Here is a 71,942-nt window from a genome sequence, read left to right as displayed (position 1 = left end):
CACATCTATTTTAACTGAAGGAATTCTAAATTTTATTTGTATTGAATGGATATTATTTACTTATATCCAGTGCTTTTTTTTTTTTTTGTTAAAGAGAGGTGCTGGTACTCAGCTGGATCCCCACCTCGCCAACCACCCTCCCCAGCCAATCCTGCCGTTAGGGCTGTAGAGGTGCTGGTACTCAGTACCGGCACAAAAATGGCAATGTTTATGTCTTCCCTTGTTTACACTATATAAAGAAAAAAAAATAAAAGTAAAAATGCACTCCCATCGCATCAGAGCCATTGTCTCTGAGCATTTCAAAGCTGAAGTTTAAAATATAAATGAAGTTTTCTTCATCTAATGAATCTAAAACCAAAGACTCCTTTTATTTAAAATTACAGACACGAGTTATTTCTATCAACCTGGTTCCAAAGCACAGCAAACAAACAAACAAACAGGCCAAAATTAGCTTTTCAAATCTTATTTTAGTCACATCAGAGAAGCAACACGATTTTGCTGTATGGCACCAGAATCAGGTGATTTCTGTAAGGCTAGTTCCAAAGCACAGAAACCTATTTTTATATTTCTAATATTTTTGCTATTTCTAGATGAATCCCACTGACATCCCCAGCAGTCTTGTATGGAAGAATATTATATGCATTTATGATTTTGTATGAAAAATATGATTTTTTAAGGTCTAGCTTTGATTGATTTTTATTTGTATCTAGTTAACCTGAACAAGTATATGGCCTTTTTACTATTATTTTCATCCTTCTTTCCCTTCTATTATTTATTGTCAAATATTGTGCTTTGTTTCAAATTTGACTAATTTTTTTGGGCAAACCGAGTCACATCTTTGTGTTTATTAGTACAGTACCCAGCACAATGGTGTTCTGATTTTAATGGGATTCTTGTACAGTACCACAATACAAATAATAAGAGTATATTATTATTTGATTAAGAAAGAAGCCAAAAACTACTTTAGAGGGGGCCAACTCCTGTATATTTAGTGGAATTGTGTGTGTGAATATGTCAACTGGAATTTACTTTGGAACTTAATGGTTCAAACCTTCTATTCAAAGAGCATTTAAGACAGCAATTAAAAAGAAATCCTTCTGTTTATCGATGATCCTGTAACTGAGGTTAGAAAACCAACCTCTGGGTGAGATCTGCATTTTTCCAAGGCATCACCATAGATCTTACTGGGACTGTCAGAAGAGACTAGTTCTTTAAAAACCACATAAAACAAACCACCTGAAGTAGAGGAAAACAAAAACAAACAAAATGAGATATAATCTGATCTGTTGGACAATAATGAATAAAGCATATTTAAAGGCATAAAAGCTTTTAATATAACCTGTAACGCCAATCCCAATGAGCACCACTATTAAATAGGTAACATCCCTGCCAGCTTCTTTCACTGTAATAGAGAGAAAAAATACAATTCCAATATCAGATACGATTAGCATAATTTTATCATAAAATAATTTTATTCCCCTTTATGTGCCAGTCTAAAATTGAAATAGTATTTTTGTAAGTTGGTCTCATACAGGTAAGGGGAATCAGTTTTTAGTCCACTCCTTCTTTTATAGCTCAGTGCTAAAGGAAAGAGACCATGAAAAGTTTTTAAGTTAGTTTCAGCAGAATTTTTTTAAACCTTCCAACTACTTAAAGACCCAGAACAACCTGTGCTATTGCTCTCATACTGATATACAAAGTAATTTTCTTTTAAGTACCAGTAACACATTTTCAGCAGCACAGTATTCAAGTTACAACATAACCTGCCTTTCACAAAGATATGGGGGAAAAGAGTCAATATTAATGACAAAAGCTGTGAATGAGGAACTATCAAGTATGTGAACAATAAAAAGCAAGGTTGCCACAAGAGCATTTACTTTTGTCACCTGTAGTTTATTTATAATATTTCATAGTGTAGAAGAGTAAGATGTCTTACTACGAAACCTCATTGTAACCTCTGATTTTTTTTTTTTTTTTGGTGAGAACTGGGAAGAGATGACCAATTTGTGTGGATTATAAAGTATGCTTTTCAGCAAAGTACAAATTAGTGAGGAAACTTAAATAACTTCTTTTCTTTCAACTTTCCATACCACGTTCTGAAGCTACCTGTACAGCAAGCACCTCTTGCATGAACAGGAGGAACCAAGGGGTCATATAATGGAACTGTTGTCATACATTACATAATTACACTCATAATAAATACTAATGTTAGAAATGGATGACTGAATTACTATAATTTCAGGAAAAGTCCTCTCATTCTACTCTACCCCTATGCAAAGTATTTATTTTTTCTTCCACTAGAAGTGGAACTAAACAGAGGAATAAAGGAAAAAAAAAAGGCTGCTAGAACCTTTAAGAAACTAAATTGGCCTGGTATAGGAAAAAAAATACATGGTATAAATTGCTTGATGGACATGCAAAGCATTTAGATCAATTAAGACATCAAATTTCTAGATTTCATTTATGCCAATCAGTGAAAGTGGAACCTCCTTGGTCTTAACATCATGTCATGGAAGTAGAATTACATGGTTTAGCATTGTTATTATTCTACTGAAGATGAAGCAAGGAATTATGATAGCCTAAAACAGTTGCTGGGAATTAATATCTAGCTGAGATATCTCAAAAATGGGATCTCCAAACATGGACTACACCAACGCCTCCTACAGGACATCTTTCCCATTTGAAACAATTCGTATCGTCTCCCCTTCTTCAACTGGTGATCAAATGGCAACATTGGGAGCAACTATATTGGTTATAGACATGGAAATGCATTATCAGGAAAACATTAACTTTTTTAAGCTGTAATCATTTACAAAGGAGGAACCGGCACTATGGGATCAGCTAACTCTGTGTTGACAATAAGCAAATGGACCACTAATTGGAAACCACTCTCTTAGGTCATTAAACTCACAGCCAGTCTTAAATCTTCAAGAGATGACATGGACATAGAATTACTAAGGACAGTGACAGACAACCAATTCAATGTATGTTTGTCATTCACTGACAAGAGTTTTAAGTCACCTCTACTTTCCATTCAGTCTTTTCCCATTTGAATTGATGGATGTTCCTCAATCTAAAATAGTCCCTGTGGGCATATGGAAGACATCCTCAGAAGCGGGTTGCAACCTCCATAGTAAATAGGGATTGATGAAACCGATCTCAATCTAATATACACATATGGAAATTATTAGGTATAAAGCTCCTCCTCCTCACCCTAACTAGAAAAAAATATTTTTTTACAACACCAAAAAGAAAATTTAATGTGTATGTTGGAGGAAGAAAATGATTTTAGAAGAGTTAATTAAGAGTCCATTTGAATTTGTATCAGCCTTCCACTTACATGTGGCTGCATAATTTCTTTTTCCCCCAGAGGCTCTGAAAAAGGCATTTTCCCAGTTTCCTTATTTCTGATACCCTCTGACTCGGTGGCATTTAGTAGAAGCTGAAATTTATTCCCTGGACTCTGTGCAGACTCTCTGCTCGGAAAAATGTACTTTTACTTCCCATGCTGGCTTCTTGTTCCATGCAAGCAGCAGGGCTGGAATCACAGAATCACAGGGCTGCAAGGGACCTCAGGAGGTCATCGAGTCCAGCCCCCTGCTTCAAGCAGGATCAACCCCCACTAAGTCATCCCAGCCAGGACCTTGCCCAGCTGGGACTTAAAAACCTCAAGGGATGGAGAATCCACCACCTCTCTAGGCAACGCATTTCAATGCTTCACCACCCGCCCGGTGAAGTAGTTTTTCCTAATATCTAACCTACACCTCTCCCTCTTCAACTTCTGACCATTACTTCTTGTTCTGCCATCTGACACCACTGAGAACAGTTTCTCACCCTCCTTTTTAGAGCTCCCCTTCAGGAAGTTGAAGGCTGCTATTAAATCACCTCTAAGTCTTCTCTTCTCTAAACTAAACAAACCCAAATCCCTCAGCCTATCCTCATAGGTCTTGTGCTCCAGACCTTTAATCATTTTTGTTGCCCTTTGCTGAACCTGCTCCAGCAAATCCACATCTTTTTTATACTGGGGGGCCCAAAACTGGACACAATATTCCAGATGTGGGCTCACCAGAGCCGAATAAAGAGGAATAACTATTTCTCTAGATCTGCTTGAAATGCTCCTCCTGATGCACCCTAGTGTGCCATTAGCCTTCTTGGCTACAAGGGCACACTGTTTACTCATATCCAGCCTTTCATCCACCATAACCCACAGGTCCCTTTCCATCGTACTGCTGCTGAGCATGTCAGTCCCCAGCCCATAACAATGTTTGGGATTCTTCTGCCCCAGGTGCAGGACTCTACACTTCTCCTTATTGAACCGCATCAGATTTCTTTTGGCCCAGTCCTCCAGTTTATCCAGGTCCCTCTGGATTCTCTCTCTGCCCTCCAATGAATCTACTCTCCCCCTAGTTTTGTGTCATCCGCAAACTTGCTGAGGGTGCAATCCAGTCCCTCCATCCAGGTCATTAATACAGATGTTAAATAACACTGGCCCCAGAACTGAGCCTTTCGGCACTCCGCTCAAAACAGACCACCATCCAGATATTGAGCCATTGACCACTACCCGTTGGGCCTGACCATCAAGCCAGGTTTCTATCCATCTTATAGTCCAAGGATCCAATCCATATTTCTTTAACTTATGGACAAGAATGTTGTGGGAGACTGTATCAAAAGCCTTGCTGTAGTCACGGTATATCACATCCACTGACTTCCCCATGTCCACAGAGCTTGTTACCTTGTCATGGAAGCTAATCAGATTGGTCAGGCAGGACTTGCACATGGTGAATCCATGTTGTCTACTTTTGATCACTTTCCCCTCTTCCAAGTGCTCCAAAATGGATTCCTTTAGGATTCCCTCCATTATTTTCCCAGGGATTGAGGTAACACTGACGGGTCTATAGTTCCCTGGATTGTCCTTCTTTCCTTTTTTAAAGATGGGCACTATGTTTGCCTTCTTCCAGTCAGCCGGTATCTCCCCTGATCTCCAAGAATCTTCAAGGATAATGGCCAAAGTTTCGGCAATGACGTCTGCCAACTCCCTCAGCACCCTGGGGTGCATTAAATCCAAACCCATGAACTTGTGCACATCTAGTTTTTCTAGATAGCTCAGAACTTGTTCCTTCCCCACAGATGGCTGCCCTCCACCTTCCCATACTGCATCGTCTAGGACTGTCATGGGGAAGTTGACTTTGTCCGTGAAGACTGAGGCAAAAAAAAAACATTGAGTACTTCAGCTTTTCCTGTATCATCTGTCATTAGGTTACCTCCCTGATCCAGTAATGGCCCCACACCTTCTCTGATAACCTGTTTATTGTTCACATGCCTGTAGAAACCCTCCTTGTTTCTCTTCACATCCCTTGCCAGCTGCAGTTCCAATTGTGCTTTCGCTTTCCTGATTACTGCCCAGCATTCTCCAGCCATACGTTTATACTCCTCCTTAGTCAACTGTCCACATTTCCATTTCTTGTATGCATCCGTTTTGAATTTAACCTGACTAAGGATTTCCCTGTTAAGCCAAGCTGGTTGCCTACCATGTTTGCATTTCTTACTATGCAGTGGGATTGTTTGTTCCTGTGCCTTCAGTAAGACTTCTTTAAAATACTGCTAGTTCTCTTCAACTCTTTTCCCCTTCATCTTCGTTTCCCAAGGGATCCTGCTCATCCGGTCTCTTAGGGAGTCAAAGTCTGCTCTTCTGAAACCAAGGGTCTGCATGTTACTGCTCACCCTTCTTCCTTTCGTCCAGATCCTGAAATCTACGATCTCATGGTTGCTGCAGCCCAGGTTCCCTCCCACTTCTATTTCTCCTACTAGTTCTTCCCTGTTTGTGAGCAGCAGGTCAAGTTGCGCACGGCCCCTGGTCGGTTCCTTCAGCACTTGTACCAAGAAGTTATCCCCATCATTCTCCAAAAACTTCCTGGACTGTCTGTGTGCTGCTGTATTGGTCTCCCAACAAATGTCCGGATGATTAAAGTCTCCCATGAGAACCAGGGCCTGTGATTTGGAAGCTTCACTTAGCTGCCTGAAGAAAGCCTCATCTATCTCATCTCCCTGATCTGGCGGTCTATAACAGACACCAACTACAACATCACTTCTGTTACTTCCACCTCTAAGCTTAACCCAAAGACACTCAACTGGATTTTCTCCTTCCTCATACTGGAGCTCTGAGCAATCATACTGCTCCCTCACATAGAGCACAACTCCTCCTCCTTTTCTCACCTGTCTGTCCTTCCTAAACAATTTATAACCTTCCATGACCGTGCTCCAGTTATGCGAATCGTCCCACCAAGTCTCCGTTATTCCAAGCACTTCATACTTGTGTGACTGTGCCAGGGCCTCTAATTCTTCCTGTTTGTTCCCCAGGCTTCTGTCATTAGTGTACAAGCATCTTAGAGAAGAGGTCGATTGGCCCACTTTCTCCTCTTCACCCAGGAACGGTACCAAAAGCTGACTGCGGGAAGACAGAAGGCAAGGGTGTAGTAATGAAGTACTAAATTTATGCATGTAAGGAGGTCCTGCCATAAGTGAGGAGGCAGATGGAGAACCAATGTATGTCACTGAAGCGGACCTTACAAAACATGCAAGGCCTGTTCCAATTACTCTAAGAGGCCTGACACTTAGCTATTTAGTAACCATTAGAAAGTGTGTGATAGTGCACAAAATACAAGCTGAAATCTGAACACCTGGCGCTGTACTGTCCCGTCTCTCAAACTTTTATAAGAGGAAAGTTTTCTAAAAAAGAAAAGCCCCATTGCCAACCACGTATTAAATGGACTTCTTTTGTAGTGTAAACGTGTATTCAGACTACTCTCCTTCCCACTCAGAACACATTCACACACCAAATTCTTCCCTCATATACACATACACCACTCTCAATAAAGTCAAACTGGAATCCCAGTGAAATTAGGGTGTGTGTAAAACACACATACCAGTTGAAAGTTAATTCAGTATGAAATCATGTGAAACAATGCAATGTGCATAGCAAGGCATGAATTTTATTGTAGGAGCTACCGTTTTTAATTCTTCAGTTGTAGGGCTGCAGCTAGTCCCTGCAGACAATCTACACAACAATACCTAAAACAGTGCATGTTACTCCTAATTAATACTGGCATAGGCCCACTTACCTTTCTGAGCAGCAGACACGGGTGTTCCTCCTTTGTGACTTCTTTGCACAGACACTTTTTTGTTGTTATTCTCAGCTCTCAGGGACCCCTCAAAGGTCCAGATATTTTGTTTAGCACCTTGGAAAAAGATATAAGGACGCAACACAGATTCTCTGTGGGTAAGTGCCTGTCCCCAACTAAAACACCGGCAAGTCCTTAGAAACATCTTCCCATGGGATGCAAGCAACCACTTTCCTGGGGAGCCTTGTAATTTCTCACTACATTGAATAACTCGCATAAACGAAGCAGAAAACATGATGAGGCAAAACAGGTCTTAGTATGTTACCAACTAAGATGTGGGTAGATTAGTGGAATCAAAGCTTCCTTGATTGAGGCATAGATCTGTCTTACTGTGGTCTGCAACTAAGCAACGCATACATAAAGCGTGCGGTGCAGGTGCAGCCCTTACAGTGAATCCGAATAGAACAATCTCATACTATGGATTTACTTTGACCTTGTTGATTTACTTTACTCAAAAAACCTACATTAACCTTTGCCCGCCGACATTTGCAACTTCCTCCCCATTGCGTTTGCAAAGGTCCCTGGGAGAAAAAAAAAACAGGAGGCGCCGGGAATTGTAGTTCCCAGAAAGTCGCCTCACGTCCATTTTTAAAAGCGTCTTGCGGGAAGAAATGACTACAACTACCACAATGCAAAGCGCCAGCGTCAGCTGTCGCAATCAAATTGCACCGGGCACAAACCTGAGAGTAACTTCAATCCAGTGGTTGAGGAAAGGATAGGACTTGCCGAAAGTGATAAGCAAGGCGGGACTTTTCTGACCTGTAAGCGCGCGTGAACGAAAAATAGTGCGCGTGTTGTTGTGTTTCTTCTTTTCTGATTTTTTTAAAAATTAATGTTTCTAGTAATGTTCTTAAGAAAACTTTATGACCTAGCAATAATGCAAACTGTCCATTGTTTCGCAAACAAAAGGGAAATATTAATTTGGAAGTATTTATTTGCTTTTTCAAAGTAAATAAAATTAACACGTTAAGACCTGAATCCTGCAAAGATTCAGGTGCACCTTCCATCCCATTGTCTTTGCAAAGATGAGGGTCATCTAAGGTTGTAGTTTTTCTCCTGGAACCTGATGGATGCAAAATGTGTTTTAACAGGCGCTCAACCAGCAACTGGGTCAGCATAGTTCTTATTTCCCAGGTCAAATTCTAATTATGTATTATTTTTTCCTCCCTTGAGCAATTACTTTGTGATCATTGTGTACGCAAAACTCACAAGAAATCATTAAACAATTAAACTCAGTAAATAATTGTCGGAAGCCACCACACAAAAATAGCTGTCATGATTTTACTTCAAGCTTTCTAGGAAAAATTCACACCTAAAAGGTATTTGTTTAAGGAAGTTGTGAACAATGAAAAAGCAAGAGCTATAATGACTAGATTCAAACATAACACGTTAGATTGGGATGGGCAAGATCCAGCCTGCCAAGCCTTTTTATGTGGTCCACAGCCTGCACTACAGCTATGGAGAGAGGAGATCTTTGGGTGCTGCTCCCACCCCCAGCAAAATATTTCAGTGCCTATTGGCTGGAAATCGGCCAATAGGAGCTGAGATATTTTCCTGGGGACCAGGGGAAGCACAGTATAATTTCTCAGCTCCCATTGGCTGGGGTTTGGTGCAGGGCAGGAATCCCCTTCCTCCCTTACCCTGGAGAGGCCAGGTGGAACTGACAGTGGGCTGGGGTTGCTCCTATTGGGATAACTGTGGGAGTGTGCCACTCTGGGGGGGAGGGGTTTGCTGGTAGGCAGGAAAGCCTGCCTGAGACTGCTCCTGGCACCACATACCAACTCAGTCCCAGACCCTGCACCCCATCCCCTTCTCCAGGTTATTACTAAAACCCTCTGCACCCTCCTCCTCTCCTCCCCAGGTCAAAACTCACTCCCAGACACTGCACCTATTCCTATATCTCTCCCCCAGGCCAGAATCATCTGCACCCATACCATCCCAGACTCTACACCCCAATACCCTGCCCTAGGTCACAACCTTCTCCTTCACCCAAACTCCATCTCAAACCTCACACCCTAGCCTACACTTCACTTCTTTACTCTCAGAGACCTTCTGCACTCAGCCTCCATCCCAGACCCCACACCACCCACACTCAAATGTAGCCACTGGCCACTCACCAGAATCTTGGAATGACGCCCCATCAAAAATTATTACCCACCCGTTTTAGACTCTGCTGCCCCAACCATAGAAGCTACAATAGAGATAATAGCAACAATAACAAAAATTTTACTTTTTGCAGTTTCTCACAGGTAATGTTATATCACACCTTCCCGGGCAGGGGAGAGCTCAGGGCAGAAGGTTGCTAGGGGAGAAACACAGGACCTCGAAGAAATCTAAGTGCTGGGTGGAATGTACGGGGGGTGGGGGCCTCGGGTCAGGGAGTGGGGGGTGCTGGCGCTTGGGGGGTGAGGGGCTCAAGGCAGGGGGTTGTTTGTGGGGGGTGCAGGAATCAGGATTTGGAACTTAGGATGGACTCAAGGCACAGGGATGTGCGGGGGGTTCAGGAGATGGGGTGGGGCTGGGGGCTTAGGGCAGGGGCTAGAGGTCTAAGAGTGTGAGGAAAGAGAATGAGGTTACTTTTCTAAGCCTAGTTCCAAAGCATAGACATCTATTTCATATTTCTAATATTTTTGGCATTTCTAGATTTATCCCATTTTGGGTGAGAACGTGACAATAATAAAATGGATTTTTCAAAATGAATTTTTGTAGTGAGATAGCTATTCCCAGTCTCTATTCAGACCCAGTGTCATAGTGTTAAGTTTATATATGAATTCCAGATTTGCACTTTCAGGCTGCAGTCTGTTTTTGAAATCTTTTCTCCTCATATTCTCATTAACTGTTGGGAATGGGCCACACCCTCCCTGACTGAACTAACCTCCTTAGCACTGGTCCTCCACGTAGAAATGTAACAGTCACATCTTTGCATCTCTGTGTTTATCCCTGCCGAACTGTAATTTCCGTTTCATGAACCTGCCAAAGTGGACTCCAGCCCATGAAAGCTTTTGCTCAAATACATTTCTTAGTCTGTTAGGTGCCACAGGACTCTATGTTGTTTTAATTACTTAATGTAGTTAGAAGTGGACTTTGGGTGCAAAATTGACATCCAAAATGTGGGGATTGTGACAAAGTCAGCAGACCATCAGTCCTAGAAGGGTGAAGGCCCTGATTATAATTAACTGAAAAAGTTTCTCAGGTTAGTTAGAGCCACTTGGAGTGAATTAAAGACTTCCAGACTTTAAAATCCCATCTTCTAGTGAGAGAAAGGAGAGACACGTTGCAGCTGAAAGGAAAACTTCCTATGGATGAAAGGCTACCTCTTCTCCTAAAAGAGAAAGAAACTAGGGACTGGTTTGTGCTGAAAGCTTACGTAGGTATAACTGTTGCTTAGTGGTGTGGAAAATCTACAACACTGACTGATGCAGTTATATCAGTCTAACTCTGATGTAGACTGTTATTTTGAGGGTGTGGATTTCTCTTGTTGATAAATCTAGAGTCCTACAAATCCATGGATATCTGCTTTATATCCACAAATATCTGTGTCCACTGCTGTGGATATCCACAGGCCATTTTTGGTAGATTGCAAATGGGCGCAGAACAAAATTTTATATCTATAGCCCTACAAATCTGCAAATATCTCCTTATACCTATGGATCACTTTTACAAATTGTGGATCTGAGACGCATACAAATTTTGTATTCACACAAGGCTCTAGACATAACTATTGCCTCTCACAGGCTACGTCTACACGTGCACGCTACATCGAAATAGCTTATTTCGATGTAGTGACATCGAAATAGCATCTACACGTCCTCCAGGGCTGGCAACGTCGACGTTCAACTTCGACGTTGGGCAGCACCACAAAGAAATAGGCGCTGCGAGGGAATGTCTACACGCCAAAGTAGCACACATCGAAATAAGGGTGCCAGGAACAGCTACAGACAGGGTCACAGGGCAGACTCAACAGCAAGCCACTCCCTTAAAGGGCCCCTCCCAGACACAGTTGCACTAAACAACACAAGATACACAGACCCGACAACTGATTGTAGACCCTGTGCATGCAGCATGGATCCCCAGCTGCGGCAGCAGCAGCCAGAAGCCCTGGGCTAAGGGCTGCTGCACACGATGACCATAGAGCCCCGCAGGGGCTGGAGAGAGAGCGTCTCTCAACCCCTCAGCTGATGGCCGCCATGGCGGACCCCGCTATTTCAATGGTGCAGGATGCAGATCGTCTACACATGCCCTACTTCGATGTTCAACTTCGAAGTAGGGCGCTATTCCCATCCCCTCATGGGGTTAGCGACTTCAACGTCTCGCCACCTAATGTCGATTTCAACTTCGAAATAGCGCCCAACACGTGTAGCCGTGACGGGCACTATTTCGAAGTTGGCGCCAATACTTCAAAGTAGCGTGCACGTGTAGACATGGCCACAGAGCTACAGTAGCTGTGTTAACCGGAGAAACTCTCCAGGACTGGTGCAGATGCACTGGTCCCGAGCAGTAAGTAGACACGGCCTGTTATTAGGGGCCTGAGGAAGGACTAGCAACCAGGAGTCAGGCAAAAGGGCAGCAAAGTATGTTGTGAGGGATTTTTTTTCGGAGGGGGTGCTTGTGGAGTGTTTCTTTACTTTCAGTAAGAGAAATTTTTGGCCTAATTTGAGGGTCACTCGGCATGAAAACAAATAAAATGATAGTGAACAGAAAAACACTGGAGTCAGACTGATTTACTGCAATTCTCTCTCTGTCCTGCTTGATGGAGAAGTGCTGAGGGTGATGAGGTGAAGCCAGTACTCTGCCATAGGGTGTTTAGATGCTGAGTTTTGGTTTACTCCAATATATTGATGAAAAGGCATGTCTACATTGACTTCTGGGCTTTCAGTGAGTTCTTCTCTAGCTAGGTATGGTGATAAGAACCATATACCTCACATAATCTACTGGTTTACAACAGAAGCATATCATTTTGTCTCTTTTTAGTGCATGAGTGAACTGACTATACCAGCCTGTTACTATTCCAAACACCACTCTTCCTCTACTTCTGCCATGCAGCAACAAACAGAATGTACTCCCTGCTGGTGGCTGTAGTGCTTATCTGAGTATTACCATGGTTACCCTGAAGTCCTTGAGTATTTAGTGCCATAGGTGCACTTCTCAATTACATATGTAATATTTTGGTTTTGGTCCAATCTATATCATGTACCTAGCATACTTCCGGTTGCTGGATTAAGAGTAAATTGAACATCAAACCCCAAAATAACCAGTTTGGTTATTAAGGAGGACTGATTGCAGCTCCATGGCTTAGGAGTTTTGCACTTAAACCTAAGAGTCAATCATTTTGTAAGGTATTAAAAACTAGCAAAATTACAGTCCTTACTCTTTGATAATAGGTTGAATTTTCTGAGAATTGATAAGTAAACTCATTGATTAGTATACACAGTGCTTTTTTTTGTTTAAAAAAATAGGCGCTACTACACTGCTGGCTCCTCTTCCTGTCCCCGGCCACCCACCAGGGCTCCTGGGCTGGAGCTACTGGTGGACTCCGGGGGTTCCCCTGGCTGGGTCCCCAGGGCTGGAGCTGCTTCTATGTCTCGCAGCCCCAAGGCTGGTGGGGTCCCCCCACCACCTGGCCAGGGATCCCATGACTGAGGCTGTCAAGGTGTCAGGACAGAGTACTGGCCCATATCAGCTCCAAAAAAGCACTGAATATAGGAATTAATGATTTACAAGTTAGGTTTTTTAAAAAAATTAGTATGTGTCAATCTGATTTTTTGTACCAAATTATCCCAATAGCAGGACACAGTACCGTCAAGCGCCACACATAATTTAAATTCACAAATATCTGATGTGTAAACCTCTTTTGGTGAGTTTTTAAGGACTGATCAGTATCTCCTTCAACTGAGTCGTCAGGTGGTCATTCTCAATAACAGTGGTTCTCTATGGCTACATCTACACTATAATGATATTTCAAAAGACGATCTTCTGGAATATCTCTTCCGTAAGACCTTCTTGTGAAAGAGCGCAGCCACGCGCAAAAAAGCAGATCGAAAGATTGATCTTCTCTTTTGATAGAGTGCCTCCACACAGCCTCTATTCTTTCAAAAGAACGGCCCACAGATAGAAAACTATGGCACAATGAGGACTGCTTTTTGGAAAAAGGGACCATGGAGCATCTACACATGCTTTTTTTTTTTTTTTTTCAAAAGAGATGCTCTTCCTGAACTGGGCATGGGGGTGGGCTTCTGAAAGAAGAGCCACATCCTTTCGATTTCAGATCGAAAGAGCACATTTTGTGTGTGGATGCTCCGTGTATTCTTTCGAAAAAGGGCCTGATTTTCCAAAAGAACTTGCTAGTGTAGACACGGCCTATGGCTCCTAGAGTGTGGTGAAATCAATGTTTTCTGATTTTACTCTCATAAGAATAAATGGCCAGTCTGAAAGAGGGCACATCATTGTGGGTTTCTCTAAAGGAGAAGTTTGATGCAGCAGCCTTCACAAACAAGTGATGCGAAGTGGCAAAAATGACCTTCAAAAAAAAAACCCCTATCTTTTGCACCAAATCTGCAAAGCTGACATGAAGAGTGGGGAAATGGGTGTGGGTGCACATGTGAGTTGTGGGATAATCACGCTGCACATGTGAAAAATCTAGATGGGAGTAAGAGGTCTTATGTGGAGTATTAGTGTCCTACATAAGACAAAGCCCCTAATATCAGGACAGGCCCAACACCTTTGAGGTGTCCAGTCACCCTAGTGATAGGACAATGTGGTGTGCTGTAAGGAAAAGGAGCTGGGATGTGTGGGTTTATGCAAGCGATTGTGGGGTACAGAAGAAAGTGGAAAACTAGTGGTTGTGCATTTAAGGGAACCTGGAGGATGGGGCAGGAGGGACTGAGGCAGCACAGGACCCTAGAAATGTTGGAGACAGTGAGCATTTGGTTATGACACAACATATGGGGGGTAGCAATGGGTGGGAGCACTGCTGGGCTCTGGGGAAGGGTGAAGAGGGCTGTGAACCAGGCAAATGCACTTATCTTCTTGTCACTCACCTAACCACGGAGGTTACTGAAAAGGAGGATTTTCAAGGGGTGAGGTTGGGAGTGGAAGCACTCTGCACCAGAGTGCAGCCCTGAAGGAGTGTGGGACTCATTACAAAATTACAACCCCAGCCTCAAAATGGGGTAGAAGGGCGGGGGACATGCATGGGTGGAAGAGCCAGGCCGCTCACTGGACTTCAACCAGTGTAACCCGCCGTGGAGGAGAGAGCGAGAGCGAGAGCGAGAGCGAGATCAATGCACGTGGAGATGTCTGTTCTGTTTTGTGCCTCGCCCCCGGCCCCACCACTCCTGCCTGGCTCCGCCCTCGCGGACGCCGGCGGAACTCCCTTGGGCGCGGGGAGGGGCTGCTAATTGCCGGCCCGCTCCGAACTCCGGCCCGGGCCGTTCCAATTCCGGTGTCACCATGGCGACCGGACGCGGCTGGATCCTGCAGCAGCACAGCCGAGGGCTGGCGTGGGCAGCGGCTGCTCCCCAGTGTCGGGTGCCGCCCGCTCTCACCCCGCTGTCCTCCGCTGCGCCTCCGCCGGGTCGGGAGCGGAGCAGCTCCGCTGTGCAGCTCAGGTAACCACGCTCCTTTCCTGATGCTTCCCCGCGGCGGAGGGGGGTGCATTGCTGGGGGCGAGTGCCTCTGGTGCTCCAGCCCCGTTAACTCGGAACTCTAACGATGGCGTCTCTGGTGTGGCGAGTGGGAAGAGAGGGGCGTGTTTTGGAGAGCTGCAAAGCCTGCTGGGAGGGACAGGTTGTAGAGCCGTGTGGGCAGAGCTTGGGGATGTGTGGCCACCTTTTAGGTCTCACTTCTCCCCAGTTGGGGCAATGCCACTCAGTGTGACCTGATTGGAGCCCCTGTTCTGAGGAGCTGCCTGCTGTGTAGTTTGGGTCCCTCCGTGATCACTGAAGCCACGTGGGGAGATCTTAAACTGTGAAGAGTCTGGTTCTGGAGGGAGGCTAAGGCACCTGCAAGTGCCTGTGGCCCATAGGTGTGTGTGCATAGAGGGGCAGGAGAGGGTGTCAAAGGCTCTCTGTGTGCTGGCCATGCCCTAAGCAGACTTCTTGACAGCGCCAAGGGCTGCCTGGGGTAGGTCTGGCATATTCTGGGCTGTGCTGAGGTGGTCTGGGGAAGAGATCTCCGCCCCCTCCCCCCCGCTGCCTAAGGCCCCATCTTTTGTGGTGATGCAGATCCAGCCCCCACAACACCCAGTGGCCCAGTGAGGCAGTTGGCCCTACTTGCGTCAAGTGCCATTGACTCACAGAAGGAATTATATGGGGCCACACGCAGTCCTGCAGGAGGTAGGAAGCGAGGGTCTGGGCTTTCTCCTAGGCTTGTGGGTGGGGCTAAAAATTAGGCTTTCAGGATGTGGGAAGAGGCTCCAGGTTGGGACAGAGGGTGCAGATGTGGGAAGAGGTGAGGACTCCAACTGGGGGGTGTGGACTCTATGTTGTGCTGTGGGATGAGGAGTTTGGGGCGTGGGAGGGGGGGTCCTGTGTGTGGCCAAGAAGTCTGAAGTGCAGGAGGGGGCTCTGAGTAGTGGGCCAGAGAGCTTTTGGAGTGTGGGAGCTTGGGGGTTGTGCTCCAGCGAGGGGTGTGGGCTCTGGCATAGGGCCAATGGTGGCACAGTAGTTTGAGGGCATGGAAGGAGGTGTGGGGTGCAGACTGTTGGAGGGAGTTTGGGTGCAGGATGGGGTTTAGAATTAGGGTGTGGGTGCAGGACATGGGAGGGAGTTAGGGCATGGGAGGGGGTTCTAGCCTGGAGGAGGAATCTGGGATGCAGGCTCTAGCCTGATAGCACTCACCCCGAGTAGCTTCTGGCCAGTGGCACAGTGAGGCTAAGGCTCCTACCTGCCCTGCTCCTAGATGTGGCTGCTGTGTCCAGCCCCTAGGTGGAGGGACTAATCTGCTTTATGTGGTGTGCACTGCCCACACCTTCAGATACTGCACTTGTAGTTGGCTGCAGAGCTGAAGTTGAGGATTTGGCAGCCTGTGGATGTTCCCTGATTGCTTCTCTGCCAAGGGGCATCAGGGCCATGCCAGCAAGGTGCTGGGGGCTCTGGCACAAGGCCTTGAGGCTTCTGGAATGAAACGGGGGGCCAGATCCGGCCCATGGGCTATAAATTCTCCAGCCCTGGCAATCCTCTTAATGTTTGCAGTCACTAGACTGTGGTTGGGGTCCATATCCGCTCAATGGGAAGCGCTGAACTTTCCAAGGAGCGGATATGGACTCCGACCGCAGTCTAGTGACTGCAAACTGTACTGCACTGACGTCCATCTTATTATTATCAAAATGATACCTATCATGTTCTTGGACTTGCTGTCATCCGATCACCATATCCACTCCCTACAGCCCTTTTGCTGGAATCTCGTGTTGCAGATCACCATCTCGTACTCCGTAGCAAACTCTAGTAGTCTCTTGCCTCGTTTGTTTCTTTATCTGTATCCAAATCTTCCCATGATTCTCTTTTGCTAAGGAGAAATCTGACTCCTGCCTCATGCTTCATTTCATTCTCTGACCAAATGACTTCACAACTACACATCTCTCCCGATACCGTCCAGTTCATCTTCACCAGTCCAGGTATGTCACATTGGGATCTCTCCATCTCCTTTCAAAGCACTCTAACTTGCCAGTCACCTACAGAGTTTGATAGTATATGCATTAATTGTAATCGTCTTTCGGTAACCAATTTATCAACCCAATCTCGATCGATCAATTGGTGCCACGGACCTTGTTTATACAGGTGACGTCCAAGCTGGCATATTTTATCAGTTAATTGTACTGGCATCGGATTTAATTCATATTGTTGTATTATGATCAGCGCATAGACACTCATCTGATCAATCCTCCTCCTTTATCAAGCCTTGGGACTGGCATGGAACCCCGATAGGCCTCATGGTGAGGATGAAACTTAAGAGAAAGTATAAGACAATAGTTCAAGAAACAAAGAGATGTGGCAAGGTTAGGTGAGGAAGAAATAGGGAATGCATATAGAGCAGCACTTGAAGAGAAGATCAGGAATGTGGGCTCAGAGAAGGACCTAGATAAGAGAGTCGAAGGAATAGCCATGGTGATAGAAGAGGGAATTGAGCAGATGGTTCCAGAAGAAGGGAAGATCAATAACAAGTGGATTATGCAGGAGACGCTGAAGTTGGTCCAAGAGAAGAGAGTGTTGAAGATCAGAAGGGATGTTTCTGAGAGGGTAGAACAGCAATATAGAGTGAAATACAATGAGGTAAGAAAAGCGGCCAGAATGGATAAGGCCAAATGGTTAGAGGAGCAGTATGAAGCTATAGAGAGGTATTATGGTTAGTGTAAGACTAGGAAGGTGTGTAAAATGATCAGGAATATTAATAGGAAGTGGCCGCTGAAGCAGATAGTGGTCAGAGACGAAAACAACATGGCGCACATGAACAAGGAGAAGGTTATGCAGTGATGGAGAAGATGTTGCATTGATCTGTACAAAGCACAGTTGGACCTGAGTGTCTCAGAGAGACTGATTGAAGAACTGAAAGAGATATCAGCACCGAGCATTGAGAGTGAGACCGATATTTCGAAGGAGGAAGTAGAAAGAGCAGTGAAGCAACTACCTTGGAAATGATAAGATCATGGGAAAGATGATCAAATACAGCAGAGAAACTATGATTCAGGAAATATGCTGACTATATAACATAGCGTGCAAAGAAGGGATGGCACCTAAGGAATAGACAAGGTCTGTGCTAGTGACAGTATACAAGAAAGAAAGCGCATTGGAGTGCAAGAACTGGAGAATGATTTCCCTAACAAGTCATTGAGGCAAGGTGCTGCTGATTATACAGACAGAGAGAATGAGATCATAGATAGAAGAACATCTAGCGGATGAGCAAACAGGACTTAGGAATGATAGAAGTACCATATAGAAGATAATGGCAGTAAGATTGATAGCAGAGAAAGCTTGATGAAAGAACAAGAACATTTACAATTGCTTTGTCCATTTTTCAGAAGGCCTTTGACAGAATAGATCAGAAAGTGATTTGGGTGGTGTTGGAGCGATGGACAAGATCAAAGAAAAGGTAGAAGAGATATCTGTGCACGGGATGAGAATCAACAACCTGAGGTTTGTTGATGATATAGTTATCATTGAGGAAGATGAAGAGAAGCTAGCAAGAACAGTGCAACTGTTAAATGAGGATGGGAAGCAGCACAGACTGATTATGAACATCAATAAAACAAAGACAATGGTATGTGGAATTAAGGAAATAGGAAGGAAGATCAGTGTAGGTGGGATCAAAATAGAGAATGTAGAGAAGTTCATGTATCAGGGGAGCAACATGACATATGACCTAGACCGTAAGAAGGAAATAATGACTAGAATAGTGAAAGCAACAGAGAGTAAGCTGTGCTAGTCTATACACTATCAAAACAAAAAGCAGTCAAGTAGCACTTTAAAGACTAGCAAAATAGTTTATTAGGTGAGCTTTCGTGGGACAGACCCACTTCTTCAGACCATAGCCAGACCAGAACAGACTCAATATTTAAGACACAGAGAACCAAAAACATTATTTTGCTAGTCTTTAACGTGCTACTTGACTGCTTTTTGTTTTGATAATGAAAGCAAGGGCGAGTTTGAAGGTGATGGATAAAATCTGAAAAAGCAAAGTGATTAGTGTAGAAACAAAGCTCAGCATCCTGAAAATGTGTGTATTCAGCAGCATGTTGTAAGGATGTACTTATGTCATTCTGAAGCCAAATCTTCATTTGGTTTACGGCACCAAGGCTGTGTCTACACTAGCTCCCAACTTCAAAGTGAGCATGGTAAGTAGGGTGTCGGGAGATTATTAATGAAGGAGGAAGCTAGATCTAGTATTCTTGAGTCTGATGGTCTAAGGTTTGTAAAAGTAGCCTTAGAAATTTGAAGTTCGAAATTCGCATGGCTGAATCTTGTTGTAGTCATCATTATATGCTTTCTTCTTAAAGTCCTAGCTCCTGGAGTCATGCAATTATGTGAAAATTTCTACTTTCCAGCCATTATGGTGTGTAGAAACACTTGAAAACATGAACACTTGAAAACATGAAAACCCTAACCCTAACCCTAAGCTTTTCTACACACCATTATGGCTGGAAACTAGAAAATTTCACATAATTGTTTGATTAAAAAACCAGAAACTAGCACACCTCTTCACAACTTTGATGATTTAAGAAGGTCTACCTTGTGATTTTATCATTTGGGGCTATTCGGAGCAGCGAGACTTGGACCCTGTATGCCCGCCAGGAAAAGAGGCTGAACGTCTTCCGCTTGTGCTGCCTCAGGCGCATCCTTGGAATATCATGGAAGGACAGAGTGACCAACACCGCTGTCCTCGAGCAAGCTGGAATCCCAACCATGCACACCCTCCTCAGGCAGCGTCGGCTCCGCTGGCTTGGCCACGTCCACAGGATGAATGATGGAAGGATTCCAAAAGACATCCTGTATGGTGAGCTAGCCTCTGGCAAAAGACCTCCCGGACGCCCCCAGTTGCGCTACAAAGATGTCTGCAAGAGAGACCTGAGAGAGGTAGACATCGAGCTGGACAACTGGGAAGAACTAGCAGATGACCGCAGCAGATGAAGGCAGGGGTTACACAAGGGCCTTCAGAAGGGTGAGATGAGGATCAGGCAGCTAGCAGAGGAGAAGCGAGCCCACAGAAAGTACACTAAGGACCTGCCAGACACCCATTACACATGCAACAGATGCAGCAAGGACTGTCAGTCTCGTGTGGCCCTTCACAATCACAGTCGATGCTGCAAATGATGATCCCAAATGGAACTATGAAGGGCGCTATCCATAGTCTACGTAGACTGAAGGATGCCTGCACAATACAAGCTCATTTGGAATGAAGTCCTCAATTGAAGCTATAAAGGGTGCGATCCATAGTCTATGCAGACTGAAGGATGCCTGCTACTACATTTGGGGCTAGCAATATTAGTGGAAAAAATGAAAACAAACAAACAAACCTGTACTGACAGCTACTACTGTCTGTTGGTACCAGTATCTGCAATAATTGAGGACCCAATCCCACAAATGCTCATATACATAAATGTTTGTAGGACTGGGCCTTGTTGCAGGTCATAAACTTCTGAGTTCAGAAGGGACTATTGTGACCATTTAGTCTGCCCTCCTGCACAAGTCAGTCCTCTTTCATACAATGAAGATCTTTTTCAGACTATTCACTCTGAAGAGTAGCAATTTTCAATTTTGTTCAGTGCACAAAGATGTTCTGGTGTTTTTATCGTTTGTGTATGTTTGTTTGAGCAGCAATCCTCCAACTGTTTTTGGGATATGGAAAACAAAATTCTTTTGATTAACGAAAATTTGTAATTACACTCATAAATGTCTGTAGCAAAAATGTTAGAAGTTTTAAACTTGATATAGATTTTGTGCTAAGAGAAGATGTGCTTTAATTTGGTTGAATGTAATAAAGTATGGCTATTTAAAAATTTTATGTGGAGATGATGTTTTATTTATTTATTTAAAGACTTTTCTGTGGTACTAATGGCTGTAGCATCTGAGCACCTAACAAAAAATGATCTTCTCTTATCTCCAGGGAGTCCTGCAAAAATGGTATTATTATTATCCCTATTTTGCAGATGGGGAAACTGAATCACATAAGGGATGTCTTGGTGGGCCATAAGGGTATGGGACGCTTCAGCTGTGAAAATGATCTTGAATAAAATATAGAGGGAATAAAGTGTCTTGAACCTTGGGTAGTTATTTACCTCTCTGTTAAATAGTTGTAAAAAGCGACCAAGTCAAAACTCTTCACTTAAACTGTCAGAGGCTTACCTTTGAAAGGGTGTAAATTATTAAATATGTTACAGGTTGAAACTCTCTGGTCAGGCAACATCTGTGGTCCACTTTTTCCAGTGCACATCCAAAGTGCATTGGCCGGGCCCTGAGCTGGCCATAAGAGGGGCTGGGGCTGGCATGGTGTGGAGGCTCTGTTGGGGTATCTGGGCTGGGTTCCACGCAGGCTGTGGGAGGGGCTTTGTTGGGGGCTGGGCCGGGCCCCACACTGGGTGGGAGAGGGACTGGAGCTGGCAAGTTGGAGGGGGCTCCACTGGGGAGGGCTGGCCTGGGCTCAGTGCTGGGCCAGCCCCCATGCTGGCCAGCAAGCTCCAAGGCGAATTGAATTAACCCTTGGATGCGGGGTTAGAGGGAGGTAGTGGGGGTTGGCTGGGCATGAGGGTCTGGGGTGATGAGGTCGTGGACGAAGGGCCGGGGAAGGAGCAGAGGTCTGGGGCAGTAGGGGGTCGTGAAGGTGAGCCTGTGTGGCCAGAGCCATGGGGCAGCACTAGGTGTTGGGTGGGTAGAGCTGAGAGCCTGGTGGCTGAAGCCAGGTGTTGAAGCCCACTGCCCTGTAGCCAGGGCAGGGATGAGCACCCAAGGCCAGTTTCTGCCACTACCTGTCTGGAGCCTGGGATTGGAGCTGGGAACCAGAGCCCAAAGCTGGAGCCACATGATCAGAACCAGGGATTGGTTGGTGCCTGAAGCCCAGCTGCCAGGCTCCTGAGGTTCCACCACTGAAGTCCTGCTGACCAACCACCACAAGGCTGAAGCCCAAGACCCATCGCCATCCAACCCCTTGGCCCCTGCTTGGGTTGAGAGCTCATCTTGCTCCTGCAACATTGTGTCCTGCCTGTCTCCAGAGCTGGTTCAGGGCTATGCGTCCAGGAGAGAGGGGTAGAAGCTGATATTTTGCCCCCATCACTGCCCAGGAGGTTGCTTTAGCTGCACAAAAAGTCCCTGGTGACCACATTTGAGAAACGTTGCTTTAAATCATAGAATCACAGCAGTGTAAGAGTGGAAGGGATCACAGCAGGTCATCTAGTCCTGTCATCTGCACTCAGTGCAGGTCTAATAACGAGTCAATAATTATTTCGCTGCTCCTGAAAGCAAATGTAAGAAAGGAGAGGCAGTAGGACATTAAGAATATCTACACCATCATTTCCAAAAGTGTTATGTGCACAGGTAAGAAAGCAAAGATAAGAATTAACCAGCAGAACCCAGAAGGTATATAAATTAAGATGGCTTTGGTAGCACAAGGCGTGTGTGGTGTCAATTTTAATTTTTCTGGAGTGGGGTTCAGCTTCCAAATATTTGAGAAACACTGGCATAGTAGGAAGGTCAGAAATGCTTGTGATATGTTCTCAACCCTTCTTTTGTATGACCTTGTGCAAGTTCTTACCCATTTCTTACCTCAGTTTCTCCACCTGTAAAATATTGTTAGAAGTGCCTCCCATTGGAAAGCACTGCGACCATCAGATGAAATGAGGAATAGTCATTTAAATTATTTCAGGCCTTATTTATGACTAGATAATTTGGAAACAATCTATATTGTTACAACTGTAATTACAAGTTGCTATGTTCTTTGAAACAGACGTGTTTATGCTTTCCCTAAGAAAAGGATGTCTCCATTTCGCATGTACAACAGATTTATGCAGAGAAAATACAGCTACAAAACCAAGTGCCACAAATTGAACAGCAATGAACCAACCACTGAGGCCATTGTGCTTTTGAGCTAGAGATTCTTAATAGAATGATCTTATTAAAGAAATTGTGTATGGGGGATTAACATCTGACATTTAGATTTTAGCCTTGTATATTTTGTCATGAAAGGTTTTCGAGTATGTAGCTTGATTTCTTATCTTCATGCACACAATGGACGTGAAAGTGAGTGGGTTGATGAATTAATGAAATGTGGACTTTTTGTTGTCAAAGATGAAAAATTAGAAATGAAATTCAAGCTTTTAAAAATGGCCTTTAAAAAGTGAAAAAGTAGAGTGGAAGATTTTCAAAAGCACCCTGGGGATTTAGGAACACATCCCACTGGCTTTAAACTGGACTTATGTTTGTAAATCTCTTGAGTGCTTTTGAAAACTTCCCTCAGAACACAGAAATCTTAATGACATTGCTTCAGACCAGATGGTAGAATTTTGACCCTTTTTCTATACAGTAGTATTGCCAAGCTATACATCACAAAAGATTGGTGTCTTCTTTAACATGTTAAGGGTGGAATTCTGTGTTCCAGTTGCTGAGCAGCTTTGCTGAAAAATGCAACGTCATGTTTTCCTTTTTCACAATCTAATGTCAGATTTGATCCAAAATTACCTGTCAACAGTAGTAGATCTAGTGAAACATACATCTGACCTTCAGGATCATATTTGACAAATTATTACTGATCACTGGTCCCTTAGACTCAGAGGATTGGCTTCTGAAGTGCACGGTGCATGACTTTTAGGTCAGAAGGCAATATGCTTCTCTAAATATGCTCCTAAACATAGGACCTTTGGGATTTCCATTTTGATGGCATAGTAATTTGTGAAGCGAACGAAGTATGTAATGAAGTCAAAGCTAATTTTTGTTCCTCATCTAAGTTTCATTTCTTCTCCACAATCATAAAATGTACTTTATTTATTGCCTATTTATATTAAATGTTTTGCTGACCCATGTCCATCCAAATTAGGTTTCTCTTAAGCATCTTCAGCTTCAGCTGGATGCCTAGATACAGCGTTGGATTGACCAGGTATTTAAATGCCATCTGGCAATCCAAACTCAGGAGCATTAACGAAGAGAGACTATAGGAAACTGTACTTTGTGGAACCACAGAAGCAGTGGGCACGTGGTTGACAGAGTCTGATTTCTGAGACTCCATCTACATGTTTTGTTATTTTTTCCAGAGTTGTTATGGGGTTTGATAATTTAGAATATTATGAATATACAGATAGTTTAAAATACATTTACTGTTTTGGGGACTTAGGTATAAAATGGGTGGCAGAATAAAGTATGTGACTTTATTTGCATTTGGCACAAGCAGGCTGCGTTTTTGTATTGTGGGAAGTAATGGCAATTTGCCACAAACTTCTAGCAGTGTTCAAAACTAAATACATAAAAACAGCAGCAAAGCCCACCTTGCTAGTGATTTAGGACACCTCTGACTGCAGAATGTGAGCAGATCTGAGGTGGGAGTATATTTTCATATTTTAGATATGATCCAGATTTGTAACTTTGTGTAATTTTTCTTGGGCTCTGACCAAATCAACATATAAATTACTCTATTTAAAATTTGTTATTAACATTTGAGAGTTAAGTGTGTTAACACAAATATCTGTCTTGATTCTAAATCTCTGTTTGCACTAGCAGTAACCTGAGTCCTAGGTAGAGTCTCTTCTTGACTGTGATTATGCAGGCCCTGATGGAGTTGCTCTTTGTAAGGAGATGAATGGATTGTCTTCTTCAGTAAAACTGACTGCATATTGTCATGGCACATGCAGAGCAGGAGTCTCCAGTTCACCTGAAGGACAGATCAGTCCTCAACTCTTTCTAGTAGGCCAGCAGGCACCTCACTCTGGCAGAGCTTGGGGGAAGTTGCAGGGGGTCTTTGCACATTCCCCCACTAGCACGTTCCCTGGTCCCACCTGCCAGTACATGTGCTCTCTCTGCCCCTTCCCCTCGCCATCTTCCAGTCCCATTTGCTGCCACCAGGTAATTTAAGTCCCCTCCCATTAGCCCCTGCTGCCACCACCAGCAGCACTGAGCGGCAAGAGCCACTTCTGGCTGCTAGTTCTGTGCCACTGCCAGCCCAGCTCTGTGGTCTGGAGGAGATGTATGCAGAGCAGTGAAGCAGAGAGGCCAGGCTGTCCTGGAAGTTGGCAGGAGCAGAGCAGAGGCTGTTGTGTTGTTCTGCTTCCCCATGGCACCTTCCGCCACAGTGAGTGCAGAGTGGGGGCTGACCCCTTCTGCTGCCCCACACCTGGCGCCCCAGTAATCTCCAAGGCTGCATATCTCAGAGGAAGAGATTTGAGGGAAGGGTGCGATGTGGGGGTGGGGAGGAGGGTAGAGTGGACGCAGAAGGAGGTTGTATGTTCCAGCCCCGTTTCATCTCATCAGCTTAATCATTTCACGTTACTGAAGAGCTGACTGGGGTCAGTCTTTTAACTATCACACGTCCCTCTCAATCTTGTTTATGTTGCCAGGTCCAGTACATATTGCTACATGTTTTTTTCAGTTAATGGTCATGTGACTAGTAACAGCTTTATCTTTGTGTTTGTAGGAATAGATCAGGAATCTTCACTGCCATGTCTGTGAAACAATCTGAAACTGAAACCATTTGTATTCAAAGGCAATGTCAGAACACTTCTGTCAAATCAAGATCTTGCTCATGCATTGAGAGGTGAGCATACCTGCAGCTTCAATGTGATAGTCAAAGTTTAAAGGGCAGTTCTGCTCTGAAATATAATCATATTTAAAAATAGCCTAGTGGATTCCATGTTTGTTTCTTGGTGATTTCCATATCAATTATTCTTTGTGTAAAAGTGACCTAGAATGTTTTTTTCCTGCTTACCGTAGAAGCTTCGAATTGGGGTCTGAGTATTAAAATGAACTCTTTCTCATGCATTATTACTCTTTAAGGAAGATTATGCAGCCACATATTTCCTCAGGTGCCTATGTGCAGCCCACTGGCACTGAAGAATGAGCTACCTTGTTTCTTAAAATCAAGCTTGTGACTGCCTTAGTTTAATAAATGGCACTTTAAAATAATTTGCTTGGTAAGAAATAGTGTTAGCACAGGAAATTTTAGAATGATGGGTATGTAAAATCTTTTCTTTCTGTGCTGATGTGCTTGGAAATGTTACAGGGACACTGTCAATGTGAAAATCACATTGTTCTCTGAAAAACTGTGTACCTCTCATTGTTACATGTAATATCTGAGATTGTTATAATTGGAATCTTAGAGAAATATGTTTGAGTTTACTTACTTTGTACATCTGAGCTCACTTAGATGTCAAGTTTTTAATATATTTCCCTTAGTATCTAGTGGTAGTCGTCAACCTGCGTTTGGGAGATTACAAACTGCTGGAGTAAATGGTCCAGGAGAGACTCGCACAGTTGCTGATTCCACCAGGGAACTGCAACACTCAGAAAAATGGGGAAAATAAAATCTGTTTATGTTGCATTTTTGTACCATGGACAAATGCTAATTTAATGGCCTGGAGCGTCCAACCCCTAAATGAAGGATTTGTGCCCCAGGCTGTGGTTTTAACATTCCAGCAGGTAACTGCAAAGCAGCAGCAGGAGTGTGATTTCAGGGAAGACAGCCTGACAGCCACAGCGGGAGACAGATTTACGTTTTCAGAAGTGCCACCAGGGTCCCTAGCTAGTCCTACTGAAGTTAGTGGTAGTCTTTCCATTGACTTGAATGAGAGTTAGATTAGACTTTCTACAAAACCCCATGGAGCTGAGGGGAGAGAAAGCATCCCACTGAAGTTTGGCTTGGACTTCACTGTTGGTGAAGAATCTTGGGACGTGACATCACATTTGAAAGGTGACAGCAATGTACAACATTCTGAGATACATTTGAAGAATATTAGTGCTTAGTGAGTGTATATGAGGCCATGATATGTGAACCTGAGTGGGTGGAGAGAGATGAACAGTATAATTTCACGTAATTCAAATGAGTTCTCTGTTACTTTTCTTAACCAAATTGGTTTAAAGCTCAAAAAAAAAAAAGTAATATGAACACACAAAGAACGAAGCTTCCAGTTAACATCTTGTGCCACTTGAATACACTGTTGTGAAGTGCAGAAAGCAAAGGCTTTAGATCAGAGCAACAAATCAAAACTGATAAGGCTGCAGGTTAAATCTCTTAAGTGAGCACATGGTGTTTTACAAAGACAGGTTTGACAAGTGAATTTATGAAATAGTAGCTGCTTTCTCTTTTGTTCAATTTCCTGAGCTTGAGGGTTAAAGGTTTTAGCTACTTGTCAACCCTGTAAAAGTTTGCAGTTAAGTCCAGTAATATTTTCCCTTTCTATTTGTTTTCAGTATGCCATCAGAGATACTGTTGAAGATATTTTCTTATTTGGATGCTACATCCCTGTTGTGTATTGGTTGTGTGAATAAACACTTCTATCATCTGTCCAATGACAAGTAAGGAAGGGAGCGGGGACATACAGTAATCTCACAGCAGTCAAATTAACTTGAATTATATAAGACTTTAATTTAGTTTCATGGATGCCAGGAAATTGATGCAAGTATGGAGCGGCTATTTTTCTGTTGTCTTGCGACCTGTATGGTAAATTTTCCATATATTGCATGGTGTTCTAGCTGTGTGAGTTCTATTAAAGTTAATGGGACTTAGGTGGCTAAAACCAAACACACTGTTTTGAAAACTTACCCGATTGCATTTATTGCTTTATAAGATCTATTTATGCGTTTCTTTCTGATTTAGATGAACTGGAAGAGGCTGCCAGGATCCCTCCTCACAGGCCGGTTTAGATAGGGATTTTACAAGTGTTCCTTTCAGGTTCCTTCTTTTTTAGCACAGTTTTTCCTCTTACTTTGTTGCATGGGACTTCTGTATCCAGCCACTTCTGGTGGTGGTTTCAGCAGCTTCCATTTTGACACAGTTCAGTTAATTTATTTTTGATCAAAACAAGGGAAAAAACAACTAGGAAAAAGGTTTATCGTGGGCATTTCAGTTCAAAAGTCCAAATTCCATAGTTTGTTATGGTCCATTGGTCAGGATATAAACATAAGACTTAGTTCATAGCAGTCTCTCACTGACATAAGCTTTACAGACAAACCAAGTGGAGAGGGTGATCTGTATGTAGTAATTAAAATGTTCAGGTATCAGGATTTTTAGTGCCTTGTTGTACTTCCCATCACTTAGGGAGAAAATCTGCTTCCGGGTAGACTCTCTCCTATTTTGCCAATTCTTCCCACTCCAATTCCCACTCCATGTACTAAAACGATGTGCACTGAAATTGTTTGTGTTGACACTGAAGTGTCATCTCTGGGCTTTGGCGCTCACACTCCAGTAGAGACTAGAGTCAGGGAAATCCACACCTCTAAATTATTGTCTGAAATGTTGACAGATGCAGGCAGACATTGATTACATTGGGTCACATATGGAAGATTTACTTTGCAATCCTGTAGGCTTGAAATACACTCTGTAAATAATTTCAGATACCACTTCTTGTTTAAATGTGATTATTATCACATAGGCCACAAAATTACAAGGGGCAACCCTGGTTTATCGAGCTTGTGATCTACAATAACTCCTTTGCCTTTTCTCAGCTTTGTTATTCTGCTCACACCATGAGTGACTGCAACTACTGTCAGTGGGAGAGATTTCAACAGATTTCAACAGCTTAGGGTATGTCTGCACTACCATATTTTGTCGAGGGAACTAATGTCGACATGCAGAAGTCACCAAAGCATGTTCATACTTGTTCCCTCTTCAACAGATTGCGTCCACATCTTTAACTCCCCCATTGACAGTGGGAGCAATGTATTGTGGGTATGTCTCTCACCGTGTCTAGGTGTGGAAGCATGGAACAGACACAGGGCTTCATGGGACCATACAAAACATCCTGTCCGGCACTGTGTTGCTCAATGGCTTCTGGCATTCTTTCGTGCCATTTTTCCAACTGCCATTTTCTGCTGTGCACTCTGGCATCTGCAGTGAGAAAGAATGGATGCCACGCATCTCTTGCATGCTCTGTTAACTGTCATTAAGATCTTGTGTATGGAAGCAGAGATCATCTTGAAATTACTGACTGAGGAAGAACACTTGGAGAAGCCTGACAGCGTGTGTGATATGGACAGCAGCAACCTGCCATTGCATTTGGCTGTCACACAGTAGCTGTGCAAGGTAAATTAGCACTTTTGGACTAGGGAAACCAGCAGTGATTGTTGAAATCGCATCGTCTTGCAGGCATGGGATGAAGACAAGTAGGTACAGAACTTTATGATGTGTGAAACAACCTTCCTGGAGCTGCATGCTGAGCTGGCCCCGAAACTTCAGTGCAAGGACACCTGAATGAGAGCTGCTCTTTCAGTGGGAAATAGCTTGGCAACAGTGGTGTAGATTGCTACCAGCCAGTTGCACATCCACTTGTAGCGGGCAAGTCTACAGATGGTGCTGTACTGCTGCAAGTGTGCACGGCAATACATTGCATTCTGCTACAGAGGACTGTGACTCTGGGAGACGTTCATGATGTAACGGCCGGTTTGCAGACATGGGATTTCCCAGCTCGGGGAGGAGGGGCTATGGATGGTACGCACACTCTGATTTTTAGCACCAGTCTGCCTTAACACTGAGTATATCCAGGAAGAGGTACTTCTTGATGGTGCTGGATCACCGTGGGTGTTTCACAGATGTCTTTACAGGGTGGTCTGGAAAGGTGCATTACACACGCATCTTCAGGAAAACTGGCCTGTGCAGAAAGCTACAGGTGGGGAATTTTTCCACACCACAAGATTACAGTGATGGATATAGAAATGCCCCTTTTTATCGCTGGGAGATCCACCTTACTCCTTACGACCCTGGCTGATGAAACCATACATGGGGCATCTGGACAGCAGTGAGGGCATTTTAACAGTAGGCTGAGCAGGTGCCGCTTGGTGGCTGAAGGTGTGTTTAGAAGATGGAGGGTAAGATAAATGTGCCTCTGTGGCAGGCTAGACTCATTGAGGGCAATATGCCCATAGTTATTGCGGTTTGTTGTATTTGCATAATTTGTGTGAATTTGGGGGGGAATTATTTGCTCTGGAGTGGAGAACTAAGATACAGTAGTTGGTGGTAGAGTTTGAGCAGCCAGACACTAGAACTATCAGAAGAGCTGAAAGGCTGCTGTCAAAATCAGGGGGGCTTTGAGGGTGCACTTTGAAAATGAGTGACATTGGAAAAAAACCAAAAAAACCCAACCCTGTTGCAGTTGCTTCAGTGCTGTACTCCTCCTCCATCCGGTGCAGCACATAGCTGGGAACATACCTTTAATGCCCGCACCTGAGAGCGCAGTGGTTTTTCTGTGACATTGTAAAACAGTAAATAAAAGCATAGAACCATTACAAAAGTGTGCCTTTATTCATCAGAAAACTGTTTACCGAAACACAATAAAGCACTCCTGAGAGGTGATAAGGAAGGTGCTGACAAAGGGTTTACAACTCTCAAATGTATATAGGTCCAGATATCATAATCAAAGTTGGGAGAGGAGGTGGAGTGTATAGGAAAAAGAACATGAGGGTGTGTGTATGGGCGGGGGGTGGGGTTGTGGATCCAGAATTTTGAATCTGTTGGAGGAGGGGATGAGCCTCTCTTGGCTCACTGTGCTGCTTCACCAAATACTTCAGGATCTCAGTGTGTTCCCCTGTGACCTTGATCGTGTATTCTATGGCCTGCCTGGCACATCCCTGGTTGTCCTTGTGGTCCCTCAGCTTTCCAAATGTTCCCAGTGTCTGCACTCACTTGTAGATTGACTTAACACTTTGCAAACAAAATCCTTCCTGTTTTTCCTAGGACATTTCCTTATTTCTTGCAACTTCTCTGACATGGTGTTTGTAGGGGCCACCCAGGTCTCTGTTCAGCACAATGCGCAAAAAGGAATCTGTTAACAATGAGTGCTACATTGTAATTTTTCACTGACAAAACCCTTTTCCTACATTTTCATTCACTTTCTTGCTCTCTGTTGCAAGGAACACATCTCGACAAGCACCATTATCATGGTGAGTGAGAGGGTGAGGGTGGCTGGCGGTTGTGCATACAGACAAAAGAAGTTTCAGATGAAGCTAAAAAAATCCCTTTGCAGGAGTCCAATTCCGATTATGACACACTTCTCTGCTGTTGTAACACCCTATCAGACAGCCACGTGCTTAGGATAGGAAAGAAAACCCAGGCACAACTTCTGCAGGCATGTGGCTTTCGCCCTGCTCCATATGATACTCACCTGTACTCTGCTTTGGTTCCTGCAGAAACAATGAGTGGTATGGGCCAGTCTCCTACAATGGAAAGGGAACAGAGCTGCACTGCCATGGACTCTGAGGGAGAAAATTTCCAAGTACCTCTCCGAAAGTTTGGATAGCCCCTCCCTGCAAGATTCCATTGAGTTCACAGCGAGCGTTGACATGCTGCTCAGCCATATCGTTTACCTACACAGGGATATGTGCAGTTCACAGTAACACAGCCAACTTCCCGCTTTTCCTGTACTCCACAAGCCATGGCCGCTTACCCTGCATCTCGTCGCCTGCTCCCTCTTCCCAGAAAGCAGTTGATCAGACTGGCTGTGTCCATCAGTGGTGGAGAACAGATCCTGGCTGCCAGACATCGTTGTTGACCCTGGGGAGAGACCCTGGTCCTCATCTATCTTGACCTCCTCACCTTCAATTTCATCTGCTGGCTTAGGTCCTCTGTGAACTGCATCCATGTTCTCTGAAGTATCCATGGGGCTCTGGGTGGTAGAGGTGGTATCTCGTCCAAGGATTGTATCCAGCTCCTTACAGAAATGGCAGGTCTTCAGTGAAGCACCAGAGTATTGGTTTGCCTAACAAACCTTATGATAAGCTTTTCTCAGTCCTTTAATCTTCAATCTGCATTTCAGCATATCCTGCTCGTATGCCTTTTCACACAAGGATTAAGAAATGTGCCCATACTCATCCCCATTCCTATGGGTCATTTTCAGCTGGGACTGAAAAGACTCCTCTCCTCATTCACTTATCAAATGCAACCACTCTGCTGCCATCCAAGCGGGGTGGGGTGGGGGGAGGAGGAGCATAGGGTGCGATGACCAAGCATGGGCACGTGGGAAGACATCATGAGACCACTGCTCACTGAGCTGTCCTGTGGTGGGAGTTGGAGAGGTCCAGGTGCTCAGAGAGGAGGAAACAGGATTTAAATTTTGCAGGGCTTGCCACAGGGTGAGGTGTGGCGGTGACTGAAGGGCAGCAGAGTTCAAAGTCGTCATCAGAGGAGCTTATTACGAACTGCGGTCCACTTTCTGGAGGCCAGAATCGGCAACAAAAGGCATTGAAGTGTCCACACTGCATGTTTGTTGGCAGAACAGGGAAAGGAAAAGAAAACAAGTCCCTTGTGTGGCTGGAAGTCTTCTGGGGACACAAATCGCTGTTTTTTAAGATAAAAGTGAGGTTGCAGTGTGAACGCTCATGCAGTTTGTTGAAACTGGTAACCCTCATTCTTGAGGAACAGTGCCTATTAGTGCCTATTTCATGAGGAATAATGCCTGTTTGGAACAGTTATTTTGAAACAGGGGCTGTTTAGACAGGTAACAGAGCTTATTTCAAAATAAACCTTCATGAATTCAACTGCTGTATTTTGAAGTAGGCTCTATTGTGTTTAGATGATATATTTCAGAATACATAAGTGCTATTTCAAAATGCATATTTTGTGTGTAACAGCGTTGTTTCAGCATAAACTATTTTGTCATAGCATATTTTGGAATAAGGCTACTGTGTAGACATACCCTAAGGCTGTGTCTACACTAGCACCCCCCTTTCGAAAGGGGGATATTATGAGACACTTTGGGATATGCTAATGAGCTGCTGCAATGAATATGCAGTACCTCATTAGCATAATGATGGCTGCAGCACTTCGAAAGTTCTGCTTTTGATTATGCACGGCTCATCTACACAGGGTCCTTTTCGAAAGGACCCGTCACACTTCAAAATCCCCTTATTCCAGTTTGATTATAAGAATAAGGGGATTTTTAAATGTGCGGGGTCCTTTCGAAAAGGACCCCATGTAGACAAGCTGCACACGATCGAAAGCGGCACTTCTGATGTGCCTTAGCCACCATTATGCTAATGAGGCACTTTCATGAGGAATAAAACACCATAATTTGCCTTTGTTGTAATTATTATGGATTGTATTATTGCTATTTTGGTAGCATATCCTGTATGTGATTTGTAAAATTATATTCAGTAGATAAATGGTAATGTATTTAGTGCATACTGTCCCCCTCTTCCTCTTCCATCTCTAATCTGTATGATTTAAATGCCTTTCAGTGAGGAAAGTACAGCCCTGGAGGAAAAGGATTAGAACACAAAGAAGGAAGGAGGCTTTTTAAATGCCTACAAAAATGCCAAGGGGAGAGAGGGAGAGATGTCTAGGGCTGCAGCTCAAGATTTGGGACTGGGAAATCCCGAGTTCTTAATCTGGTCTTGAAACTGATGTTTTTAGGCGTTGGACAAACCCTTTAACCTTGCTGTCCCATTTCCCCTATACCTAATAGTGATAATTGTCTACTCCTGGAGAAAGAACTGCGGATTAACTGGGTAACATTTATAAAACACTCGTCACGTGAGAATGTGGCAACTCTTGGGTGGTGATGAGCCCTTGTAGCAGCTTGGATGTCACCTGTTTTTTGCCATTTTACAGGAGATGTGGGTAGGGACAGAAAGGGCATGTATAGCACATCCCTGGCATGCCTTAGCTGCTGGTTTAGTCCCGGGAGGGACATTGATTGCAAGCACATTTTAAAGCAGCCCTTTCATTTGTGCCAGGTGACTGCCCTGTCATTGAGCTGGCTAAAGCACAAATGTATCTTCCTGTTAGTATGATTATGATGTCCTTACTACGCCTTTGCTCAGATATTCCCCCGATACCAGTGAGAGTTGAGCGAGTGGGTATTGAGTAGCGAATAAGATGTATCCCACGTATTACGGTGTCAGGAAAACCTTATCATATTCAGCTAAAATATCATGAATTGCATAAATTCATATTGGTTCTTATTGTATGCCACATCTTTCCCCCAGCAATCTAAATTCTAGCATGTCTACTCTTTTATAGGATCAGGGGTTAGCAGCAAATTAAAAGAAAGAAGAAATTATAATACAGACAGAGGGAGATATACGGAGGCAAAACCTAGATGTTTGGTTTTTCTAGAAACGATTGGTATTCCCTTCATTTAGCTGAATCAAATAAACCCTACTTTTTCTTAAACTTGGGTAATATGTTTTTTCCTTATAAAATTCTTAACACTGCCTGAGATCCCCATGCAATGATGGCCGTGTCTACACTAGCCCCAAACTTCGAAATGGCCATGCAAATGGCCATTTCGAAGTTTACTAATGAAGCGCTGAAATGCATATTCAGCTCTTCATTAGCATGCGGGCGGCCGCGGCACTTCGAAATTGACGCGCCTCACCGCCGTGTGGCTCGTCCTGACGGGGCTCCTTTTCGAAAGGACCCCGCCTACTTCGAAGTCCCCTTATTCCCATCGGCTCATAGGAATAAGGCGACTTCGAAGTAGGCGGGTCCTTTTGAAAAGGAGCCCCGTCGGGACGAGCCGCGCGGCGGCGAGGCGCGTCAATTTCGAAGTGCCGCGGCCGCCCGCATGCTAATGAGGAGCTGAATATGCATTTCAGCGCTTCATTAGTAAACTTCGAAGTGGCCATTTCGAAGTTTGGGGCTAGTGTAGACATAGCCAATATGTTTTAATTCTGCTGCTGATGGTTTTGTTCTTTACTGGCCTGTGCCCTCACTGGTAATACCTTTTTATGGGATTCACATTTTTGTGTCTTGAATTTTTTTTCCCAGCATGATCTGGTTCAAAATATACTCCAGTGTTTTTCCACCTAAAAGAACAAATTGGAAAACTAAGCCTGCTGAAAGAACAGCTGTCTTACTAAGTCAAGCAACAGTGCACGACAGAGAATCGGGGTACTGGAAGAATGAATATATCATGAAACATATAGCCACTGGCAAAACTAGAATAACTCAGTTACTGAAACCTGTAAACCCTTATACTGGTCTTCCACTTAAAACCAAAGAAGCTATCAAGTAAGTAATGCTTTGTTATGAAGTGTAATTGCTCCTAACCAATATTCAGAACACTGGCACAGTGTTTCAATATCAGGACGGGCAGTAATTTTTGCAGGGGGACCATTCCAAGAATTTTGGCAAGTGATCACGGCCCTCACTTTTCTATTAATGGAGGGTATGTGTGGTGTGGGATAGAGTTTGGGAGCAGGAGGAAGCTTTGGGGAGGGATTGGAATACAGAAGGGGGTGCAGGGTCTGGGAAGGAGTTTGGGTGCAGGAGAGGTCCTGACCTGGGGTAGGGGTTGATGTGTGGGAGGGGGTACCAGATGCATATGAATATAGGCAGTTTCCAGCTGGTTGGACTGCTGGGCATGCGTGCATGCCAGAGTGGCTCCGTGGTGCTGAAAGCTGCTGGCTGTTGCTGACAATCCTGTCTCTGTGTGCCCATTGGGGGGGGGTGGGGGAGGTTCAATGGGTCTCTGTGTGCTGCTTGGGTCTGCAAGTACCGCCTTTGCAGTTCTCTGATCGATTTCCAGTGGGCATGCAGAGACACATTTGCCAGCAGGCTCCAGCTCGCTCCAGCTGTGGCATTTCTAGGAGTGTTATGGCTGGGGTCATGGCTGGCAGGCAGGCAGAGTGTCTGAGCACCCCACTGGGCCATGGAACATTTTTAGGAAAATGTTTGGCAGGTCAGATCGGGCCCAGGGACCGTATTTTGCCCAACTCTGTTCTATATAGATATAAATTCTGATTATCATAGGGAGCTGCTACCATGATGTGATTTAGTCACAAGGTAAAACTTAATGGCCATGTCTACACTAGCCAAAAACTTCGAAATGGGCATGCAAATGGCCATTTCGAAGTTTACTAATGAAGCGCTGAAATACATATTCAGCGCCTCATTAGCACGCAGGCGGTTGCGGCGCTTCGAAATTGACGCGCCTCGCTGCCGCGCGGCTCGTCCCAACAGGGCTCCTTTTCGAAAGGACCCCACCTGGACTTCGGAGTCCCCTGGACTTCGAAGTAGGTGGGGTCCTTTCGAAAAGGAGCCCTGTTGGGACGAGCCGCGCGGCAGCGAGGCGCGTCAATTTCGAAGCGCCGCAACCGCCTGCGTGCTAATGAGGCGCTGAATATGTATTTCAGCGCTTCATTAGTAAACTTCGAAATGGCCATTTGCATGCCCATTTCGAAGTTTTTGGCTAGTGTAGACATAGCCAATGAAAACAAAAGTGAGACAAGACCTAAGTCTTGCTAGCAAGAAAGAAGCCACTTTAAGATAAATTGCATTGGTTATTTCCATTAAAAGGAATAAGAAGGAAACATGACCTTCTTCAAGGAATCCCCAGGGGCATTGCTGACTGAATTTTTAAAGTTCCATGCATTGTGCTTGTCACTTCTGACAGGTTTTAAAAACTCTTTTTTTTTTTTTTTTACTTCCTCAATGACAGAGAATATAATCTGAGTTGGGTGATTGTACTGAAGGACAGAAGTGGAAAGGAACACATAATGGAGCAGGCAGACATCTCGTTTAATGACACCTCCATTACTGTCTTTTGGTATGGTACAAGCTGGCCATGCTTAGACACTTTATCTACCCTGGAATTATGCGGAGTGACGCCATTGTTTCTTGACCGGTGTAAAGTGAAGAATATGTAAGTTTAAAGTATTTTTTTCATACAGTTAAATATTGTTGGAATTGTCTGTGGGGAAGTTGCCTGACTTAAGACTGACCCAACCATTGAATTATTTTTAGTCCAACTACAGCATGTCCTAGGAAGTCTGTTTCTTGTTTGTTTTACTAGCATAGGTTGAACCTCTCTCATCTGGCACCCTTGGGACCGCACCAGTGCTGGATGACAGAATTTGCTGGACTATGGAAGGTCAATATTGTCTAGCACATTACCAACACTTCCTCCATTTCCTGGGCTCTTAGAAGATATTTGGGGTAAATTAAAATTATATAACAGCACAGAACCCCAAGAGTCAGGACTGGTGGCTGTTAACAAACTTTATGGGACTATGGGAAACTTGGCAAAGCCTATGATAAGGGGTCATCCTGCTAACTAAGATCATGCTGGATTATGGATGTTGCTGGATGAGAACATTCTGGATTAGAGAGGTTCAACCTGTATAAGGAAGTTCAGGCAGAATAGAAAATCTAACAAAACCAGATATTTATTTATTTTCAGATTTTTTTAAATGAATTTAGTAGGTATGATGCAGTGAATGACCATGTTCAGTACAGAAAAAAAGGGAACATCCTGCCTTGGACAAGCTGACAGTTTAAGCATGGATACAAATAATAAAGAGTGGTAAATTCAGACCCATAGAAAATTTGTAATTTAAAACTCCAGTGAGAACAATTCTTTGTCTCTCTTTAATTATATATATTACTCTAAGACACATTTGTTTCACAAGTAATAAATATATTTATTAAATACATAAAATAAATTATTGAAGTATTTTAATCTGATTTTTTTTGTTTAAAACAAATGTGTGTTTAGAAAACCCAATGGCTACGGCTATACTCCATTCCCCTTGTGGAGGAGGAATGCAAATGAGGCAGATCAAAAATGCAAATGAAGCACTAATTTACAAATTTTGCACCTCGTTTTGCATAATCTCACACCAATCTTGTTTTAGGAAGAGACTTTTCTGAAAGCAAAAACAGAGTTTGGAAAAAAAATCCCATTTTCAAAAGAACACTTCTTCCTGTTTTCTTTCAGAAAGAAGGGCTCTTTCGAAAACGGACTTTTTTTCTGAAGTATCGAGGTAGCCAAGTTAGTCTGTATCTTCAAAAACAACAAGAAGTCCTGTGGCACCTTACAGACTAACATATTTTGGAGCATAAGTGGGCCTTTGCCTATGAAAGCTTATGCTCCAAAATATCTGTTAGTCTGTAAGGTGCCACAGGACTTCTTGTTGCTTTTTTCTGAAGGAACCCTGTCTACCCATCTGTTTTTACTTTCAGAAAAGTCTTTTCTTGAAACAAGATTGTGTGAAATTATGCAAATGAGGCATGAGAACGAAAATGCAAATGAAGCACTGATTTACAAATCTCCCTCATTTGCATCCCTTCCCCAAAAGGGGACTGTTGTGTAGCCGCAGCCAGTATGAATAAAAAGGAGGTTTTAAATAAATTCTTAAAAAAATCCTTGTGAGTACTTCTTGGTTTAAGTGGAAGGGTTTCAGAGCTTTAGTCAGTAATTTAAATGTTTATCTGTGACGTGAGACTGCACAAAATGGTGTGGTATTGCATAAGACCCACAACGTTAATATGTTGGTCTAGTATCACCTTTCAAAAAGAGCGATAAGACAAATGTACGTGGAGAAGAGAAAAATTTATATATATGTCTTTAAATTGTTGATGTTGTTGGTACCAAGCCTTTTAACTTTATCTCCATGACCACATGTACTTTTTAAAATTAGTGATCTAACTCTTTGTGCTTTTTAAACTGAAGCAGCTTACAAAGTAAATTCTCATGTCTGGAAAGAAGGCTTTTTATGAGCCTGTCCTACACAGTCTGGTTTATTAAGGAAGGTAGTATGTTTGTAGACCTAGTAAGTTGTATTTTATTAGCCATAGTCATGAAGAGGTGCTTGAGTATGATTAAAAGAAGACCTTATGTATATGAAAAGTACATGGTTTTGTTCTTATTGGAAAAGTTGACTTATTTTAGTTTCTCTGGGTTCCTTGCCAATTGTTGGCTGGAACTACATTAACAAAATATTCCAGTTAACAAATCACAAAGAATTAGACTTCCAATCTTTAACAGTAGTATATGTGGTTTTGAAATTTGTGTCTTTTCACAGGACAATCAGTGTAATCAAGTTCCCTAGGACTGTGGAACTGCATGTGTAACGTTTGTTGAGACCATGCAACCACTGGACTTTTCTCTTAAAATAAGTTTTCGTGTATAGGCCTAATGTAACACTGTCAGAACATTAGCCTTTCCGTTTTCTTGAAAGAGGAGACATTAGACGTTTCCACATTTAATTAACAGGTCTGTGCAAGTGGCTCATCCTTTCTTATAGGACGGTTGTGGAATACGTTCTTAACTAGGATGACATCAGGTTTCAGGGGGTCGCCAGGTCAGTCTGTTTTGGCAAAAGCAACAAGGAGTCTGGTGGTGTTTATAAATTTGCTACGGGCTGCACTGCCCTGGTCCAGCACCCGTGCAACCTTAGTGGTCCCAAATGAGGGATTTTTACCAGACAAGGAGAGGTTAAAGCTCCCAGTCCTTGGCCAGCTCTGGCTGGACTTCCGGCTGTGGCTCCTTGGCTCTCTGATGGTGGCTTGCTGCCACAAGTGGAGCCCTGGCCCCTGCCCTGGTGCTCCAGCCCCATGCTGCTTGTGGGGGACACTGGCACTCTAGCCCGTCTCCTCACACAAAGCTGCAGGGGACACTGGCGCTCTGGACCCAGCCTCACTCATGCCCCGCAGAGCTGCCAGCTGGTTGCCCTCCTGCTCAGCTCCCTGGTCCAAGAAGATCCCTGGTCGTGCTATACGAAGGTAGATCAGAGAGTGCCAACTTTAGGAGGTGCAACCTGTAGTCTTTAAAGTGCCACTGGGCTCCTTGTTATTCTTAGCTAGTAGTTTAGGGACAATGTTTTAAAAGTCCATAGGCGTCCCTCTCTTTGTCAGGGGAAGCTTCGGTCTGTGTCACAGTAGGATGAGAGGTTAGTTTTGAATTGTACAGTAGACTGTTGGGTTGTGTGATGGTTGTGTTCCCATGCTCCCTCACGTAATTTGAATTTCACGTAAGTTGGGGTTGGGGGGAGGCTTTTCTCCCTGGCGGAAGACATGTTCTGCAGCCGGGGAAGCAGCAGGAGGACCTGGAGCTCCTTTTGAAAGGTAAGTCCTGGGGTTGGGGGAGTGCAGTTGGGGAGGGTTAAGCCTGGCGGTGGGTTGGGGCCATGGGAGAGGGGCAGGGAGGTTAAGCCTGGGATGGGCTAGGGCTGCGGGGGGGCAGAGGTGGAGTTGAGCCGGAGCCACGCGCAGGAGGGTTGAGCCAGAGCTGGGCATGTGGGGGCGGGGGAGAGCTGGAGCTGTGCAGGGCGGCCGGGGGTGTTGAACCAGGATGGTGGGAGTGTTGAACTGGGGCCAGGAGGAGCAGGATTTTGAGTTGCGCTTAACTCACCTTAATGCATTTTGAGGGATTACTGTACTTGTTAAGTCACAGATATGCCTTTTGGTGCTGACACTGGAAAATATGTTCCTCTGAGAAGGTTCCCCTTGTCTTTGTGTGTGAGTGTAAGAAACGTAGCAAGCAAGCATCTGAGCCATCCCAGAGTAGCCACAGAACGCCTCTTCAGGCATGAACAACAAGTCTTGTGGCACCTTATAGACTAACAGATATTTTGGAGCATAAGCTGTCGTGGGCAAAGACCCACTTCATCAGATGCATGAGGTGAGGGGTAGGTTCCAGGGGGGTATTTAAAGAGTCGGGTCCCAGTAGAAGGGAGGGCCCAAGCTGACAAGGTCTATTCAGCAAGGTGGAAATGGCCCATTGTCAGCAGTATGTATTAGAAGAGGAAAAAAATAAGGCAGATCAGACAGGGGGATATGAGCCATTGTCAGAGTCTGATGGGGAGACGTTAACACCCAGGGCAGAGAAGCTGCTTTTGTAAGGGGCCAGCCACTCCCAGTCTCTGTTTAATCCTTGGTTGATGGAGTCAAATTTGCAAATAAATTGCAGCTCAGAGTTTTCTCTCTCCATTTCATTTTTGAAATTTCTTTGTTTTAGGACTGCTACTTTTAAATCTGTTACTCAGTGTCCTGGTAGATTGAAGTGCTCTCCCACAGGTTTCTGTACATTACCGTTGCTGAAGTCTGATTTATGTCCATTTATTCTTTTATGTAGAGACTGTCCAGTTTGGCCAATGTAAATTGCATTGGGGCATTGCTGGCACATGATGGCATATATTATATTAGTAGACGTGCAGGTAAAGGAGCCCCTGATGGTATAGTTGATGCTAGGTCCTGTGATGATATCACTGGTGTAGATATGTGAGCAGAGTTGGCAGCGAGGTTTGTTGCAGGGATTGGTTCCAGGTATAGAGTTACTGTGTTGTGATCTATAGTTGCTGGTGAGGATTTGTTTAAGGTTGGCAGGCTGTCTGTAGGCAAGGTGAGACCTGCTTCCCAAGGGCTGTGAGAGTGAAGCATCATTGTCCAGGATAGTACCTAGAAGTCACCTGCTACAAGACAGGCCTCGCAAGGAAAACAAGAGAACACCAGTGACCATCACATACAGCCCCCACCTAAGGCCTCTCCAACATATCATCAGTGATCTGCAACCCATCCTGGAAACCTGCCAAAATTATATGATGATGTAGAAAGCTCTTCGTTACGTTGCTGTATGTGTTTGATTTTTGTGTTTTTATTTTGTTTTGATTTTTAATTAAGGCAACCATCCATCCTGTATTGGGTGGGACGGTCCCATATCTGGGACCTCAGAAAGGCATCCCAATTTAATTTTTAAAAGGGACTAATTGTCCTGTATTTGAGGCTCCTCGCTGACCTTTTCCACCAGTAGCTGCTGGCATGAGTCACTTCCCTGAACTTTGGGAAAGTAGGGGAGCATGGGCTGCTGCTGCATCCCTGCTACTTCCCTGCGACTCCCGGTGGGTGCTGCTTCCCTGGTGCTCCCTGCTGCTTCCCTGGGGCCAGGAGCGCCTATGGCTGCTGCTTCCCCGGGGCTCCCAGAGAGTGCTGGCGGCTGCCGCTTCCCTGGGCTCCTGGGCAGGCTGGCAGCTACCACCTCCTTCCCAGTTCCCCGGGGCTTGGTGGAGCCAGGAGGAACTGCCCCTCCCCCCATATCTCCCTGTCTCATATTTGGGAAAGGGAGATATGGTTGCCTAATTTTTAAACCACGCACTATGGAGTTTTTGCACTGGATATCTGTATTTGTTGGTGTCTGTATGCTGCAAGGATAACAGATTCCAGAGGTGCAAGCTCTCAGGTCTTGGAATTGGTTGGCCAATTTTATTCTGACAGTAGGTGCCTCCCTATCTTCGCTTAGCTGTTATTCTGTTATAACGGAAAAGAGAATCTTCCACATAACCAGGTCCAAGACCTTTTTAGGACTTGGATGATGATCAAAACTCCTTGAACTGTTCCCAGAAGCAAACTAGGAACCAGTCCAGAGATTACTGGGAGGTCTTTTTTATGTTCACAGCAGCCTGAGATGGGAAGTCTTTTTTTTTTTTTTTTTTTTTAAATTCCCTAGCTTCCTGGAGCTTCAGAGTGGATGTCGTAGGCAGCCCTCTGTGGACCATATCAGTAGGCAAGCTGGAAGTTGCAAAGGTGTGAGTAATAATTGTAAGGCTCATCTTTCCTAATTTACTGCTGTCTTCCTAGGGGAAGTACAGTAATGCTGCTGCTGTCAGGAAATCAAATAACAGTTTTAGATCCAAGAGGATCCTGAAGCTGTGAACTATGTTAGCAGAAGTTAGTTCTCCCCAGTGAATAATACAGACTCTCTGTTGCTATTGCTTATTCCTCCTAAACATCTCTCTTACAACAAGCTTCCCTTTTTCCTTATCTGGTTGAATTGCTGCCTTTTCATTTTCATCCACATTCTTGTTCTTGGTCACACTTGAGCTATGTCTACACGTGAACGCTACATTGAAGTAGGCTATTTCGATGAATAACGTCTACACGTCCTCCAGGGTTCAACATTGACGTTGCGCAGCACCACATCGAAATAGGCGCTGCGAGGGAACATCTACACGCCAAAATAGCACACATCGAAATAGGGATGCCAGGCACAGCTGCAGACAGGGTCACAGGGTGGACTAGTGCTTCCGGGGCAGCAGCTAGCCGCTCCCTTAAAGGACCCCTCCCAGACACACACAGCCTGCACAGCACGCAGTCTGCAGAGCCATAGGCGTGCACACCTCGAGCGACGCAGTCATGGACCCCCAGCAGCAGCAGCAGCAGCAGCAGCAGCAGCAGCAGCAGCAGCAGCAGCAGCAGCCAGAGGTCCACACAGCCGCCCCGTAGGAGCAGTGCTTGCCCTGCTCGATGCCATGCAGGAGGCAGCTGAGCACCTCCTTGCCACAGAGGAGGAGCTGCCCGCAGGGGAGGAGGACTCAACCCCCAATCCTGCAGCACCCCGCCCCCTCCCTCCGCCGCGCACGCCGCCTGCTGTGGAGCTACCCCACCAGCACTGACTGGTGGGAGCGGCTGGTGCTTGGAGAGTGGGATGACGACCGCTGGCTCCAGAACTTTCGGATGAGCCGGCAGACATTTCTGGAGCTATGCCAGTGGCTCACCCCCGCACTCAGGCACCAGGACACCGCCATGCGGCGTGCCCTAAGCGTGGAGAAACGGTTCGGCATCGCTGTCTGGAAGCTGGCCACTCCAGACAGCTACCGATCCATGGGCCAGCAGTTTGGCGTCGGCAAGGCCACCGTCGGGGCTGTCCTCATGGAGGTAAGAGGACCCACGGGGGAAGGGGGAGGCAGCCCTGGCAGGAGAGGGGAGGGGAGGGGGGCCCTGGCAGGGGAGGGCCACACACACCCTGCACACCCCTCATTGGTGCTCTCCCACGTGCTTCCCCTGCAGGTCGTCCGCGCCATCAACGCCCTGCTCCTCCACAGGCTTGTGAGGCTTGGGGACCCGGATGCCGCCATCGCGGGCTTTGCCACCCTGGGCTTCCCCAATTGCTTCGGGGCTCTGGATGGGACCCACATCCCCATCCGCGCCCCGTAACACAGTGGAGGACGCTACATAAACAGGAAGGGCTACCACTCAGTGGTCCTCCAGGCCTTGGTGCACAGCTGGGGCCATTTCCTGGACATTTATGTGGGCTGGCCTGGCAGCACCCATGACGCCCGGGTATTCCGGAACTCAGGCCTGTGCCGCCGGCTGGAGGCGGGGACCTACATCCCCCAGCGGGAGATCCCTGTGGGGAATACCACCATGCCCCTCTGCATCATCGCAGATGCGGCATACACCCTCCGGCCCTGGCTCATGCACCCGTACACGGGCCATCTGTCAGCCAGCCAGGAGCGCTTCAACCAGCACCTGAACCATGCGCGCCAGGTGGTGGAGCGCACATTTGGCCGCCTCAAAGGCCTCTGGAGATGTCTCCTCACCCGCCTTGAGGCGGGCCCCACCAACATCCCCCAGATTGTGGGTGCGTGCAGCGCCCTCCACAACCTGGTGGAGAGCAAGGGGGAGGCCTTCTTTCATGGCTGGGCTGTGGAGGCCGGCAGGGCCGATGTGCAGCCACCCGCTGCCCCCAGTCGCCAGGTGGAGCCCGAAGGGACCCGGGTCCGGGAGGCCCTGCGGGCCCAGTTCGATGAGGCCGCGGGGTGAACGCTGGCAGGCCCCCCACTGAACCCCCCCCATCCTCCACAACACTCCCTGCCCCTATGCCCACACCACAGAGCACCCAAGAGCACACCCCCCGACTTTTCTTGTAAAAATAAAAACAGACAGTTGTTTGTCAACTTAAACATTTTCTTTATTACAACTCTTATACTATTATTATTATTATTATAAATATTCTGAACAAGACAAACTATGTGCAGGGGAAATCAAACTGATTAAATATATATACATTATAAAAATTGGGATAACATGAAAGGGGAAGACAAGGAAGGGGAGAACTATTTACATGGGGGGGTAAGGATCAGCAAAGTAATGGGTCACAAATACAAACTATTTACAAGAAAAGAACAATAAACTGGGGGGAATATATACCGAGGGGGAGTGGGGTGGGGCACGTCCTGGACCCCATGTCCCTACAGTCCAGCGCTGGGGGTGGGCGGTGGGCGGCTGGGATCCCCGCCTCGGCCGCAGCCCTGGCCGGGGCTGGCTGGGGGCCGGGCGGACTGGGAGATATGGCCGGCGAGTGTCAGCTGGCCCCAGGTCCCCCTCAGCAGAATGGCCCTCGGTGGCGGGTGGTGGTGTGACGGCAGACGGCGCAGCGGGTGGAGCAGGCAGGGTGGGTGCTGCGGCGGCTGGCGTGGCCTGGGGGGCCAGGGAGTCCGCGATGCGGTTTAGGGTCCGCATGTAGGCCCCCCATGCCTCCTGGCGCCAGGCCAGCGCCCGCTCCTGGAGGTGGAGGCGGCATTCCTCCACCCACAGCCACTGCTCGGCGACCTCCAGCTGCCGACGGTGCAGTGCCAGCAGCTGGGGGTCCGTCGCTGGTGGCTGGTGGTGCTGTGTCTGCCGTGTTCCCTGCCGTGGGGCCGGTCGTTGCTCTGCCGAGGGGCTGGCCTGGAGTGATGGCCCCGGAGGGCTTTCCGGGACCACTGGCGCCTCGCCGGTGCTCTCCAGTCCTTCCGATGGTGCAGCTGCGGAACACAGGAGGGGGGAAGAAGAGTGGAGACAGCCGTTAGTGTGGGCCCCGAGCCGTGGCCCTTGTCCCCCCACCCCTCTGCTGCAGGTTCCCCATCCCTGTCCCTGGGAGATGCTGCTGTGATGGGGTTCAGGGGTCCCCCTGCACTGCACCCCGTCCGCTGGCAGGAGTGACTCTCAACTCAGCAGGTACGACAGTAGGTTTATTAGGCAACAGATGTCCAGTTTCTCCCAGAAGTGACAGTACAGCAGTCAGAGACAGTCCTTCCAACCCGTCCTGGGGAGAAGACCCCGAGGGATGCCCCCTGGGGTGTAGCTTTCCCCCTCCTCAGGCTGGCTGCCTTCCAGCTCTCCCTTCCCCTAGCCTCTAACTGCCACCCCCGATTCAAACCCAGCTCGGCTCCTCCCTCCTCTTTGTTCAGGGCAGAGGTGTAACCTGCCAGTTGTAGCCCCAGGATCATCCTTAGCCACTGGGAGCTATTCAGCTTGTTTTTCATATCTAGCCTGAGTCTCGCATTTGCACTCCCCCCACTCCATCACATGCTGCTGCTGCTGCTGCTGCTGCTGCTGCTGCTGCTGCTGGGTGTCCCACCCCCTCCCCCCGGGGGACCCTCGAGGTTCCGCTCCCCCCAGCCCCGGGGATGGGGCATGGCACTGTCGTACTGGGGGGGCCAGGGGCTGATGCACTCCTGTGAGGGACATGCCACTGCTGTCCTTGGGGCCATGGTCATCTGGGCATGTGGAGGGCCCTGGCCATATCCTATTACCCCCGCCCCTCAACCCCGGGGGTGTGCACCGGGGGGGTACATACCTGACGGTCCACTCCCACGGTCGGGGGACACCTGGGGGGCGGACGCCTGGCTGGAGCTCCTTGAGGCCATGATGATGTGCAGCCCCCCGTCACTCAAGGAGGACTCCCCCTCCTCCTCCTCCCGTGCCCCGGGGGTGGGCTTCTGGCGGGGCCCCCGGCGTGCGGGGCTTGCCTCCGGGGCGGACTCCGCCTCCGGGGCCTGCTGGAGCTCCTCGGCCGAGGTATCGAGTGGCCAGAGGGGAGGAGGTGTGCTGGGGGCCCAGGATGTCCCTGAGCTCCCTGTAAAAGGGGCAAGTGATGGGGGCAGCCCCAGATCGCCCGGCCGCATCCCGGGCTCAGGCGTAACCCTGCCGCAGCTCCTTCACTTTACTCTGGACATGATCCGGAATGCAGGCAGGGTGACCAGGGTGACCCCGGGCGGCCAGGCCCTCGGCCAGCTGAGCGAACACATTTGCGTTCCGCCTCTTGCTCCCCATTACCTGGAGCACCTCCTCCTCGCTCCAGAGCCCCAGCAGGTCCCGAAGCTCGGCCTCCATCCAGGAGGGGCCCCTTTGCCGCTTCCCCGCCTGGCTGCTGAGCGGTGAGCCCTGGCTCCCCTTGGGGGGGGTCCCCTGGAGGCTCTGGGGGGGCTGCCAGGCGGCCATTGCGTTGGGTGGGGGTGTGGGTGGCTGCGGAGGAGCGTGCAGGCTAGCCGCATGTTACTGCTGCTGCCTGCACGCTCTCTCAGCTTCCTGCACAGGAAGGGAGGGGGCGGGGAGCTTTAAGGGGCCGCTCCATGTGGCCACCATTGAGCTCAGGGGCTGGAGAGAGCGTCTCTCAACCCCTCAGCTGATGGCCGCCATGGAGAACCCCGCAATTTCGATGTTGCGGGACGCGCAACGACTGCACGTTCCCTACTTCGACGTTCAACGTCGAAGTAGGGCGCTATTCCCATCCCCTCATGGGGTTAGCGGCTTCGACGTCTCGCCGCCTAACGTCGATGTTAACTTCGAAATAGCGCCCAACACATGTAGCCGTGACGGGCGCTATTTCGAAGTTAGTGCCGCTACTTCGAAGTAGCGTGCACGTGTAGACGCGGCTTTGGAGAGTTACTCGTCCTACAGAGTCTGAACTTCAGCAAAAGACGTATAGTCTGATATCTTAAACGTTACATTTTTGGAAGTTCTAGGGATGAGTGAAATGGGCATTACAAGTATACCGATGTGGTTGGGACATGTATTCAGTTGCAATCTCCTATTGGTTGCATCCTTCTTTAAAAAATTAAAAACAAAAGACAAGCAAGTATGGGTACAGGGATGCTATGTTTCTTTTCAAGAGCTCACCTGTTAACTAACAAGGGGGCTGTCAGAGGTATCAACTATAGATGAACATTGTGATTCTTTATCAATTTATGATCCCAGATTGCTAGTGTACAAAGAAACCTGAAAAATAAACCCATATTCACCATTAAATGATCCTTCTGTTCAGATTTGACTTGTTCTGAGTAAACTTCTAAGTGCCTGCTTCATGCTGATTGAATATTTCATGGTTCCATTTGCTATGGAAATATCTTCTTTATACTAACTCACGTATTAATAAAAGAACCCTCTGGGTATTACGAGATTTAGCGAGTGTATCAATACCTCTTGTTGAACTGTACAGTGGATATGTTATACAAGCCTCTGATGGATTTTGGTAGACGCCCTTATTGAAGATTCTCTTCCCATTAGGTTTTGCAGTCCTGCTGGTAACTGCTAGTAGACTTTTTACTGCTTTTCATGCTGCACAGTTTCAGATTAAAAGTGGCTGAACTTTTCTATTAACAATGACACGCTCCTTTCTTTCTTTATTTTCCTATGTCTCTTCAAAGACCTCGGTGGCGTTCCTTAATTACCAAGTTCAGCCTTAATAACCTGACTTCAGCAACCACAATGATTGGGTCTGACACGCTTGTGCAACTTTTCCATCTGAACCCAGGGATCCTGGTGGGACTCTGGAAGGTAAGATTATATTTTGGCTACAGTATGTTATTCTTTATGGTAACCTGGAATGCAGTTTATTCCCTCTTTCATTTTTAAAAAAAAACTGTGAAGTTCAGACATATGCAGGTAAGGAAAATGCATGAGAATGACTACCATAGCCAAATGGACATTTACAGTCAAGGCCCCCTATACTCACCGGTTAAATGGATTTAAATATTTCTGCGCTTTCATTTATGCTCAGAAAACACAAATTATTTTGATGTGATATTCAGCTGTGCATTGGAAAGTTAATTTTCCATTGCCAGGTTTTGATGAGCTAGGAATATTTTTTTTAATTGACATAATGTCCCAGCTCAGGGGCAGGTTGCACATGTGACAACTCCCCCGTTCTTCCCAGGTGAAAGGCCCTGTTCTTCACTTCTCCCAAAGTGCTGGTGTGTGCTTGTCCCCCACACTTTAGACTGGATCACCAGGCTATATCACCACCTGTTCTCATTGTATTGTCATTGTTATAGGGCATGTGGTGCTTATAGCTCTTTGCAATCCTTTGTGAGTGCTCCCTTCAGGTGACAGGCCATGCTAATTTCGTCCCTCTGTGGGTGGAATCCTGAGGGTTTGCCACTTTAGACTGATATTGAGTAGCATCTTTCTTGGCTTGTCCCAATGACCATGGCCCCAGCTTTTCATTAAGTATCTAAATTTGCCTGATTGTTTGTTTGGGTATTTAGCAGCTCAGAAAAAGAAGGTTTGTGGGTTTTTTTTTCTCATTTTGCTTACCTTTTTAAGAGTTCTAATTATAAAGTAGAAAAAAGAAGATTCAGGTGTGTTATTGCAAAGAAGATATTTCCCTAGTAACAGATACTTTAGACAACCCTCCTATGTAGCCGTCCAGGTGTGCTTCACATATTTTTCTGTTGGGCCAAAGTGTTTGGTAGCATTCTGTGGGAATAGTGGCACACATATAACTATTATTAAAATTGTTCTAAATACTGTGTGGGGAAAGAAGCAGCATTTATCTGTGGGCTTTATTTCACAGAACTTCCAGGTGGGAAATGTATTCATTGTAATTAACTTTTCAGAAAGGAAACGGAATTGCTTTTATTATGGCAAGTCTTCATCATCATCAAATTATTGAGAGAAGCACTTTGGGCTCCGCCACTATGTAAGTACTAGTTTCTCTTTGCCTGTGAATGCTCAGGCTGATCTTTTAAATAAGGCAGTTTGCAAAATTAAAATGGATTGGTGATAAACAATCTTCATTAAGAGTTGTAGTTTTTCTCTAACCAAGAATAAGAACTCTGTTGTGCATTAGATTTGCAATATTTGGTTTATAAAATGGTGTGGAAGAGGCTTAGGTTTTTCGTGCTAACTTGTACTGTGGTGAAGCAATACATTGAAAGACACTAAATTTAACTGCGCTTATTTCTGAAAAATTTCAGTGTAGCTGAAAGAGACTAGACATCTTTCTGTCTGTCTGTCTGTGTGTCTGTCTCTCTGTCTGTTAACTTAGTAACTTTCTCCTGGTAGGTGATAGGCCCACAGGGAAGAGGGACAATTTTAAAACTAGAAGAATGTCATTGTAAATCCACAGAAAGCGGTAGGGTGATTTAATTTAGAATCTGAATCCAATTTTAAATCTTATTGAAAAAGTTATTAGATTTGCAGTACTGTAGACCATTTTCTTTAAATGGATGTATATATAGCACAACTTCTTTTAATGCGATTTATTAATGTGTAAACTTTTCCTCACACACATTAAACTATTCAAAATAACGGTTACAATGATTACAGTGTCAAATGGCCTTCTTGAGCAGCTTTTTTTTTTCTTTCATTACATGCTGAAGGAATATTTTATCTGGCATAGGTATGCTTTCTCTCCCCATTTTGCAACAACCTTCACTGGGATTCTCTTCATGCACAGACTGTTTATTAACTTTGAGTCCATTGGGACAGTTGCTTATATGGACAAACATTTCCGATATGTTTAAGTGACTTTATGTTAGGCTCTAAAGCCACTTATGCTTATCTCATTGACCTTCAATGGGACTTAGATGCCTATGTCACGTAGGTGCGTCCGAAAATGTTATCTCACCAATGATTTAGTACTCTGCTCTTTCTAGTAAGGTTCAGGCATTAGCAGAATATTTCCCTGCCTGCTGTCAGAGACAAACAGGTGGCCAGATGGGTGTTAGATCCAGAGTTAATTTGCCCGTATGTAATGCCAACACATCCATCTACTGGAGTTTTACATGTACCCATTTTAGGTGTATTTGGTGGTAAATTTAGGTAGCTGCCCTTGACTAGTCTTTACAGCACATTAATAAACCTTATAATTAGTATGGTAAACTATAGTGATGTTTGAGTAGGAAAGTAGAATATGACTGCTAATTGCATTTGCCCATTTCCAGATCTTTTAAAAATATCCCCTTCCCTTGACAGTGCTCAGCATTTCTGTCCATACTAAGTTGTCTTTTTTCCCTGTCCAATTCTCTTGATTTCATTTAAGACCCTATGTTCTTCCTCCTCATCAACCAATACTGGATGATATTGACCCGGAATATGGGCTGCATGACTACCAACTACATATTGATATGCACAGTGGAGGACATACTTACATGTGTGGTACATTTCGCAATCTGTTTTGCAGGAGAGGTAAGTGTTAATGGAACTTAGGTGGTCCTTTTAAAATGTGTTTAAAATGTGGTCCTTGTTTCATTTTACCCCCTCTGTATCCAATTTCTCACTTTTCAAGGGAGAAAATAGAACTTTTTTTTTTTTTTTAGGAACAAACACGTATTTTCTTTCTTGCATTCCTGTTCTGGAATTCTTTTGATGGCTGCTCCTGTCACATTAACAGCCTAAATCAGGGTAGGCAAAATAGAGCCTATGGGGCACATCCAGCCAGCCAAGGTCCCCTGGGCTGCCAATGTCCCACAACCCATTGGGACCCTGGGGCAGGCTTCGTGCCTGCCGCGTCCTCACCCACCGCTCCAAGCTGCTGGGGCCAGCCTGCGTGCCCCTGCACCATGTGCACTGTATGGGGAGAGGAAGGATCACTGTGCAGTGCCCCCCACCCACAGCACAATCCTCACAGGTCCCATTGGCTGGAAACCGGCTAATGGGAGCTGCCTGGGCTGTGCCCCCCTCCCCTGCCCTCCTCACGCCACCCATGGTGCACACTACTCAGCCTGCTGCTTTGAGTGCTGTACAGAGCACAGCATGCAGGGAGCCTGCCTGAGGCCCCCACTGGGCTGCTGGCTGGGAGCCACCTAGGATAAGCACCTCTGGGCCAGAGCCTGCACCTGGCACCCCTACCCCTGGTCACAACTCCCTCCTAGATCCTCCTACACCCATCCACCTGGTTAAAATCTCCTCCAGCATCTAAACCCCCTCCCAGACTCTGCGCTCCCTCCTGTACTCCAGTCCCTTAACCCAGGTCACAACCAACCCCCTTCTTCACCTAATTCCGTCGCAGACTCCACACCCCATCCTGCACCCTAGTCCTCTACCCCTCGGTCCTTTCTGCACCCAGCCTCCATCCCAGACCCCACACCTCCTCCATAGAAAAGTGCAGCCCTTGACCACTTGCTAAAGCCTTGGAGTGCTCCCCACAGTCAAAAATGATTGTGCTAGATATCGTAATGTCTGTGAGTATTTTGCTTTTAGGTTGCAGGTTTCTAAATTAAAAATAAAACCTTTTTGTTTGTTTATTTATTTATTTATTTATTTTAGGTTTCAGGGCTGGGATTGGGATAAAGCACCTTGGTAACAAAGAAAGCATTTCCAAAAAGAGAGTTAATTTGATAGTGTACTAAAAAATTAATAACGAAGATTTGATTTCAGTGGTAGTTTTAAAAAAATTATTACTCTTCTGCAGTTGGTTAAGTTTGCTTTTAGCAAAGCTTTATTATTCAGAAACAATACTGTTTAAGCATGCTGTGATTCAGACAAAGTATCATTATTTGGATTACTTATACAGACTGAGATACGTTATTGTTCGGGCAATCAATACAAAGTAGTGAGAAATTGAGTGTTTGTACATAATTACAATACTATGTATTTCCGTAGGCTTAACAATAAAGCATTCCCATTCACAAGCTCTCAGTGTCTTAACAATAATTAAATGTACAACAATAACCACCCAGCACCATTAAATAGTAACATACAAATAAATGCTGGCAGCATTAAGTGACTGAACTCAACAGATAACAATTTGCTTAGCAAACAAATAAAATCAGAAATTCCTTTTTCTGTCTCATTCTTACCCCTCCCCACAAATAACAAATTACAAGATAAAAAACATGCTTTTGTTTTTATGGTGGTTACATTTTTCTAGAGCAAAAATCTGTTTTTTGAATAGTGTTTTTTTTTTTTTTTTTTTTTTTTTGAAGAATGAGGTACTTGCTATCGTTTGCTAATGTTGATGCTTCTGTTCACTGTGGAGGATGCACTTTTGGTTTCACTAAAGACAGTAGAGTGCACTGTGGGCTTTAGATATAAAAGTTATGCAGATATGAGAGCAGAATTTCTCAGTAGGTATGTAACCTTATTTCAGACTGTCTTTGGTAACTCCCAACAATGCCATTTGAATTCAGAGCAAAAACATACATGGCTTATTTTTGTGATCCCTGTTTCCTCTCAGACAGTTGACTGTGTAATAGATGGTAAAATAATCTATATTTTTGTGTCCGTGGATATTTTGCTTTCTCTGGATACTGTTTGCTTGTGGGTTTCACGTGTTTCTTTTAACATACTCTCCTGCACCATGTGCTTTTCGCTTACTTGGCCCAGGATTCTTCAGCACTACCCTTTGCTAATTCAGTCTGACACGTGTTTAGTTTTTCTTTGTTTTTCTAACCCAAGAATTTTACCAGGGTGGAGCCATGTGTTCTAGACTCTTCTCAGATTATATATATAAAAATAAACTGAGTTTGTGTGTAAATAATTTTTACACCTACTACTTGAAACACGTGTGTGTAAATTGGGGATTGATTTGCAAAGAAAACTGACTGGCAGCAATAGTGAATCTTGCCAAATTGAAATAAAGTATAAAATAGAGCATCTCTGAGCTAAAATCACATGCAGTTGTGTTTTGCAGCAGTTGATTTTACAACAAAGACTTCTCTGGCTTGGTTGACTAATATACTGTCACTTTTGTGTCTACCCAAAGCAGTGCCCCTTGAGTAACCCTTCTGTAGCTGAAAAGCCCCTGCGCAGTCTCCCAGTCCCCCAGTCATACTAGACTAGTGATCTTGCCCTAGTGGGCATCACATTCAGTGTTTCAAACTCAATGCTGGGCAGCACCCTTGGCATCCAACCCCCTTTCTCGTATAGAGTTAATTGTCTGTCTGTCTGTCTTCAATCATATCCATGCCTTTGCCAGTTCAGCTCTGTTGGTCTGCTCAACCCCTTCCTTGGTCTGCTCCTTACCAGTACTCTTTGCATCACTCCCTTTCAACCCCTCAACTGTCTTGCCTAGCTGTTGTGCTAATGCCCTTCAGTCAGCTGCTGCAGCTGTTGCATCTTCCACTTTCCTTGTCTGGAAGGTGAAAAAAAAAACCCAACACTTGTCTGACCAGCACCTCTGCCCATGGATTGTGGCTTGAAAAACCCATTCGTTCTTTGCCGAGAGCAAATAGGAATATTGTTTAGGAAAGTGTGGGCAAGTTTGGGTGGCCACTATTTCTTTCTCTTGGGGAAAGGACAAAGGAGAGATGGGAGGAAGCAGCAGAAGTACCACTGATTCTTTTGAGGAGTGAAGGTTGTGTGGGCAGCAAGGTGAGGGCGGCACTGTACGCCCACAAGAAGGGAATGAGGAACTGATCATGAATTCTGCAAATCAGAGGAGGGACATGGAAGCAATAAGTGGGGTGGCCCAGTGATTTTGTACACACCCAAGAGGGGATGGGGAAGTAGCCCTGGAAAGAGGGTGGGAGGAGAATGCATAATTATTTTGATTTGGACAGATGGAATCCATTCTGAGGGAGGAGATGGAGTTTTGATGTATTGGGAATATGTCTGGATTTGGTTATGAACCTTTTGTGGTCAACGACAGAAGCATCAGAACAGGGCTACTAGCCTGGCTGCATACATCTAAAATTCTAACAATTCTGTAAATCTTTGTGTGTGTCTTGGGGTTGCCATAATGAAGGAAGAAATGTAAAAGAGGGGTCTGGATGATTAATGAATTGATTTATTCATGAATGATTAGCTCATTTTTTTTTTTTAAATAAGCATCAATTCTCAGTGTGTCACATGAGTCTCTAGGATTAGTGAAAAGGTCAGAGAAATTGACAGAGATCTACAAAGGCCTGAGAGCTAATGAGTCCTTTGAATTTAATGTAGTGTCTAGAGTCGTAACCCCCCACGCTGCAGAAGGCAAGGATAAAAGTTATATGTGTAAGAAGATACACAGACTATATATGGCTCTTTTTTCATCTCGAGGGATGGTGGTTAGCAGGGGCGGTCAGGATCTATGGGCAGTGTTTGAGTCATACACAGACTACCATATTAAGATATTTGGTTTAATTTTTTTCTTCAGTTGGTGTCTAAACTTCATGGTTCCAGATGATGGGTGAAGTATTACAGAGTATTCTAGTGCAGAGATGCCTTTACAGCCTTGAGGATGATGTAAAGCTTAATTTTTCTCATGTGTGCATGCACACTTTAAGACTGTTTAAAGGTTGAGAGCTTTTATTAATTCCAGCTTGGAAATGAGAGAAATAGTTGTAAGAGGAAATTTATTACTTACAGAATAGCTTCCCCAGGATGTGGGGATTCCTTTTATTAATATCCTGTAATAATTTTGGGGGTCATAGATACTATTCTTTATTGGTGGTATGGTTCTGTCAGTTGCTTTATTATTTCCATTAAAATGTGATGGATTGATTCTGAATGGATCGTGAGAATAAGAATATCTGTTCCATTATAGAATCTGACTTGTGGAAAATGAATATAATTCCTTTGAGGAAAATGCTTATTAATGGGTTTTGTCTTTTTAAAGTCCCATTTGCAAAAGTTAGCTTCACATGGAAACACTTAATGCTCATTCTGTGCTAAAGGCAGTTATTTATTGTGATCTAAACTGTTGTATTGGAACAGGTTTGGAATCTGACTTCTTAAAATATCCATTAGCTGTTCGGATCTATAGAAACAAGTGAAATCCTTAGATAAGTTACCTTCAGCCTGGCTTAACATATGATATTTTTAAAACCAGCAACATTGTTAACCATAAAGTGAATTATTTTCATGGTGTAACACATTGCAGTGATTCCCAAAATACATAGACCAAAGATTTCAAATAGAGGCTAAAGGTAAGCAGCTAATTTTGTGTTATTGCATCTAGCTTTAGGAACCAAAGTTTAAAAATATTAACCATTGTACATAAGGAACTGGTGTTTTGCTTTGTTCTATAGTAGAACTAGAGGTTGCTAAAAATTGAATGCAGTAACACTTTCTTTTAATAACTATTTTCAGTGAAGTCTCTCAAAGTAATTTACGAACATTTGTAAATCGACAGATTCTCTCATCTGTTTCTCATTGCCCTATTTATATATACCTCATGCTTGTCACTGGGAGTTTTGTTGGCATAAAGTATTAGATGTGAGCTGATACAAATGTGCATTTTGGTAGCTTTCCAAATAGTCAAGCAGTACAATAAATCAGTTTTTGTTTGCAGTTCTCTCCCATGCCCAATATCCCAAGAAAGCTGAAAACAAATACTCTAACAAATATATTCCCATCTGTGACTTCTGTAGTTGTCACTGTTCTGTGCACCACAGGCATTTGGCACTGCCCTATGACATTGAGGACAGAATTCAGGGCTTCTGGAACAATTAGTATAATGGGGGTGCTGAGAGTCTCTGAACCAAATGGTAAATCTCGTATATAATGGAAGTTATTGCAAGTTGGAGGGGCTGGCGGGGGAAGAGGGGAGAAGTGAGGGGTGGTGAGTGGGGGAGGGGCAGTACTTCCAGCACTCCTAGTTCTAGCGCCTGTTATAGCAGTCAAATAAGTTTGCTCTTAAACCAAAAGTAGGCCCCTACCATTTGAACTTGTGCAGAATCTCTGTTATTATCAGCATAGGTCCCATGCCAAAGTCAAGCAGTTCTTTCAGTACCCAGAAAAGAGTAGTGGTACACACAGGAATTAGCCATTTCATTATTTTGTGGGTGAATTCTGCTCTCACACCCAAATCATCGTGGGATTTTTTCTTGTACTTCTGGCTTTTGGGAGAATACTAAATATAATTTCCTAGTTGCTAAACAGTTAAAATTCTGGGGTTAGAGTCAGGCATGACTTTCTCTGGTTTCTGTTGGCTTAAGTTTAGGAGCAAAGTGAGGAGTCCATGGGGGAGGTTGCAAACCAGGAAACATTTGGTTATTTTTTTCCCCTTTTCTGTGTGTATTCAGTGGGGATAGAAGTGGGAGGCGGTGGGGGCAGGGACAGGGTTTGCAGGTAGTTACTGGAGCCCCAAAAAGTGTTCAGCTCTCTTATAGAGATGATATGGCTAGAATGGCTGACCTGACTCAGCACTTCCCTGCTGTGTTTGTGAGAGGTGATGTCCTGTGGAGACGCAGGGAGAATTTAACGCTGTTCCCTCGTTTCTTTCACCAGACAGAACTTTCAGGGAGACAGATAATCATATAAACACCTACCCTCCTGGTTTAGTGCAGCAGGACTTGGGCAGGCAGGATAATTTACACCACATTTTGTACCAGCATGAGTGATTCCAACCCTATAGCTGTGATGGAGCTCCTCTATGGAATGCTAGAACTGGTGTTTCCTTTTCTTGCATCAGTGTGGTGAGGAGCTCCAACAAGTGTCCCCTTCTCCCTTTTGCTCATGGCAATTTATCGGCCTTATATCTCTTCCTTGAGACCTAGTGTTAGGGCAGGTATACAACAAAGCATTTCACTTAACTAGGGCGACCATATCTCCCTGTCCCAAATACGGGACAGACAGATACAGAGGGAAGGGGCAGCTCCTCCAGGCTCCACCAACTGCCGGGGATCTGGGAAGGAGGCAGCAGCCGCCGGCCTGCTCTGGGACCCCCAGGGAAACAGCGGCCCCCAGCACTCGTCAGGGAAGTGGCAGCTGCCCAGGCTCCCTACTCTTCCCCGAGGCTCCAGGAAGTGACCTAGTGTTCTCTGGCCAGGAAGAGGTCAGTGGGGAGAGGGCCCAAATATGGGACAGTTAGGCCCTTTTAAAAAATAAGTAGGGACGCCTTTTTCGGCATCCCAAATATGGGGCCATCCTGTCAAATGCGGGACAGATGGTCACCTTATGCTTAACTCACAAAGTGAAGTCTGTCCTTGTCAGATATCTATGGATTACTAAGGTAAACACCAAAATATAATCAGGCTTTAGAAACTCTTCTCACTTGGGCATGGGATGAGGAGAACTCACAGGAATTCTTTCCCTTTTGGTTAGAAAAAATAATGCCACGTCTAATATAAAGGCTATATTTAATTGTAAGTAATCAAAGCAATATGTTTTAATGGTTTATACTAATCAGCCAAAATGGACGTTTCATTAGGAAAATAACAGCACCAACATATATATAGGTAGTCCGTCGTGTCTGATGATGATGTCTTGAGCTTGCACAAGCTCATCGGTTGTGGACTCACATGCGGCTGAGGAGTCAATGCTTTGAATGGCATAGGCGTTCACAGTGGGGGTATAAGGGGATTTTGAAATGTGCGGGGTCCTTTCGAAAAGGACTCCCATGTAGCCGCGCTGAGCTGTGGGTGTTTGAAAGCGGCGCTTTTGAAGCGCCACGGCCAGAAGCGTCCTAATGCTAATGAGGCATTGAATATTGAATACAGCGCCACATTAGTAATTTTCAAAATAGTCATTAGCATGGCTATTTCGAAGATTCGTGCCCATGTAGACACAGTCTTAGTGTCTATTAAGTTAAGTGGTCTGCCTGGCGTTACTGCAAATATCAAGGGTGGGGAAATTATCCTTGTAATGCATAAGGTAATTGATATCTTTGTTGAGTCCAAGGTGATAAGTATCAAACTTGAGAATGAATTCCGCTTCAAATGTCCCCCTTTGTAATCTGGTATTAGAGTCTCTTTGTTTTAGAATATACACCATCAAGTCTTGGATACTAAAACACCTGTTAAATTGAAATGCTCACTTACAGATTTATATGTATTCCAGTTCCTAATGTCTGATTTGTGCCCATTTAGTCTTTGGCAGAGTGATTGCCCAGTTTGTCCAATATACATGGCAGAAGGGCATTGCTGGCACATGATAACATGTCGTTTTAAATCAAGGTTTTCCACATGCTGGTATATATAAATGCCCTGGCATCAACATTGATTCAGTGTGGTACATTGCATCTGACAGAGAGGGCAAAAGAGTGATGATAAAGCACTACTTTTCTTCTCCTTTTCTGTTGTTAAGCCATATATTTTCATTGAATTGATTGAAACATTTAACTTGGGACTCTTTATTTGCATCCTTTTTGACTTTCCTGGGTTGGCCTGAGATTTAAAAATTCCAACTTCACCCCATCTTTTGTCACCTCTGTAACTAAACTAATCCTTTGCATCTTTGAGACTTGCTGGCTTGAATTTTTCACAGCTAGTTGAGTATGAAGATTTATTGGCTCTTGAGGAAAGTATTCATGGGTAAGAGATGAATAAAGGGATTAAAGAACGGGAAGGTACAGGTAAGAACATTCCCTGAGTGATAGACCTAATATGATTTGTTTTGTTGTAACTATGCATATATTGTTAATCTTTTCAGATTACATTCAAAATGGATACTTGAGGATTACAGTTATAAATTTAAAAAAAAATTCACAACATTTACCTCTTGCTGGGAAAGTCGGCTTCTTCTGGAGAACTGATGTGTTTGAAGGCAATATACAGGTAAATTGGTAATGTTTGATTTCTGCAAATAGTTATTTCAAAAAGGAGTGATGTGCATGCTAATTATGTTACAAAGTTGTTTTGGGTAGTTTAACTTGTAAAAATGTCTCATAAAATCAAGATGCTGTGGAGATTGTGAAGCGAATACACTCTTCTGGAGAAATGCCTGCCTAGGACTCTGTTATGCTAAATTCCTAAAGGAGGGCTGTCCAAAAACTACAAATGTACATTTTTCAGTAAGGAGATTGGAGTGATATACTGCACTGTGTTTAAAAATACATTTTTAACATACTTAACTTCTGTGGCTCAGAAACCTTTAAATAAATACATCTGAAGTAATTGCTGCACAAGTCTTTCAAACAGTCCTAAAATGTATATATACTAAAAAGGTTTTGCTTGAATTTGTCATTTTGGTATAATTTTGACAGAGAAAACACAATTAAATAGGAGTTGCCGTTTTGCAGATAGGCAAACTGAGCAGAAAGTAGTGGTGTGATGAGTGAATTAGTATTTGATTCGTACGTGTGAAACTGCCTTCATTGTGCTTTAGCGTTCATCAGTTGCCCTGTGCAATTGCAAGCATAAATTTCAGCTTACAATTTATTAATTTTACCCCAGCTTCTATTGGGAATACATACCACAGTTAAGACTGGACTGTAATTTACACTGAGTCTTCAGTCTTCCATTGTCTGCAATATTCTCAAATTCTTTTTTGACTGAAATTTTCTTTACTTCATCTTTGCTCAGAGGTGAGATTTCTTCTTACAGTATCTGCAAGATCAGTAGAACGTTTTCTTTTGTTTGTTTTTAGTTTTACATATATGAAAATACACCTTTCCATTTTTATCAGTCTGGAATGAGGTGCTTGGAAAACTGAAAATAGCTGAATCTAGAAATAGTTGTACATGAAAATTTTAGCGCTGCGATATTTTAAAGCCAGAAATATTATTCACAGTAGATGACTTTTAATCCACTTATTGAGAGTTTTTAAAAGTTTGTATTGGCTCTTGAATTTGTTGACCTAGAGTTTATGCCCTTTTTATACAGAACTTCTGAGCATGTTTATACATCCCATTAAGTTCATGGAATTACTGATGTGCTTAAGGCCAATGGGATGTAAGCACATATAGTAGGGTCTCAACGTTTGCTAACATAAGGTTCACAAATTCAGTTATTCGTGAGTGGCCGCTTACCTGGGGCTCTGGGCAGGAGGGCTGGTAGCCACCGCTTCCCGGGGCTCTGGGGCAGGGAGCGCTGGCAGCCGCCGCTTCCCTGGGACCCCCGGGCAGGGAGTGCTGGCAGCCTCCACTTCCCCGGGGTAGGGAGCGCTGGCAGCTGCTGCTTCCCTGGGGCCCTGGGTAGGAGTGCCGGTTGCAGCTACTGCCTTGTTGGGGCTCTAGGCAGGAAGCACCAGCAGCTCCTATCTTGCTGGGGCTCTAGGCAGGAAGCACCAGCAGCTCCTACCTTGCTGGGGCTCTGGGCAGTGGCGCCAGCAGCTGGGCTCCAGGCAGGGAGTGGCTGCCATATTTGCGAAATTCAACATTCACGAGGGTTCTCAACACGGAACCCTCTTGACTGTTGAGACCCTACTGTACTTACATGATGTACTGTACTGAATCAGGGCAAAAAGGCCTGGAGAAGAGATGGTCTTAGGAGGTCTTGTTGAAAAGTGTGCTGAATTCAAAAAGTATCAAGATAAAGATGATAAAGCTTTGGGATTTACACCTGACTGGTACACTTTTTTACTTTCTTTTGTAAAAATGTATTTCATGCACACAGTTATTTAATGTAACTTCAAAGAATGAGAAATCAAGCTGTCAAAAGAAATAGAAGTTTCACCCTTAGTTCTCTATCTTAATTCTGTCTCATTGTAGTGATGTAAAATGTTTATTTTTATATTCCCTTTTTTTCCCTACAAATATTGTATTAATTGATGTTTTCATATGTGCAGTGTTATAGTACAAAGTAGTGGTGTGGTTAATTTTCTTCAGCCTTCATGTGTTTTGATAATTTCATTGATACTTAAAATACTTAAGTTACGTTTATTTCTATCTTCAGCAATTCTGTCAATGTGCATAATTTTTTTTATTGGAATGAGATATGCACACCGGGCAAAAGCAATTTGGCTGAAACTTAAAATCACCACTGGTAATTGAGACATCCATAATTGCTCCTTAGAAAACAGAGACAATTTATCTAAATGGAAACCCTGATATTTAGAGGGTCGGAGGAAAATCAGGCGCACACAGACTTCAAAGTCTACACTGTTCAGATTTGAAGTCTCCTAACTGGCCTGTATTATGCAAGTGGTCAGAAAACAATAACATCCTTAAAATCTATGAAGTTTGAACTTATGAGACTGATTTTCTTCAAACTTGGCTTGAATTTTAAGTCCCATCAAGATCTACAAAGCAAATTAATTCTGAAGGTTGTATGTACTGTATTGTATCATCTTATGTGCAAGGCTCTATAATCCACTCTACTACATATTGTATGACAAAGTAATTTGATATGAAGAGAGACCATAATATAAAGCATATGCATAAGGGCATTTTCAGACTTCGGAATGCTTTATTTCTCTACCTTAACATTTCATTGACTCTTGGATTGTTTTATGGGATATCTATGGGATATCTTATGTACAGATGAAGTAATAATTCTAAGGTTAATGTCTTTCAACAGTCAACGAGCATTATTTGATTTAAAGCACAAATAACGTTGATATAAGGAGTTCCTAATGCAGAGCTGGCAAAATATGGCCCATGGGCTGGGTCTGGCCTGCCAGGGCACTGGCTCTGGCTCCTGAGTGCAGTGGAAGCCTCAGTCAGGCTCCCTGCCTTCCCTGCCCAAGTATGATGTTCAGAAAAGCCATCTGTGGGGCCCTGTTTGTGAACAGTTGTGATCCAGCTCAGTCTTATGGCTCCCATTGGCCAGTTTCTGGCCAATGGGAGCTGCCCGTTGGAAGAACAGGCAGTGCTTGAAATACCCCTTTGTCCCTTCCCCTCGGGCTTGCAGCTGTTCACAGACAGCATGGCTCTGCAACCAGCTGCTCTGAGCAGCCTACTGGGGCATGGAAAGCAAGGAACTTGCTGGGTTGCTGGCCAAGAGTCGCCCAGTTAAGCATCTGACATCTAGAGGAATCCTCGGTACCCCAGTCCCTCCCTCCCTCCTTCCAGCCCTCTGCCCATCTACCTCACGTAACCCAGACCTTCTGCCTCCATTCAGTACCCATATCGACTATGTAACATGATGGGGTTTCTGGGCACAGCTAGAGAAATCAATCCAGAGTATCTTTGATTAAAACCGGGCCATTTACAGCCCCAGGTTGGGATTTCCTTCTCACTAAGGTAAATCCAATAAGCCACAAAAGTATCTCTGCCAGCCCCACTGGCCAGTCAGAAACCACACAAGCAAAGCTACAGACTTTGCAGCTGCTGTACCAGCCCACACCAACAACCCCCAAACTCAGGTGAGAGGTTATTAAACCTATTTCACCCAATCCGCACAGATTCTCCTGGGTCCCAAAGGGTCCAGCCACAGTCCCCAGTCAGTATATACTTGCATCTTACCCAAAAGCAACATGCTTACCTAAATCCTTTAGATCTAAACTTATAAAGCTTTATTTAAAAAAAAAAACAGGGTTAGAGAGAAAAATTGTTAAAGCGATACTCTACGTACATCAATTACAATTATTGATATAGGCCAGTGATGTTTTATGCTGATTCTTGAAAGTCTCTGAAAGCCCACCCCATAAGGGGTAAGGATCCAGGCTACCTAGTCTTAATTACCAGAGAAGTGTAGATCTGTCCAGCTGGGGTCAGCCTGCTGGAAAATGGATCCTTGGAACTGGAACAGGAGCAAAAGATGAAAGACTTTTTCTTCTTCGAGTGGTCCCCGTGGGTGCTCCACCATAGGTGTGTCGGGCTCACTCCGGCGCCGCAGCTCGGAATTTTTCAGCAGTCTCTGTCGGGTCATGCATGCGCCGATGCGCGTCGGTCCTTTGCGCGCTTACAGTCACGTGCGCGATCCGGTCCCCGTCAGTTCCTTCTTAACCGCCAACGGCTGCAGACGGAATCCTCTCCGGCTCCAACGCCTGAGACAGATAAACTCTATTTACTTGTTGCTATAGTTATAATTATAGTTAATAGTTATCTAGTTATTATAGTTTTACAGTGTACATAGTTTTAAAGGAAAGGGAGTGAGAGAAAGGACTCAGCGGCCGCCTGCGGGCGGGCCTGCTGTTTGAAACCCCTTCAACGTTGCTTATCTAACTGTTAACTGTTCTTGATTGCCGCCTTAATAGGCTGCTGAGTGCCCTTTTAGTACTAAGATCTTAAAGACTTAAAACCAAACAATGTCTTCACCGGGTTTTAAAAAGTGTGAAGCGTGCCGGGAGGCCATGCCCGCTTCGGACGGGCACAGTAAATGCATTCGGTGCCTCAGGGGAGCCCATGTCCCCCAAAAGTGTCCTCATCGCTCTAAGTTAACACCTAGAGCTTGAAAGGACAGAGAGATGACGCTCAAAATGTTTCCTTTTGATAAGGCCCTTCAGCGCACGACATCAGAAAAGCCCCATGAGGAGGGCTCCTCAGTCTCGCACAAGAGGAAGGCGGCTTCTCTAACCTCCTCTGTGCACAAGAAGAGGAAAGCTTCACCAGCTTGATCCCTGCCAGTTACCTCTCTGAGCGGGACGAGCGGAGCACGGGGCCTGGGCCCGCTGGCCTCTTCTGTTGGGAAGGCTGCAACGCATGTGCCCATACAGGGGCCTCCGGCTCCTAAGGAAGCGGCACCGAAGGCCATGCAGGCACTGGAAAGATCGGCACCGGCTGCCACGGCACCGAGCCTCATGGCTCCGATGGCACCGGAGCGAGAACACCCAGCACAGAGTCCAGCGGTGCCGGACGAGTCTCCCCACTGAGGACAATGGCACCGACCGCGGCACCGGGGGCAATGGAACCCAGCAGGGCACCGACTACGGTGCCGAGCCCACCAGCACCGATCAGACTTCCTGCGGCACCCGAGAGGGGGAAAGCAAAAGCAAAGACCCGGCACTGCAGCCCACCCCCTGAGGTTATTGCGCTGCCATTATCACCGCGATCTCCCCCGGATATTCAACCCCATCTGTCTGCTGCAGGCTCCCATCTCCTTTTCTTCAACAGCCATCTCCTGGATATGGGCATTTTTCCCCAACTTCAAGCAGGGATCCCTATGAATACTATCGCAGGGGATCCCCGCCCATGTCAGTATTATTTCGACGGTCACGTTATTCTGCTCATTGTCCCTACGTTTTCAGGTCCTGGTCCAGGTGCCCATCACCGGGACCTTGCCCTTGTTGTTATGGTTGTCATCACTAAACGGGGCATCGACACAGAAGTTCTGCATCTCGACGTAGATCCCCGTCAACGCCTCGCCAGTATCTCAGTGCACAGCTTCAACCTGGGGGAACACTACAAGTTTCCCAATCTGAGACTGGTTCAAAGGATTTGGAACCCCATCTGGAAACTTCAAAGGACAACCATATGTACATAGTCAGGAGCCCGAGGACTTAGAGGAGAGGTATCACAGCGATGCCTCCTCGTCCTCCCCAGATGAAGCTGTTGTTCCTGGGGATATCTCTCCCCCAGATGACCTGAAGCAATTTCAAGAACTGTTCAAAAGGGTGGCTCAATCACAAGACATTCAAGTGGCAGAGGTACAGGAGAAACACCATAAACTCCTCAAAAACCTCAGACCTCCGGCTTCATCTAAGATAGCCAAACCACTGGATGATGCAATTTTGGAGTCAGCCACTGACATATGGCAGACCCCAGCCTCCATCCCTCCTACTAACAAGAGGGCAGATAAAAAGTACTTTGTCCCTGCCAAGGGTATGGAATTCCTGTTCAGTCACCCACAGCCTAATTCACTAGTGGTTGAATCCTCTCAACACAGAGCCAAAACGTCCCAGTATAAATCTGGAGGGTCAGACAAGGATGTAAAGAAATTAGACCTCCTCAGCAGAAAGGTTTATTCGTCATCTACTTTACTGCTACGGATGGCGAACTACGTTGTTCATTTGTCGAACCACAATTTCGACAACTATTCTAAGCTTACCTCCCTCATGGACTTCCTCCCTGAGGATATTAAAAAAAAAACCAAAAAAAAAAACCCAGTCCTCAAGGCAATTTTTCAAGAAGGATATGCAGCTTCACGAGCAGGAGTCCAGATTGCCCTGGATGTAGCGGACACAGCGGCTCGTTCTGCAGCCACCGCGGTGGTGATGCGCAGGGAATCGTGGCTCCAGACGTCGGGCATAACCAAGGATCTGCAAGTAAAAATCGCAGATCTTCCCTTTGACAGACAAAAATTATTTGCAGAATCAACTGACTCAGTTCTACACTCTAGTAAGGACTCGAGAGCTACACTTAGAACCCTGGGTATTTATACCCCACTATACAGAAGAAAGAAATTTTACACGCAGCAGCGGCGTTACAGCTATCAACCACAACGCACTCATTTTCAACATGGGTACGATCGGGGCGCCAACAACAGTCGCAACAGTACAAGGCCCATAGACGTCGACCAGAGCAGGGCCGCGCCCCCTCTGGACAAAACATAAGACAGCAGGTTTGATGGGTATATCGGGGACTGCAAAGCCAACACCATCTCTCAGTGCCAATCCCAACATGTTTCACCATCCACTCAAGCCATTCTACTCCCAATGGCAAAGCATTACTACGGACAAATGGGTGTTGGACGTTATAGCCACGGGGTATACAATCCCCTTTCAATCGTTGCCGCTGCCAAATCCTCCCACCGGGCCCCTTCTCAGGGACCCTTCTCACCACATAAAATTAAAACAAGAGGTGGACCACCTCTTATTCATAGGGGCGGTGGAGAGAGTACCGGAACAATTCCAGGGAAAAGGCTTCTATTCCCGGTACTACTTAATACAGAAAAAGACAGGAGGTTGGAGACCCATCCTGGATTTAAGGGCCCTCAATCGGTATCTGAACAGGCAGTGCCTCAAAATGACTACAATGGCTTACATATTCACGACACTAGATGATGGAGACTGGTTTGCAGCCCTCGACTTACAGGATACGTATTTCCAAATCACAATTCATCTGGCGCACAGGCGTTTTCTCCGGTTCACAGTGGGCAAAGAGCATTTCCAGTACAGAGTCCTTCCATTCGGCCTCTCTTTGGCACCAAAAGTTTTCACCAAAACCCTAGCGGTCGTATCAGCATACCTGCACAGACAGGGTGTCTTCATTTTTCCTTATTTGGACGACTGCCTGTTAAAAGGACCTTCCAAAGAGGAGGTCTTGCGGATGATAAACATCACCACAAACACATTTGCCTCACTGGGCCTCATTATCAACCTCTCAAAGTCAAAAACCGAGCCCTCACAAAACATAGAATTTATAGGAGCCCGAATAGACTCGGTCACATCAAGGGCATACTTGCCCGATGCCCGTTTTCGGGCCATCAAATCTCTGATACAAATAATAACGTACAGCCCCATTGTTCCATTCTTAACATGTCTACAGGTGCTGGGGCACATGGCGACCACCACGTTTGTGGTACAAAATGCCAGACTGCACATGCGAGCCTTGCAGCATTGGGTAGCGACCGTGTACAAACCATCATCCCGTTCCGTTCCCGGGATGGTATCACCTACAGTGAAGGTGCGGAGGTCATTGGCATGGTGGGCAAACCCCAAAAACCTGCTAGTAGGGGTGCCTTTCCGCCAACCTCATATTACTGTTTTTCTCACAACAGATGCATCCCATATGGGATGGGGAGCACACATGAACAACAAGACCACTCAAGGTTTATGGTACCCCGTAGAGAAAACACTGCATATAAACATACTAGAGCTCAGAGCAGTGTTCAATGTGTGCAGACACTTTCGGCACTACCTCCGCGGGAAAGTAGTCGGGGTAAATACCGACAACACCTCCACTATGTTTTATACAAACCGACAAGGAGGGGCCAGATCTCGTGCACTCTGTGCGGAGGCTGTCCACTTGTGGAACTGGTGCATTGCCAACAACATAACCTTACGAGCTTCATAAAGGCGGACCAGCTCGGCAGGCACTTTGTGCCCACACACGAGTGGCAGATCCGTCCCGACCTGCTTCGTCGAGTGTTTCGCAAATGGGGATTTCCCCAAATCGACACCCAGCCTTTGTTCCAAAGGTCTCTTCAGACTTCCATATTAACGAACTGATAATACTTCCCTCGTTCTACCAAAAGCCTCACAACTCAAGCGAAGAGGCTCGGCTGCACTTATTAGATGTAAGAAGGGCGTAAGCCTTCTACATAGATAGGACTAAGCCTTTCCGGAAAATGGACAGACTCCTGGTGTCCCTCGCACCCAGGTCAAAAGGGGAAGGCCTATCCTCGCAAAGGATTTCAAGCCACATCGTCGCATGTATAAGACTGTGCTATGAGCTTCGTAAGACTCCGCTACCAGTTCCGCTCAGGGCTCACTCCACTAGAGCGATGGAGGCATTGACGGCCTTCTTCAAAGGAATCACGCTGAGGGACATCTGCAGAGCGGCGACTTGGTCATCCTACGACACTTTCGCCAAGCACTACACCATGCACAGGATGCTTGATGAGGATACACGCCTGTTGACAGCAGTCCTCTCAAGGGCAAGCTGCGCATAAATTGGGTACCCACCTCCTTTTTTGGGGGGGGTTACTGCTGGGTAGTCACCTACGGTGGAGCACCCACGGGGACCACTCGAAGAAGAAAGAGAAGTTACTCACCTGTGTAGTAATGATGGTTCTTCAAGATGTGTCCCTGTGGGTGCTCCACTACCCACCCGTTCCTCCCCACTTCGGAGCTCTGTTTTTAGTATTTTTCAGAGGCATCCGGAGCGGTTGATCAGGAACTAGCGGGGACCGGATTGCGCACATGACCGTAAGCATGCGAAAGAACGACGCGCATCGGCGCATACGCGACCCGACGGAGACTGCTGAAAAATTCCAAGCTGCAGCGCCGGGGCAAGCCCGACACACCTACGGTGGAGCACCCACGGGGACACATCTCGAAGAACCATCGTTACTACACAGGTGAGTAACTTCTCTTTCTCCCCAAGATGGACACTGCTATGTCCACCTCATAGTTTTATCTCAGAACAAAAACCCTTTCTCCCTCCCATTAGGCAATGGAGAGTCTGCCCCACCTGACCCAGGTAGTCTGTTGTGGCAAACTGCCATTGGTCGCTGGTTTTGATAGCACGCTCCAGTCATGTACATGGCAGACATGGCAGGTGGAATGGATGTCTGGGCATCTGATTGCAATTCCTTTGCTCAGTCCAGGTCACCTGACCAGTGGGCAGCATTCCTTTGACAAATCCCACATTTCTGAGATGTGGATTTGGCCGTCTGAGCCTTTTTTATAATTCATTCATCCTGGCTGTGGTGGAGATCCAACTCCCATTGTGAATCTTAGTACTGAAACATATCTAATACAGCTACAGAGCTAAAATCTATAATGTTACCTACAGACATGATACAGACATATAAGTAGCATACACAGATTCAAGGTGTCCTCAGCTTTCATTAGGCACCTCACATGGCCTCCACAGCACAATATTCGGGGCCAATAGATACACTGGGCACATAAAATGGCTTCCATATCCAACACAGAAATCCAATCACATGATACTCTCCCACACCCTGCACCTCAATCACCTGCACCAGGTCACAACTCCTCCTGACCTATGTCACAACCCAACCCCCTGCATCTCAGTCTCCTGCCCCAGGTCACAACCTCCTCCTCCACCCAGACTCGGTCCCAGATGCCACACCCCCTCCTGCACCCCAGTTCCATACCCTAAGCTCCCTTCTGCACCCAGCCTCCAGCCCAGGCCCTGCACCTCCTCCATTAATGCCAATGAGTGTGGCTCTTGACCACTTAACAAATTCTTGGAATGTCTCCCTCCACCTCAAAAATAATTTCCCACCCTGGCCTTATGTGTCATGTCATATTGGTAAAATAGGACGTCTTAAAACCAGACTAATTTGAAAGTACTGTTAATCTCTTTGCATCTGAACAGAACATCACTGTAACTGAACTACAAAATCAATAATGAAAGACAGGATCTTCTCACTAAGAAGGGTTAAAAATCAAAAGCATAAGAGAGAAAAAATTGCTGAGACCTCCCTCAGGAGATCACTTTGTATGTGAAATGTTGCATTGACTTGATTAGCATATGAATAAAGAAGTATGAGCCAGATATTTCTCTTATATTTTGAAAAATGGCCTGTTTTAATTACTTTTGTTTTTTACTCTGTATTTATGGCTGAGAAGCATCTGATAGCTTGTATCAACAACATAATTAATATGATCTGACTCACCAACTGAAATTGTATGTCCTCACTCAGAGTACGGGAATTGTTTTTAACAGTTCTGAACCCGTTGCTGATTGGCAGTGACACATCATCTGGGCTATGTCTACACTTACAAAAAATCTTCGAAATGGCCATGCTAGTGGCCAAATCTAAGAATACTAATGAGGCCCTGAAATGAATATTCAGTGTCTCATTAGCATGCTGCCAGCCGCGGCACTTTGCTCGCCTGCGGCTTGTCTACACGGGGGTCCTTTTCGAAAGGACCCCGCAAACACTGAAATCCCCTTATTCCTATCAGCTTCTAGGAAAAAATAGGCACGAAACAGAGGTCAGCTGGTAGGAATAAGGGGATATCAATGCATGCGGGGTCCTTTCGAAAAGGATCCCCATGCAGACAAACCAGGGGCAAGCGAAACGCGGCACTTTCAAAGTGCCAAGGCTGGCAGCGTGCTAATGAGACCCTGAATATGCATTTCAGCGCCTCATTAGTATTCTTTGATTTCGCCATTAGCATGGCCATTTCGAAGTTTTTTGTAAGTGTAGACACAGCCCTGGTGTGTGTGTGTCTGTCTAGTAGTTGTACACCTGAAGAAGCCTTTAATGTACAAGCGTTTAAATGCTGCTTGCACTAAAACACTCAAGAAGTCTATATGTTGACTGATGCACACCTTAATATTGTATACATGGTTTTAAAGAATCATTTTTCAGAGAAAAATTAATTTGCTTTTAGTATCTAATTTAAAAGGAAGATTAATATATCTTATTTGTCCTGCTGGGAATCAACAAAACCTCTACACATGCTGCCTATTCCTAGAAGGTTAAGCAGGAGGATGTCTTCCAATATTTTTGTTTTAAGGGCAGACCTCTGCTTTGTGTCTATTTATTTTCTCTACAGCCTTGGAGCTCTTTTGAGCCTATATCAGGATTTTGCCTGGCCTATGGAAATCCTGGGCCTCAGTTTAAGCTCCACCCATTTGCTCATAATGGGGGGGATCTTACTGTTTTAATTATTAGTAAACTGTTATACTATCTAAAACTATATAACCATTTTTTAAAATGTTCAAAACATTACTTACAGTCTTGGCTGATATCACAGTGTGCTTGGTGGGAGGCTACCACTGGCAAGCACAGGTTAGATTTCTGTTGGTTGGAAGCCTTCTCAGTTAAACAGATTATATACTCCTTTTACAGTGGACAGTCTAGAAACTCCATACCAAATCCTTTGCAGCCTCTGGGAGACTTCCATCTTACATCAAGGGCTTGTCTACGCTCCCACCTTCCTTTGAAGGAAGGATGGTAATTAGGGTGTTGGGAGTTTACTAATGAAGTGCTGCCTATGCATATAGGCAGCACTTCATTAATAAAATTACCCCCCCGCGGCAACTTCAAAGTTTTAAACAAACCTTTTTGTTCTAACAAAATTTTAAGGGGTAAGGGGACTTCAAAGTTGCCCCTGCACTTCAAAGTACCGGCGGGTGCGCCGCGGCTAGACGTGTGCCAGTACTTCAAAGTTTAAAACTTCGAAGTTGCCGTGGCGGGAATTTGCTTAATGAAGTGCTGTCTATGCACGGCAGCACTTCGTAAGTAAACTCCCAACACCCTAATTACCATCCTTCCTTTGAAGGAAGGTGGGAATGTAGACAAGCCCCAATAGTAGTTCTGGCTGACCAGGCAAGAACTATGGGAGGTAGCTTTGTGGTTTCTATGATATATACTATTACATAGGAAATTAATGTGTTTTGCTTGTGTTTTTAGAATTGTTACGTGATGGATGTGACCCTCTTGGATGAAATGGAAAAACCCTTCTGGTGCTTCAGTGCCCCAGTCTACATGAAACTTTCTTCCAAGGCATCCTGCTTTTATGATTATATGGGCCAGAACTATGAGTTACAGTATGTAGATTCAGAGGGAAAAGTCCATGTTGAGCTGGTTTGGATAGAAGAAAGCAAGGAATACTATATAGTCAATCTGATACTGTATCTAAGCACTGAAAAGGTCAATAGCTGGTTTGGAACAAAATACTGATTCTAATAATTGGAATAGCTGCTTTTCCTGCTATAACTACAGCTCTGTCTACACTTGCATTCCTCTTTTGAAAGAGGAATGCAAATGAGGGAAATCAAAATGCAAATGAGGCACTGATTTACATATCTTGTGCTTCATTTGCATAACCTCTTTGCAGAAGAGATTCTTTTTAAAGAAAAAAAGCAGTGTAGATGGGACTCTTTTGAAAATAAGCCTGTTTTTGAAAGAACCCTTCTCCCAAAAACAAAATAGGAAGAAGGGTTCTTTTGAAGGTGGGGTTTATTTTCAAAAGAGCCCTGTCTACACTGCTTTTTTTTTTGGTTTCGAAAGATTCTCTTCTGAAAAGAGATTATACAAATGAAGCACAAGATATGTAAATCAGTGCTTCATTTGTGTTTTTGATTTCTCTCATTTCCATTTCTCTGTCAAAAGAGGAATGCAAGTGCAGACGCAGCCTAGTTGATTTTTTTCGGGGTAAGAGGAAAGGGAATAAAGGTCAAAATGAACCAGGTGCAAGAAGTTGTTTTGTGTTTCATTTGTTGCAAACTAGGAAGTGCAGTCAAATCTCTATTTTTGTTTTTAGTTTTCGCTTTTGTTAGTATACAGAAAAGTTTAAACACAAACAGTAATGATTTTTCTTTCCTGTGAGGCACCACGATGTGTGCTAGTACTGAGCGTGGTAGATGTGAAAAGGTCAGTCTCTCTATACAATGTCCTCTGGCATGATCAGATATGTAACGCTGCTTCTGAAACATATTGGCTGTGTCTATGCTAGCCCCCCCCCCCTTCGAAAGGGGGATGCTAATGAGAC

The 71,942-nt window shown here is 45.0% G+C and overlaps 2 protein-coding genes across 2 annotated transcripts in view; one reads left to right on the top strand and one right to left on the bottom strand.

Annotated features, from left to right (window-relative positions):
* The window catches only part of TIMM21 (translocase of inner mitochondrial membrane 21), an 11,042-nt gene extending 3,353 nt beyond the window's left edge, over positions 1–7,689 (bottom strand). The window contains exons 1-3 of the mRNA XM_074985862.1: positions 7,119–7,689; positions 1,340–1,402; positions 1,139–1,236 (exon numbers count right to left, since the gene is read on the bottom strand). Coding sequence (XP_074841963.1) covers positions 1,139–1,236; positions 1,340–1,402; positions 7,119–7,413 — 456 coding nt within the window. The 5' untranslated portion in view covers positions 7,414–7,689. The remainder of the gene's footprint in view (positions 1–1,138; positions 1,237–1,339; positions 1,403–7,118) is intronic.
* Positions 7,690–14,627: 6,938 nt separating this feature from the next.
* Positions 14,628–71,268, top strand: FBXO15 (F-box protein 15). Its single transcript, XM_074985861.1, has 10 exons — positions 14,628–14,785; positions 25,281–25,400; positions 27,053–27,157; positions 34,563–34,805; positions 36,235–36,438; positions 47,762–47,891; positions 48,953–49,035; positions 50,380–50,525; positions 58,632–58,756; positions 70,862–71,268. The coding sequence occupies exons 1-10, from the start codon at positions 14,628–14,630 to the stop codon at positions 71,129–71,131; spliced, it is 1,584 nt and encodes a 527-aa protein (XP_074841962.1). The 3' UTR covers positions 71,132–71,268.
* The last annotated feature ends 674 nt before the right edge of the window (positions 71,269–71,942 follow it).

Source organism: Carettochelys insculpta, chromosome 2, assembly GCF_033958435.1.
Source record: "Carettochelys insculpta isolate YL-2023 chromosome 2, ASM3395843v1, whole genome shotgun sequence".
Taxonomy (NCBI): Eukaryota; Metazoa; Chordata; order Testudines; family Carettochelyidae; genus Carettochelys; species Carettochelys insculpta.
This window is presented reverse-complemented; position numbering and strand designations above follow the sequence as displayed.

Excerpts from the sequence above, each read along its gene's own strand:
- FBXO15 (XM_074985861.1), top strand. The coding sequence starts at position 14,628 with ATGGCGACCGGACGCGGCTGGATCCTGCAGCAGCACAGCCGAGGGCTG. Across the intron at positions 14,786-25,280 it reads AGCTCCGCTGTGCAGCTCAG|GAATAGATCAGGAATCTTCA; the intron begins GTAACCACGCTC and ends TTGTGTTTGTAG. Across the intron at positions 50,526-58,631 it reads CAATCTGTTTTGCAGGAGAG|ATTACATTCAAAATGGATAC; the intron begins GTAAGTGTTAAT and ends TAATCTTTTCAG.